This window comes from Mesoplodon mirus, assembly GCF_964341445.2.
Source record: "Mesoplodon mirus genome assembly, chromosome: 19".
Classification (NCBI taxonomy): domain Eukaryota; kingdom Metazoa; phylum Chordata; class Mammalia; order Artiodactyla; family Ziphiidae; genus Mesoplodon; species Mesoplodon mirus.
Window position 1 is genome coordinate 53300842 of NC_138995.1, and position 67048 is coordinate 53367889.

The 67048-nt window shown below is 52.6% G+C and overlaps 7 protein-coding genes and 1 pseudogene across 11 annotated transcripts in view; 4 read left to right on the forward strand and 4 right to left on the reverse strand.

Annotated features, from left to right (window-relative positions):
- Positions 1-5402, forward strand: part of SNRPA (small nuclear ribonucleoprotein polypeptide A) — a 12507-nt gene extending 7105 nt beyond the window's left edge. Inside the window, exons 4-7 of the mRNA XM_082607455.1 lie at positions 202-381; positions 2770-2943; positions 3382-3470; positions 5024-5402. Of these exons, the coding sequence (XP_082463581.1) occupies positions 202-381; positions 2770-2943; positions 3382-3470; positions 5024-5183 (603 nt within the window). The 3' untranslated portion in view covers positions 5184-5402. The remainder of the gene's footprint in view (positions 1-201; positions 382-2769; positions 2944-3381; positions 3471-5023) is intronic.
- A 2465-nt stretch (positions 5403-7867) lies between these two features.
- MIA (MIA SH3 domain containing) lies at positions 7868-9911 on the forward strand. 2 transcript variants are annotated; one of them, XM_082607460.1, is made up of 4 exons: positions 7868-8269; positions 8356-8489; positions 8945-9055; positions 9368-9911. In XM_082607460.1, the coding sequence occupies exons 1-4, from the start codon at positions 8146-8148 to the stop codon at positions 9389-9391; spliced, it is 393 nt and encodes a 130-aa protein (XP_082463586.1). In that variant the 5' UTR covers positions 7868-8145; the 3' UTR covers positions 9392-9911. The 2 variants fall into 2 exon arrangements, with proteins under 2 accessions (XP_082463586.1, XP_082463585.1); XM_082607459.1 differs by having other exon boundaries at positions 8945-9911.
- Positions 9912-10178: 267 nt separating this feature from the next.
- Positions 10179-21830, forward strand: RAB4B (RAB4B, member RAS oncogene family). Of its 3 annotated transcripts, none has more exons than XM_082607457.1 (8): positions 10179-10353; positions 11483-11563; positions 11843-11957; positions 13525-13587; positions 13670-13824; positions 15394-15489; positions 15578-15708; positions 21698-21830. In XM_082607457.1, the coding sequence occupies exons 1-7, from the start codon at positions 10338-10340 to the stop codon at positions 15691-15693; spliced, it is 642 nt and encodes a 213-aa protein (XP_082463583.1). In that variant the 5' UTR covers positions 10179-10337; the 3' UTR covers positions 15694-15708; positions 21698-21830. The 3 variants fall into 3 exon arrangements, with proteins under 3 accessions (XP_082463583.1, XP_082463584.1, XP_082463582.1); XM_082607458.1 differs by lacking the exon at positions 21698-21830 and adding an exon at positions 16819-18721; XM_082607456.1 differs by lacking the exon at positions 21698-21830 and adding an exon at positions 18730-19111 and having other exon boundaries at positions 10183-10353.
- A 102-nt stretch (positions 21831-21932) lies between these two features.
- On the forward strand, positions 21933-28376 carry EGLN2 (egl-9 family hypoxia inducible factor 2). Its single transcript, XM_082607451.1, has 5 exons — positions 21933-22761; positions 26897-27016; positions 27459-27595; positions 27779-27846; positions 28112-28376. Exons 1-5 carry the CDS (start codon positions 21934-21936, stop codon positions 28165-28167), a joined length of 1209 nt encoding a protein of 402 aa, XP_082463577.1. The 5' UTR covers position 21933; the 3' UTR covers positions 28168-28376.
- Positions 28377-28392: 16 nt separating this feature from the next.
- On the reverse strand, positions 28393-32370 carry LOC309794792 (cytochrome P450 2F2-like; annotated as a pseudogene). Its single transcript, XR_014296232.1, has 6 exons — positions 32269-32370; positions 31174-31336; positions 30610-30759; positions 30308-30468; positions 29738-30092; positions 28393-29638 (listed from the first exon to the last, which is right to left on the reverse strand). The product of XR_014296232.1 is annotated as a cytochrome P450 2F2-like (transcript).
- A 3961-nt stretch (positions 32371-36331) lies between these two features.
- Positions 36332-58416, reverse strand: LOC309794793 (cytochrome P450 2F5-like; the record flags this gene model as incomplete). The annotated part of the gene is given in 24 exon segments (XM_082606678.1): positions 36332-36510; positions 37630-37779; positions 38382-38453; positions 38456-38482; positions 38485-38574; positions 39423-39510; positions 39512-39565; positions 39966-40104; positions 40106-40143; positions 40401-40561; positions 40708-40744; positions 41765-41881; positions 41975-42163; positions 53094-53182; positions 53331-53336; positions 53619-53742; positions 54936-55109; positions 56322-56396; positions 56400-56482; positions 56731-56823; positions 56826-56879; positions 57786-57792; positions 57798-57947; positions 58237-58416. Coding segments are annotated over 24 exon segments (2376 nt in total).
- On the reverse strand, positions 51595-53127 carry CYP2A13 (cytochrome P450 family 2 subfamily A member 13). The gene is made up of 3 exons (XM_082607461.1): positions 52995-53127; positions 52305-52450; positions 51595-51783 (listed from the first exon to the last, which is right to left on the reverse strand). The coding sequence occupies exons 2-3, from the start codon at positions 52426-52428 to the stop codon at positions 51602-51604; spliced, it is 306 nt and encodes a 101-aa protein (XP_082463587.1). The 5' UTR covers positions 52429-52450; positions 52995-53127; the 3' UTR covers positions 51595-51601.
- An 8120-nt stretch (positions 58417-66536) lies between the features above and the next one.
- The window catches only part of LOC309795253 (cytochrome P450 2G1), a gene marked incomplete at both ends in the record, with an annotated part of 10098 nt that continues 9586 nt past the window's right edge, over positions 66537-67048 (reverse strand). The window contains one exon of the mRNA XM_082607450.1: positions 66537-66718. Coding sequence (XP_082463576.1) covers positions 66537-66718 — 182 coding nt within the window. The remainder of the gene's footprint in view (positions 66719-67048) is intronic.

Genomic DNA, 67048 nt, shown 5'->3' on the forward strand with positions numbered 1-67048 from the left:
TTTGGGAGCACTTTAACTCATGGTCCTCACGATTGTTCTTTGAACTGGGAAATACTGCAGTCCCTATTTGACAGATGAGGACGTTGAGGCCAAGTGATTTCTGTGACATTACTCACCAAGCTCCTGGCAAGGTCTGATTTGGCATCCGGGTGGTCTGGCCCCAGACCAGTCTCCTTAACCCTTCTGCTCTCGGTTTGGCAGCGCATCCAGTACGCCAAGACTGACTCGGATATCATTGCCAAGATGAAGGGCACCTTTGTGGAGCGGGACCGCAAGCGGGAGAAGAGGAAGCCCAAGAGTCAGGAGACCCCGGCGGCCAAGAAGGCCGTGCAGGGTGGGGCGGCCGCCCCTGTGGTGGGCGCTGTCCAGGGGCCTGTCCCGGTAAGCTGGGGCCCAGAGACGCGGCCTTCTCACCACCAGGTCTTCCTCAGCCACGTGGGCTGGCTTGGGGGTGGGGTGGGGAGGGGTCTCCCCTTGTGGATTCAGACACACCCCCCCCTCCATTTTTCTTAGATTGTGTGCCTCTCTCTAGGGAGGGGTTGAGCATGTGAGTGACGATATCTCCACTTGGAAATGCCCGCCTGTTTCTCAGGATCTTTCTTTCTCTGTGCCTCACTGTTTTGTTTTCTCTTTCTCCTTGACCTTGATTTTGCTGTCTGTGTAGAAAATCCAGAGAAAACTACTAATCACCTGTTAGGATTAAAAAGAATTTAGGGCCTCCCTGGTGGCGCAGTGGTTGAGAGTCCGCCTGCCGATGCAGGGGATACGGGTTCGTGCCCCGGTCTGGGAGGATCCCATATGCCGCGGAGCGGCTGGGCCCGTGAGCCGTGGCCGCTGGGCCTGCGCGTCCGGAGCCTGTGCTCCGCAACGGGAGAGGCCACAACAGTGAGAGGCCCGCATACCAAAAAAAAAAAAATAAATAAATAAAAATAAAAATAAAAAGAATTTAATTTAACAAGGTCACCAGATATAAGGTCAGTATGGAAAAAGTCAGTTTTATTTCTACACGTTGGCCACAAACAAGTAGACTTCAAATTGAAAAATAGCTCCAAGGAGTAAATTCAACAAAAAGTGTGCAAGGCCACCCACTGAAACTATAGAACATGGCTGAGCGAAACTGGAGATGACCTCATCAAATGGATAGGAAGACTCACTGCTATTAAGACTTCAGTTCTCTGCAAATTAATTTAAAATTCAACACAATTCCAATCAAAATCCCAGCAGGGACTTGTGGGGACAGACAGGCTGTCTGTAAATGTCTGGAAAGGTAAAGCAAGGCAGACGAGAACAAAGCTGGGGGCCTGCTATATAGTAATCAAGATGGTATGGTATTGGCATAAGGGTAGAAAGATGGCCTAGTGGGGCAGAGTAGAGTCCTGAAACATCCACACGTGTATGTAGTCACTCCACGTATGTCAAGGTACCACTTGTAGTCCAGTGGTAAAAGGACTTTTTCCCCTAGTAAATGATACTGGGCCAATTGGATATCTGTAAGGGGAAAAGTTAGCCCTGCCTTAACAATGTATAAGTTACTTTGAGGTGAATCATAGACCTGAACGTGACAGCTACAACAATAAATGTTCTAGAAGCAAACAGGAAAATGTCTACGACCTTGGTGAGGGCATGAAGACTGGAAACATCCTGTTTTCTAAACAGGATGCAGAAAGCACAGAGTATTAAAGAAAAGATGGACAAATTGGACCCACTCAGGTCTCCGAACCTCCACGTCAGCTTTTCTGATGGGTTGCGCTCTATTGTGTCTTGTGTCGGTGATGGTGTCTGGCTTACCATCGAGCTTCGCCACTCTTACCCTCTCCACTCTTCTGTGCCCAGCTTTCTCTCCACCTTTGACTCTTAGATGTGATTCCAGCTCTTGTCTCCCCTGGGTGCACACGCTCTTGGCCTCCAGGCTGTCTCCCTTCCCCTTGCCACCAGCCCTCCCACTTCTTCATGCACCTGCCTTGACCATTCCTAGCTACCTCTGCCTTCCACTGTCCTCTGGGTCTGTTTCTTTCTCCATGAAGTTTATTTTTAGAAGCAGGAGTACAGCATGCTGCTTACAGTGTTTATTTCCACCCCTTTTAGTTGATAATGTTTTTATTTTTTTCCTAGGCTATTTTTCTACTCGTATGTCTAAACAAAGTTAGGCCCTTCTGGCGTTTTTTTTTTTTTTTTTGGCCACGCCACATGGCACGTGGGATCTTAGCTCCCTGACCAGGGATTGAATCCGTGCCCCCTGCAGTGGAAGCTCAGAGTCCTAACCACTAGACCGCCAGGGAGGTCCCCCTGACCAATTTTTTTTTTTTTCCTTCGGTACGCGGACCTCTCACTGTTGTGGCCTCTCCCGTTGCAGAGCACAGGCTCCGGACGCGCAGGCTCAGCGGCCATGGTCACGGGCCCAGCCACTCCATGGCATGTGGGATTTTCCTGGACCGGGGCACAAACCCGTGTCCCCTGTATCGGCAGGCGGACTCTCAACAACTGCGCCACCAGGGAAGCCCCCCCTGACCAATTTTTATATGTTAAAAAAAAGGTTTTTTGAAACTCTTTGATTTAATGTCTGCTGTGACCTTGGGTCTGTTTTGCTCCATCCATCCCTCTTTGGGTGCCTTTTTTGCCTTTTCCAAGACTGGATCTTTCTCCCTGTGTCTCTCACACCCTGGGTTTCCTGTAACAACCTTTTCTTCTCTCTGTTTCCTGCGGACACTGAAAGCACGTCTCCTCCCACCTGCTGGCGCCCCTCTCAGTCCTGCCCTTCTCTCCCTGCAGGGCATGCCGCCGATGACTCAGGCGCCCCGCATCATGCACCACATGCCGGGCCAGCCTCCCTACATGCCGCCCCCCGGCATGATCCCGCCTCCGGGCCTCGCACCCGGCCAGATCCCACCAGGGGCCATGCCTCCACAGCAGCTTATGCCGGGACAGATGCCGCCTGCACAGCCTGTAAGTGTCTGGTCCTCCTGGGGTCTGCTATAGGCAGAAGACAGGAATGGCAAGGGGCCGGTGGGAGCACTGTTTTAGGTTGGGTGGTCTGGGCAGGCCTCCCTGAGAAGGTGATACTGGAGGATGAGGATGTAGCAATGGTGTCAGGCCCTGGGGACAGAGAAATTGGTGTGTTCATTGGAGCAGCTTTGGAAGGTCACGGTGAGGCTGGAGTGGGGGTAGGCTGCACCTAGGTTCATTCAGTGAACTTCTGAGCACCTGCTTATGGGCACAGCAGTGCTCTCTTGTGGCTTACAGTCTATTGGGGGCAAGGCAGGCAACAACACAGGGTATGTCAGGTGAAGGACTAGAAAGAATTCAGGAAGGGGCAGGGGCTGGAGAGCAGGAGGGCTGTAGACCCCCAACCAGACTCAATGGGCTCCCGTCGCTCTCCTGCAGCTTTCAGAAAATCCACCAAATCACATCTTGTTCCTCACCAACCTGCCTGAAGAGACCAACGAGCTCATGCTTTCCATGCTTTTCAACCAGTAAGTGGGGCCTGTGGCTGACCGGGGGCCAGAGGGTGATGGCCAGGAGGTGGCACCATGGGGATGGATGAGCTTCACAATTCTGCTGGTGGAGTCCCAAGCCTGCTTAGGCTGTACAGGCGGGACAACGACTAGAGGTTAAAAGGAGGAGGCTGAAGTCGGGCCTGCAGCGGCGGGGTGTGGAGGGCAGCAGTGGCCAGGGCGGGTGGGCCGTCCTCTGCCTTCATGGGGCTGCGGTGGGGATCCAGGCCCTGGGTCTCATCTTTGGAGTCTCTAAATTGGACATAGGCAAGTTAAACAACAGTGAGATGTGGCTGAACACTGGCTAGACTCGTGGGAGTCAGCCTGTTTAGACTGCAAGTATGGGAGGTGGGGATGCTTGACCTTGCGTGCCCTGCAGATGGGATGCAGGCCACTGCGGGCATTGTGTAGGGTAACTGGCCACTGTTTAGTCATGCTCACCTGGTGGCTTTGCTGCTTCCCCCCCCCCCAACATTTTTTTTTTTTTTGGAGTATAATTACTTTACAATGTTGTGTTAGTTTCTGCTGTACAATGAAGTGAATCAGCTATATGTGTATATATATCCCATCCCTCTTGGACCTCCTTACCCCCCGCCATCCCACCCATCTAGGTCATCACAGAGCACCGAGCTGAGCTCCCTGTGCTATACAGCAGGTTCCCACTAGCTATCTATTTTACACATGGTAGTGTATTCATGTCAAACCTAATCGCCAATTCATCCCACCCTCCCCTGACCCCCCTGTGTTCACATGTCTGTTCTCTACGTCTGCGTTTCTCTTCCAGCCCTGTACCTGTTTCAAATATCCTACAGAAATTCTAACATGAGGCCTCAGGGGCTGTGGGTAGGGCATTCCTCACAGTGTGGCAGGGAGCCGGAGGCAGCCTGGGAGAAGGGAGAGGTCAAGTGCAGGTGCTCGCGACTGCACCCCACGTGGCAGCTAGAGGGAACAGGAAGAGCAGTGTACCTCGTTCCTTATGCTAATGCCGAGGGGCAATTTTGAGAAGCTGAATAAAACAGGAAAAGAATGCCATGCATTCATATACCATCTCCACAGAAAAATGCATATTCTCTAAGGATACTCATGGAGAAAAGGATAACCAGTAAACCTGAGGATGGTTGCCTAATGAAGGAAGGAAGGAATGAGAAGAGGGAAATGAAAGAAACAGCAGACCATGAAAGTCGGGATGGTGGTTATTTCTGGAGTGGTTATTTCTACAATTCCTTAGATTGAGAGAGGACGTGGAGGGTGGGGAGGAGGCAGTGTTCTTTGTCTTGACGGAGGTTATGGTTGCACGGGTGTTCATGTTAACAGTTTTCTTTAAATGGTATGTTTCCTTTGTGCACACTTTTTTATATTAGGGTTTATCAACTTAGCGTCATACTCATTTGGGGCTGGATAATTCTTTGTTATTGGGGCTGTCCTTTGCATTGTGGGATGTTTAGCAACATTCCTGGCCCCTACCCCAGGATGCCAGCATGTTAGGGGGAAGTGCTGAGTCTGGATTCCTAAGGTCTCTGACCATCTCTCAGGTTCCCTGGCTTCAAGGAGGTCCGGCTGGTCCCAGGGCGGCACGACATCGCCTTCGTGGAGTTTGACAATGAGGTGCAGGCAGGGGCCGCACGCGACGCCCTGCAGGGTTTCAAGATCACCCAGAACAACGCCATGAAGATCTCCTTTGCCAAGAAGTAGCACCCTTTCCCCATGTCTCTGTCCCCTGTTCTGGGGCCACCCCCTCCCCCCCTTGGCTCAGCCCCCCTGAAGGTAAGTCCCCCTCGGGGGCCTTCTTGGAGCCGTGTGTGAGTGAATGGTCGCCACACAGCATTGTACCCAGAGTCTGTCCCCAGACATTGCACCTGGCGCTGTTAGGCTGGAATTAAAGTGTTTTTTTGAGGTTTGTTTTTTCCACAACCATTTGTTGTTTTTATTTTCTTGTCCTGTGTGTTTCCCTTCCCTGCACATCAGAATATTCTGAGCGTTTGGGCCTCAGCATGTTGGGGATTGCAACCTTGGGAAAACCCAGAATAGTGTAGCAACATTGTCCAAACTAAAGCCCCTTTTACCACTTTGGTAGATTTTTATTTTGTCTCAGTCAGCATTCAGGGCATGAAATTAAAACCCATGCTGCCAGGTACAGTTGGGCAGGTTCTGTACTGTGCAAGGATGCCACTTTTAATGGCACACCATTCACTTCGTAGACTTGTGTGTTGATTCCAATAATTTTCTAATGTGATGGAGTGTTAAGAAAGAGGTTTTTCTTCATCTTTTTCTAGACAAAAATGCCTTCTGTCATAGCAAGAGTCCCACAGAAACCATTCTAGGTACTTCAGGAAGAAAGGGAAGGGAATTGGGTATTCATGAGATCGTCGGGAGGATGTTAGTGATGGCAGTCTGGGTTGGAGACATTTGAATTCAAATTTGCAGCTCTCGATTGAGCTGCAGTCTCTAGAGTTCAGGAAGATGTCAATGCTGCTGTTGGGAGTGCCTAAACTTCACACGTGGGGAGCTCCTGATCAGATGCTGGTACCAGGAGCGTGGCCAGTTCACACACAGCTGCTTCCCCCGCTGGCCAGATGCCAGCCAGGAGCTTCGGGCAGATGGCTAAACCAATCTCCCCTCCAGTGCCCCGACTGCAGGGGAGGCTAGGAAATGTGGTTCCTGGCTGGACAGTCACGCACCCAGCTGAAGCTGTGGATAAGAAGGGGAGATTGAATGGGGGACCTTCCTTCACAGTCTGCCATACACCTGACCTGGCAATTTTTAAATCGACTAAAGTATATTCTCTCTCTCTCTCTATATATATATAGCTTAAAACCTTTTCTCACACCATGTAGATGGGAAAGTGCAATCACTTGCCAGAGTAGAAAATTAACCACAAAAATAAATACAATAAGAATAGTGCTAAATTCTTCCTGGATATTTTTGTCCTGTCAAGGCTCAGCCCCAGCCTCCTCCTGCTGCACTCCCTCCATTAAAGAGGAACATCAGTGTTTGAAGCGTTTGAACATCAGGGTTTGTGGCACCAGATGCACACTTTCACCTTGTAGGATCTGAAAGATGAAAAGGGGAAGGCGATTGCCGTCTTCACTAAATGGCACAGTGTTATTGCAGATGGCTCGTGGGAACGCGGGGTCTGTGGTCCGTGGATCCTGGTTTCTACTGTCCGCCTGCTGGGGGGCTCCCTGGCTGTTTCCTCCATGGGCAGTTGATGTCTGCACTCTGAGCTTCATTTTCTTCCTGTGCAAAGAGGACTCTTTCTGTGGTGCACCGCCTGCCCCCCTCTCCCCCCCACCCACTGCTGCCCCACCAGGCACGTAGCAAGCACTGAATAAATTCAGCAAATAACTTGCCGAGTACCTATTACACACTAAGTACCGTTCTTGGCACAGGTTGTGTGGTGGCAAATAGACAAGCTAATTTCAAATGCTGGGTTCTGATAGAAACAGGACTGACATAATGGGGTGATGTGTTGGTGGAGCTGGGGAGCAGTAACAGGTGATCAAGGGAAGCCCCTCTGAGTAGGTGATATTTGAGTAGAGCTGTTTGATGCTCTCATGGTACTTGGTGCTGGGTGTTGGGTATGTGGAGATGGCTTAGGCCCAGTCTTTGCCTCTGATGAATTCTTCCCCACCCCAAGCCTGTGTGTGTCCATCCGCTTCCCCTAAAACTAAAGTTCGGACTTGCTGACCAGGGGTGAGAATACCTGAGGAAAGAGGTGGGTCTTCAGGCATGTAGATGATCTCTGTTTGAAGCACAGTTTTAGAAATGAGTCTTGAGTTCAAATCCTCTGCCACTTTCTCATTCTGACCCTGGGCAACTGACTGAGCTCCAAGATCAGTAGTGATGGGTGTGGGCCTGGAGCCAGATCTAGCCCCTCCACTTCCCAACTCTGTAACCTTGGACAAGTTCTTTAAGGCTCTGTGCTTCCATTTCTACGTAAAATGGGGTTATGATCGCTCCTCTTAAAGGGGGTGCAGAGTATACATTTGAGTTAATAAAAATATGCATGGTGAATGCTCTATAAATAACTACTAGTTTTTATTATTTCTATTTCAGATGAGAAAGGTGAGGCTCTGGGAGGAGGAATAGCTTAGCCCAGGTCACCCAGTCAGGAAGTGGCTTATGAGGATAAATAGTGATCGTCGTAGGGCATCGCCTAGCCTAAGGTCCAACATATAATATTCACTCCATACTTGGGAGCTGGGGCTATTCCTGGCAATCAAAGGGCTGCCTTGTTCTGCTGCCCCTCAGCACAGGAAATTCCAAGGTGGTTTTTCCATACTGGCTTCTCTGGTTCTGTCCCTGTGGGGGAGAGCAGAGGGGCCCAGGTCCCCAAGCCAACTCCTAAAAGATGGAATTGAATATCAACTTGCCTGTCTTAACCCCGTCTCTGTTGAGGGGGTGGCTCTTACTTGGAGTGGCCTGGGCTGCCTTGAGCCTATCTGGGTATTTCCTTGTGCTGGCAGCCCTCACCCTGTCCTTGAAATGGTTCTGGCTGGGTAGCAGACTCTAGGTGGTGTGGGTGAAATTTGGGACTGGTTTAAGGCGGGGACAAGACCCGAACATAGGCTTCCTTGTGCTGCTGGAGAGGGAGGGCAGGAGGGAACTGGAGACCCCGTTCCTCCCTTAGGCACTCTCTTGCTCACAGTCCACGATGGCTTGGTCCTCGGTGTTTCTTGGTGTTGTCTTGCTGTCTGCCTTCCCAGGTCCTGGTGCCGGGGGCTACCCGATGCCCAAGCTGGCTGACTGGAAGCTGTGTGCTGACGAGGAATGCAGCCGTAAGAGTTGGGGGTTGGGGGCGTTGGGGGCTTGGATTGCTAGCCTGTGGGGAGGGTGCTGTTGCTCCCTTCTGTTCCTTCCCCAGACCCCATCTCCATGGCCGTGGCCCTTCAGGACTACGTGGCCCCCGACTGCCGTTTCCTGACCATACGCCAGGGCCAAGTCGTGTATGTCTTCTCCAAGCTGAAGGGCCGAGGGCGGCTCTTCTGGGGAGGCAGCGTGAGTCTTGGGAGAACAGAGGAGGAAAGGGTAGGGTGGCTGGGGTGGGCGTGCACCCTGATTTTTCACCTGAAGGGAAAATCTGAGGGAGTGAACTGAAATATAGTTTTGGAGGGGAGGCTATTGTGGTCTACTTTACTTTGTTTAGCAATTATTAGGGCACCTACTATGGTGGGTACAATAAAGAACGACCCCTTTTATTCTAATGGAGGGAGACAAGCCATCAAAGATATCAGCAAGTATGTGCTGCTTTGAGAATTAATATAAAGTGACTGGGTGACTAATTCACATGGGGTGGTCAGGGAGGACCTTCGAGCGTGTGACTTTAAGCTGGGATTGGAATGACAAGGATGGAGCAAGCCAAGTCGAGATCAGGGAGAAGAGAGTGCAAAGATCTTCAGCAGGAGTGAGCTTGCCATCTTCCCAGACCCCGGCTTTTAACTCCTCTTCCCCAGGTTCAGGGAGATTACTATGGAGACGTAGCTGCTCGCCTGGGCTATTTCCCCAGTAGCATTGTTCGCGAAGACCAGACCCTGAAGCCTGGCAAAACTGATGTGAAGACAGATGTGAGTGTCTTGGGGGCTGGCAGGGACTTGGAGGGAGGGCCCTTGGGCAAAGATGCTCCTACCCTTGGCTCCCTGGCATCCTAGCTGTATGCGCTGGAACAAATCCCCTGCCTTTTCTTATCTGAAAAATGAGTGATTTCTAAGTCCTAGTCCGATTGAGAGGTGCAAAGGGTAGAGGGCTCTAGGCTAATTTGCATAGCACTTGTGCAGCCAAACCTGGCGCCTATGGCTGCAGCATTTGGTAAAACCACTAGATCCTTTGTGGTGTGACTGCTAGTTTTCTCCCCACTGTTTCCCCTTTCTCTTTTTCAGAAATGGGATTTCTACTGCCAGTGAGCTCAGTCTACCGCTGTCTCGGCTGTTGTTTCTCCCTGACTTTATGCAAATACATCAGCCAAGTGCAAACTATGGGTCTCGGTGGTCTTTGTGGTGGGTCTCTAGAAAGGAAGTGTTTCCCCAGGCTTCTTAATCTAGCCAATCACCCCACTGACTGTGGTAACGTCAGTGGTTGCTAGGCAGAATTTCACGGACTAAAAGCTCTTTGCTCCAAGCTGGGTACCAGAGGTGGGCTCGTAAACTTAGGTATTACAAACAGATGAGAAGATGGAACAACTAAACAGCCAAACTGGGGGGTTATAGTGTCTTCTCTAGACCAATAAGAGAACTATTGAACTATTGGGAATGAGCCAATTGGACCATGAGGAAGACATAAATCACAGAGCAGACGTTTTCTAGGATTTCTTGGAAGATTATCCGCAAAGGGAGGTAGGAGGTTAATTTGTGCGTATCATGCGTACCATCCCAGCTTTCATCCTCCTTTTCTTAGAGATCAGTACGCCCCAGCTCTGGATCGGCTCCTACCCCTGCTCCCTTCTTTGCATCCGTATCCCCGCCCCCAAGTCCTCTTCTACCCAATCTGGAATCTCGACTCTGCCCACGGACACCCGGCCAAATCCGTTTCTCTGCTCGGCGAAGCGTCTCTGGCACCGCCAATCGCTCGTATTGGTCCCGCCCCTTTAGGCCCTGCCCCTCTCTCCCCACCAATCTGCGCTTTTGTCCCGCCCCCTGCCTGCAAAGTCCGCCAATCCTTGTCTTGGAAAGCGTGGCCTGGTGTCCCGCAGCATTAGCGGGTCGCGCCGGAGGGGGGTGGAGGCGGAAGTGGCGGCGCCGGCCTGGGGAGTAGGAAGGAGCCGGGGCTGCAGCCCGAGTGGAGCGGCTGCCAGCCGAGGAGCAGGCGCGGCCGCGTCGCCATATTGCGGCCCTAAGCGGCCGCGACCGAGTCATGGCTGAGACCTACGGTGAGGGTGGTGGGCGGAAGCTGGGGTCTGGGGTCTGGGCCCAGAAAGGATGCGGCCTGTGGGTATGGGGCGGGGCTTTATATGTCAGGGGGCGGGGTCAGGTATTATGGGGCAGGGCCTAGTTGATGCTGGGAGGGGCTTAGTGGGTCTGAGGCTGGGCTTAATCAGTTTGGGCGGAGCCTGAGGGTCTGGTGTCTAGGCGAAATAGATCTGGGGCGGGATTTGAGGGCAACAGTCCTGATGGATCATGGTAGGTCTTGAGGGGAAGGGTGAGCCTTAATGTGTCTGGGCGGAGCCTGAGTGGATGGGGCGGGGCTGATTGTGTGAATGGCAGGGATCAACCTTGATGGGCTGGGGGGACGCTGAAGGGATGCTCTGGGCCCTGGGATTACTCTCAGAGAGGTCTGGAATGCGGTTGGGGGTGAGTCGTCCTTTAGGCGGTGGGGCTAATGGCAAGGGGTGGGGCTTAAGCTTGAGAATAGGGGTAGGGCGTTGGGCTGAGGGAGGGATGGAGGGACTGAGAATTGGAAAATATGGATGGATGGATAGATAGGAAGTAGGAGAACAGGGTGCGGTAAAAGGAGCACTGGTTTAGGGGTCAGAGGGAGCTGCATTCATTCAACAAACAGAGAAAAGCAGAGGGAACTATGCAAAGACCCTGAGGTAGGAACCAGCTTGTCATCTTTAGGGAGTAGACTAAAGGCCAGAGGCTGGAGTGGAGTGAATGAATCAGAAAGTGGTAGGAGCTGAGTTGTGGGGGGCAAGGGCAAGATTGTAGTCCTTGATAAAATGGTGAATCCCAGCTCTACCTAGCAGTGGGATCTTGGACAAGTCAGTTAACCTTTCTGGTCTCAGTTTCCTCATCTGGAAAATGGGGATAATTATTAGTATATCTCCCTCACAGAGTTTTCCTGAGGGTTGAGTTGTTGATGTAAGTAAAGACCTTTAGAACTGTGCCTGGTATGTGGTAAGCACTATATAAGAATTATCCGTTACAGTTGTTACCCACTGTTCTGTATCTGTCTGTGTCTGTTCTCTCCCCATAATTGTGATGTTCTTTGGATTCCGTCTTTTCATGTCTATCTTTCTCTCTGCATGGGTTTCCTTGAATCTGGCTCCATCTGCTCAGACTTCCTCTTCAAATTCCTGGTGATTGGCAGTGCAGGAACGGGCAAATCATGTCTCCTTCATCAGTTCATTGAGAATAAGTGTGAGTTTCTGACAGTGGTCCTGGGAGCACTAAACTGTGGGCATGGCCATGGTGTGGGCAAGTAGGCAGCTGCCGGGGTGGGCAGGGGCAGGGCTGGCCAGAGGTACAACTCCAGTGCTGGCTGCCTGGTCCTTACCTTGGTATATGCTCTTTGCTAGGCCCTCCTTGAGCCTCAGTCACCCCAGAAATGAGAATGGGTTTGTACCAGCTGAGGAGGCCTTAGAGGACAGGGAATCCTCTGAGCCCCCGCACTGCCTCTTCTCCCCCTCCCACTCCCAGTCAAACAGGACTCCAACCACACAATCGGCGTGGAGTTTGGATCTCGGGTGGTCAACGTGGGTGGGAAGACCGTGAAGCTACAGATTTGGGACACAGCCGGCCAGGAGCGGTTTCGGTAGGTGGGCTGGGCCCCCATGGAGAGAAGGTAGGGGAGAGGGGAGGAGAGAGGAGGGATAGAGGCGTGCAGAGTTACCTGGAAACATAATGACAGGAGCAAGGAGACGCTGAGAGGGCAGGCAAGGTAGAGGGAGAGAGAGAGAAAGAGACTGATGAGCAGGTCCATGTAGTCAAAGAAAGAAGGCATCTTGGAGAGAGGACGGCAGAGACAATGAGAAAAAGAGATTGAGAAGGAAGCATAATGAAGAGTGAGAGGGCCAGGGAGGGACTGCAGACCCTAGCGAGACTCTGTGGGATAGACCCATGTGGCTGGAGGGACGGAGACTTGTCCCCAGGGAGAAAAGAGGCCTGGAGACAAGGAGATGCTTGAGGTGGGGCGAGGGGTAGAGAATGACAGAGAATGACTAAAACAGAAAAGGAAACTTGAAAGAGAGATACAAACACTCAGGAAGAGAGAGAGAAAGAGAGACAGACTAAGAGAGAAGAGAAAGAGAAGGGAGATAAGGAGACTCAAAGAGAAACAGGCGAGAGACAGGGAGAGTGGGACAGGGGTGGCCAGAGAGATGGAGAAATGGATGTTTTGTGGGGAGAGGGAAATGTGTAGGACTCAGCACACAGTATGTCTTCAGGACATCTCTGCAGAAAAGGTGACAGACACATGGAAACCCTGAGTCTGGGAAACAGACAGCAGGGAGAGAGAAGCAAGGGAATCCAGTCCATGGGGAAGCGTGGTCCCTGGGCAGCACTGAGTAGCTTCTGAGTTAATATTTGTGTGTGAGTTCTCTGCGTGAGGTGCACAGAGATAGAGACTGAGAGGGTGGAGGGGAGATAGGTGTACGACGTGCACCGGGCTGGCTGTAAGTGCTCCATAAATGCGGCATGATTGCATGAGTTCCAGAGGGACCCAGCCTGTTCCAGGGAGAAGCAGACAGTCGGCCACTCTGGGAAGGGGGCCTCCCCCAACCAGAGCAAGAGAGGGCCAAGCGGATGTAGTTGTGTAGTGCTTGGCTAGGACTGGGCAAAGGGGGGATGACAGAAAATGTTGAATGAATGAATGAATGAATGGGAAAGGGTGAGGACGACAGAGCCAGAGCAACAGAGATGGAGAGAAATAGAGAATTAAAGATACACATGCACACAAGAGACAGAAAGGCACGGACCAATGAAGAGATGCAGAAAGACGGGGACACAGAGGGAGTCAAAGGTAAGAAGAGAGAATTCCCTGGCTGTCCAGTAGTTAGGACTCAGTGCTTTCACTGCCGCGGCCCCAGGTTTAATCCCTGGTCAGGGAACTAAGATCCCACAGGCCAAATGGCATGGCCAAAAACTTTTAAAAAATGAAAAAAAAGGTAGGGAGACTGAGGCGGAGGCAGGCAGCTAAGTGCGATAGAGATTGAGGGAAACAGAGAGACCACAGGTGGGAGAAACTGTAGACCACGGCCGGGTTTGGGGGATGGGCCAGCAGTGAAGGGGGGCCTCCGAACCACCAGTCTCTCTCCGCAGAGGGGGGCAGTCCTGGGGCACACCCCAGCCTCGGGGGTGACTGGGTCCCCCTGGCCCCACAGGTCGGTGACACGGAGTTACTACCGAGGGGCGGCTGGAGCCCTGCTGGTGTATGACATCACCAGGTGGGTGCACGGAGTGGGGCGGGGTGGGGCCTGGGCTGCCCCCGACCCGCGTCCGCCTCCCTCCTGGCTCCCTTCTCCACAGCCGGGAGACCTACAACTCGCTGGCCGCCTGGCTGACGGACGCCCGCACGCTGGCCAGCCCCAATATCGTGGTCATTCTCTGTGGCAACAAGAAGGACCTGGACCTGGAGCGTGAGGTCACTTTCCTGGAGGCCTCCCGCTTTGCCCAGGAGAACGGTGAGGGCTGGGCGGGGGGGCTATACAGTGGGGCCCATGGGCCTGCAGGGGAATGTGGAGATTTAGAGGTCTGGGTTCAAATCTGGGTGTTGCCACATTGCAAGCTGTGTGAGCACTCTGGTCCTCAGTTTCCTCATCTGGAAAGCTGGGATCACAGCGTTTCTGCTTCACATAGTGCATAACGGTTAAGGGATATGGTCCATGGGGGCTTCTCAGCACTGCCTGGATGGATGGGTGCTTGACTCACGGTGGCTGCTAAGAAGGTTTCGACCACTGTGGGGAGGCAGCACAGGGTATTGGTATAAGGTGGAGACTGCAAACTCTGATGGCCCTAGGGGACAGGTACATTTTACGAGCAAGGGAGAGGGGACAAGGTAGACCCCAGGTTAGCAGGCACTGGCACTAGGGGAGTAGACAAGACTGACAGCCACATCAAAAGGTATGCAAGTATACTATCATCAAAAAGACCACAAATAACAAATGTTGGCAAGGATGTGGAGAAAAGGGAACCCTCCTACACTGTTGGTGAGAATGTAAATTGGTGCAGCCACTATGGAGAACAGTATGGAGGTTTCTCAAAAAACTAAAATTGAACTACCATGTGACCCAGCAATCCCACTCCTGGGTATAGATCTGAAAAAAACAAAAACACTAATTCGAAAAGATACATGTACCCCAATGTTCATAGCAGCATTATTTACAATTGCCAAGATATGGAAGCAACCTAAGTGTCCATCAACAGAGGAATGGATAAAGAAGATGTGGTACATATATACAATGGAATACTACTCAGCTGTAAAAAAGAATGAGATAATGCCATTTGCAGCAACATAGATGGACTTGGAGGGCATTATGCTAGGTGAAATAAGTCAGACAGAGAAAGACAAATACTGTTTGGTATCACTTATATGTGGAATCTAGAAAATAAAACAAACTAGTGAAGATAACAACACCAACAAAAGGTAAGCAGGTCTCAACTCATTTGAAAACATCATGTTGGCCACAATCTTCTGGCCTAGGGTCTGTCCATGTTCCTCTAGTTTGTAACCTGCAGGTTTAGAGGATTTGCCATTAGAAAGATGTGGATTTGAATCCTGGCTCTTACTTACTGTGAGATGGCTGTCATATGGCCGGTGGGTGGACTGTGATGGGCCTGTGCTAGATGGTGCTGGGGACACAGTGGTGAAGACAGCCCTGGACCCAGCTCTCATGGCCTCACAGTCCGGGGGGCAGGGGGAGCACCATTTCCAGACAGTGACAGCCCAAAGAGGTCAGGGCTGGGAGCGGAGAGGCACAGGGGTCTGTGGGAGCCCAGAGGAGGCACCTGACTCATCCTGGGAGGTCAGGAGGACTTCCTGGAGGAGGAGATGTGAGCTGAGCTCTAAAGGAAGAGCTCGGTGGGTACCTGGGGAAGGGGGCCTTCATGGCAGGGGAACAGCATGTACGGAGGCCCACAGTGAAGGCAGAGGTGGGACGTTTGAGGAACAGAACAAGAAGCAGCAGGTCAGAGTCGGAGTGGAGGATGGGGACTGACCGAGGGCCTGACCTTCCGAGTGTCTGCGCCCCCAGAGCTGATGTTCCTGGAAACCAGTGCTCTCACGGGTGAGAACGTGGAGGAGGCCTTCCTGAAGTGTGCCCGCACCATTCTGAACAAGATCGACTCAGGTGAGGCCCCCAACTGCCCGGAGTGGGAGTGGAAGGCAAGGTCCAGAGGTCTCCAAGGGACCAGTTCTCACCTCTCTGCTTCCCCCAGGTGAGCTTGACCCCGAGAGGATGGGCTCCGGCATTCAATATGGTGACGCCTCCCTTCGCCAGCTGCGGCAGCCTCGGAGCGCCCAGGCCGTGGCCCCTCAGCCCTGCGGCTGCTGAGACCTGCGGAGCCAGGTGGGATACTGGGGACTCAGGCTGCAGGGCTGGTCTCCTGACAAAGGGGAGTACGGAGCCGAGACAGAGACACAGAAAAGGAGAGACGATGAGAAACAGAGTGAGGAAGAAAGACACGAGAACACTTGAGTTAAAGGGGCCATCTTCCCGGCCCTGGGAAACCACCCGTCCTTCCCACCCCACCGCCAGCTCCCTGCCCTGCATCTCTGACCCTCCCATTCATAATTCATCACATGTTTGTTGAGTGCCTCCTCTGCGCCAGGCCCTGTTCCCGGCACTGGGGCTATAACAGTGGGGAAAACAGACAAAAATCCCTGCCTTCATGGAGGAGATGGTTAATAAACAAGATACACAAGCAAACTGTATAGTAGGTAGGGCGATAAGAGCTATGGAGAAGAATCAAGGAGGGAGGGGAGGTGGAGGAGTGGAGTGTTAAATAGGATGATGAGGGGAGGCCTCACTGAGAAGGTGACATTTGAGCAAAGGCCTGAAGGAGCTGAGGGAGGGGTCACGTGGGGACCTGGGGGAAGAGTGTTCTAAGCAGAGAGAACGGCCAGTACAAAGCCCTGAGGTAGGGTCCTGCCTCCTCCCCTGGGTAAGGAAGTCCAAGGAGGCCAGCGTGGCTGGAGTGGAGTGTGTGTGCGTGCGTGCGCGCGCGTGCGTGCTGGGGAGTAGGTGCGCTGGAGATGAGGTTGGGGTGGGAGGAAGCAGGTGAGTTAGGGCCTTGTGGGCCACGGGAAGGACCCTGGCTTATAAGCTGGGTGGGATGAGAGCTGTAGGAGGGCTCCGAGCAGAGAAGGGACAAGATCTGATTGATTCAGGTGTTCACAGGGCCCCTCTGGCTGCATATAGAGGAGACACTGAAGGGGGCAGGGGTGGTTGCCTGGAGACCAGTGAGTAGGCCACTCCAAGGTCAAGGTGAGAAGGTGAGAGACGATGGTGGACAGGATCAAGGTGGGGGCGGAGGAGGGGTTGCGAAGTGAATAGGTTTGTACCCTCCCTGGTCTGTGTCTCCAGGCTTGTCCCCTCCTCATGTAGTCACTGGGTCTTCCTAAAGCACAAATCTGATTCCTTCCCTCTCTTTTCTGGTAACCTCTCCCCCTCCTCCAGGAAGCCGTGCTTGTTCCCCTGTGCTTGGTCCAAAGTCCTTGACAGGCTTGAAAGTTCCTACAGGATTTGGTCCTATCCCCACCTCTCTGCGGGTGTGTATGTCTTGACAATTCTTGTCTCTGTGCTTCATGCCCACCCAACCCTCCACCCCACAGCCACTGGCAGCTCCAGGATGGTTGTGGAGCAAAGTGTTTAGTCTTTGGATATATGTACTTAGAGAGCAGAGCCAACATAACTTCCTGATGAATGGATATGGAATGTGAGAGAGGAGTCAAGGATGAGCTCTTTGGGCAGGGCTCTTTTCCTTCCAGGATTTTGCGTCTGCTGTGCCTGTGTTCCCTTCTGGCACCAACTCCCATTCATCATCAGGTCTCTGCTAAAATGCCTCTTCCTGCAGGGAACCTTCATAGGCTTCCCAAATGGGGTCACTCCCTCTAGATGGGCAGTCTCACAACTGCCCCTCCTTTTCAAAGCGTTCAACTGACAGAGTTGATCATTGTTATCTGTATGGTGTTTGTCTAACCCATCTGAGAAGGTGATAGATCACAGACTCCAGAGCTGGGCTGCCTGCGTTTATACTCCAACTCTGTCGCTTCATAGCTCTGGGCAAATTCTTTATCCTCTCTGGGCCTTGGTTTCCTCATCTGTAAATGGGGCTAATGATAGTACCCAATGTAAGTGTGGAGAAAATTAACTTAATTCATGTAAAGTGCTTAGAACAGGGCCTGACAGTCAGTAAACTACAGTGCTTAGAACAGGGCCTGACAGTCAGTAAACTGACTTGATAAATGAGGGCTGTTTATTATTTTTCTTCTTCTTATCTATTTTAAAGACTCTGGGCTATGTAGAATCAGATGGGTGTGTACTCTTCGCCTCAGAGCTTAGTTTTGAGTCTGTTTCAGGGTGTTCCCTCAGTGAGTCAAATGTAGTAAGACTGCATTTTCAAACTTTGTTGATTGCACTCTACAGGAGGAAATATACTTTATCTGTTGATCTAATACAGTCACACACGTATAAAACTAAAACACACATTCTCGTATTAATATTCTTTCTCTTAAAATTGAGGTGAAATTCACATAACAAATTTAGCCATTTTAAAGCATACAATTCAGTGGCATTTAGTACATTCGCAAGATTATGCAACCACCACCTCTGTCTAGTTTCAAAGCATTTTCATCACCCTTAAAAGGAAACCCTATACCCTTTAAGCATTCATTCTCCATTCTCCCCAGCCTCTGGCCCCCACCCATCTGCTTTCTGTGTCTATGGACCAACATATGAAGCACTCTGAAATTTCTTTTTTTTTTTTTAATATGTTAACATTTTAATTTTTATGGTATTTTCTATTTTATTCTGTCACAATTGCTCAAGGCCCACCAAACTGATTTCCCAACCCACTAATGCAGTTGTACACATTGGAATCACCTGGAGAGCTTTAAAAGATACTGATGCCCGGGCCTTACCTCAGAGATTCTGAAGTGATCTGGGGATTTCTAGAAGCTCCCAGGTAATGCTATCTGCAGATAACTACAAAAGAGGAACTGATGTGTCTCCTCGGTTTGGAAAACACGGGAATGAGACCTACAGCCTGGATGATCCAGGAACATAGAGGAACACAGAGGTGCAAAGGTGGGGACACAGAATGTAGACACTGAGTTGCCCCTCTACAGACTCAAGGAGACAGCTCTCTGAGGCAAGTAAACAGGGAGGTGCACGTGCCCTCAGCTCTAGAGCCCCAAAGTCCCTGCAGACAAGAAACAGAAAGTCAGACAATGTAGAAACTTTGGGAGAAAGAGAAAAGTATGGACAGACAGGCACAGTTAGTCGGGCAGGAAGATACCCAGAAATGAGACAGAGACACCAGCCGACAGACCCAAGATCCCTCCAGTTCACGGCACACTTTTCTTTCAGCTCTCCCGTTCTCCAGGACCAGCCCTGTCCTTCTGGCTGGGGCCCAGACCCAGGCCCTGGGAGACTGAGCCCCTTACCTGCCCTGGCCCCAGAGAAGCTGCCCCGCCACCTGTCCCCCTTCCCTGGCCTGGTGGGGCCTGGCTGAGGGGCAAGACTGAGCCACGGGGGAAGGGGGAATCCGTACCTGCTGCTGCTTCCTCTGTCTTGGCTAACCCCTCTTCCCCCTGAACCCCTAACCATACTCAAAGAGTTTCCAAAGCCCGAGACCAGGGCCATTTGGCCTCAGCTCCCCTGGCCCTGCCACTGCGAGTACGTGTTATTTATTACCTTACCTGGAGGCCTGTCCCATCCCCACCCCACCCCCATAAAGCATTGTTTACACCTGTGTCATAGCCTCCGTCATTTTGGGGTGGTGGGGAGGGAGGGGGGGCAAAAGAGGTCACCGACAGTGTTTGGGGGCTATGTTTTTGGGTTGGACATGGTACGGGGGTCCACCATGATGCCATGGCTCAGATGTCTGTTGTAGAGGGAGTTTGCCCAAATACATAACCCTAATGTCCCTCTGTCTGTGAAGGGTGTGATGGGATCTGTAGGAATGTGTGCTGTTTGTGTGTGTGACACTGTTGCTTATGACTACTCTGTGTCCTTGGTGATTGTGAGGCTGGCGTTGTTTGGGACACCAAAGCTAGGGAATGAGAATTCAGGCCTGTAGTTGAGCCCTGGGTCTGGGCCCCGTGGGTGATAGCTATGCATGTCTGATGCCTGAAAGTCTGAGGCAGTGTCTATTTGGTGTGTGACTGTGTTTGTGTGCCCCTGAGGTCTGTGTGTGTTTTGCTGTGAATTTGACTCCTTTGATACACTTGTGTGTGACCATGAACCATGTGTGTGCCCCTGAAGACCGTGTGGGCTTTTGTGCCACCGGGACTCCTGTGCATATTTGAGATCAGTGTGTTGCCTCCTGTGTCCAGGTGAACCTCTGACACCCGCACATGCCCTGCCAGGGACAGGTGCAGCCCACTGAGGACACTCCCAACTGTTCTCCCATCCCCAGTTTGGCCTTAAACCACCCTCAAGGGAGGCCTGAGTCCCTGCTCAGCCTGGGTGCTGGCAGAGGGGGTGGGACATTTAAATGACCTCATCTGTATAGTCCTCCCAGGTCAGGTAGGTCGTCCAGAGACTCGAGGCTGTCATGCAAATGTCTTCTCTGAGTAGCTTTCCTAGGTTGTTTTATTCGGGCGCCACACAGTTGTCCCGATGGGGCAGGGTGGAGCGGGTCAGAATGTTTGCACGTCCCTTCTGGTTCTTTTTCCCTTCTCTCAAGGACGTTCCGCTCTTTTTTTCCTCCGTTATGAAAAGTCCTCATGTAAATTACTTACTGTCGTGCAAATTTACATACATTTCCCAACTAATTGCCCAGACGTTTCTCAATATTCCTATTCTTGGGCTGTGAGAAGGCGGAGCTGTCTATGTAAATAATACCGATGATCTGTATGCCGCTCCCCTACCCGGCTACTCATCGTTCCGCCGCGTTCTCGGCTCCAAGGGGGCGGGCCTGTCTATGTAAATAGGCTTATTTGCATACCCCTCCCACTCGCTTGGCATAATATGTGCCGAAACTCCCCCACCGGATCCGGCCCTTCCTGACTGTGTTCCGCCTCTCGCGCAGAAGGGGCGGAGCGGAGAATGCATAAAAACCTTGCGTCGGCGACTGGTCCGCTTCCCCTTTCTCGAGGGACACGGTGTTCTGAATTTCCTCGCCCCGCCCTTCGCGGCTCGCGCCTGCGCAAGTCCTGGTCTCCTCCGCCCGGATGCGGTCACGTGCCCACCGGGCGAGGCGGGGGCGGAGCGTCGCGGGTGGTGGGGGCGGGGTATGGCGCGCTGTGCGGCGCAGGGCGGCTGGCACAAACGGCGGCGCCGGGGCCGGAGGAAAAACCTCGGTGAGGAGACCGCGGGGAGGGCATGGAGCGGGGCGGAGAAGGCGGTTGAGGCCGGGCGCCGGCGCGAGCCGGGCCGGGTGCGGGGGAGCGCGCCCAGCACTCTGTGGCGAAGCCTGGCGACCCTGGGGAGGGGAGGGTGGGGGTGGGGCGTGGGGGAGGGAACGCGCGCCGGGCATGTTAAGCGCTGGCCGTTGGGGGGGTTGGGGGGGAGCAGGGAGCGGGCGGAGGGGGAGGGGAGGGGAGGGGTGGGGACACGGGGTTCCAGCGGTCCTTAGGCCTTGTCTTCGTCTCCTGCTGTGCCCCGAGGGGCCCCAGGACCCGCACTGAAGGGACTTGGGAGGGGGGCGCTTTTTCCGTCGTCCTTTCCGCGAGTGCATGAGCCCTCCTCCACCCTTCCCTCTGTCGCTGTGGACCCCGCTCCCACGGGTCCCTTCCGTCTGTCTGTCTCAGGACCTCCCTTCCGTCTGGGTGTGTGTCAGCCCCTAACGGGCTTCCTCCTGTTGGGCTGGGTTCTGCCCGGCTGTCTCAGGCCCACCCTCCCTGCTCTTCTCCGGTGTGTGTTTCTGTCTCTGGACCCCCCAGTTTCCACGGTCTGTAGGTCCCCACATTCCCTCTGTGTCTTCCAGGCAGATTCCCCCTCCCGCCCCCCCCCCGCCCCAGCCCCGGTCTGTTTGTTTCTAACTCTCCTACTTCCCACTCCGCCATCCTTTTCTACTTCAAGTCCCCTCCTTTTCTGTCTGTGGGTCTGTGTCTGAGGATGTCTCTCGCCCACAGCTCCCACTGCAGTCCTCTGCCTGTGGGTCATCTACCCAGTCTCACCCCTCCAGCTGCCCCCTTATTGCCCCTTGTCTCTTAGTGATGCCACCCAAGTCCCAGAGTCTTTTTCCCCACGTGGCCTCAGGTTTTGGGGTCTTTGTAGCTAAGTCTGTCTAACTATCTACTGCCCCTGCCACTCCCCACCCCCGCCCAGCCCTCTTCCCTCTAGCTCTTCTCACATTCCTTTTTCTCTCTCTTTCTGTTTCTCTCTCCAGCCACCGTGACAGGTCCCTTCCCAAGCCCCTAGGGACAGCAGAGGACTTGGGGACCAGCAAGCACCCCCAGGGCACGAGAAAAGCCTCTGCCATCTGCCCTGCCTCATCCTGCCCCACGCCAGGCCCAGCCGCCCCGGCCCCCGGCTGCATCAAGTGGAGGAGGAGGAGGTGGAGGAGGGTGGCACCATGGGCCTGGGCCGTGCCCTCCATGCCCGGGGGATGAAGACACTGCTGCCATGGACAGCCCGTGCCAGCCGCAGCCCCTGAGTCAGGCTCTCCCTCAGTTGCCGGGTTCGGTGTCAGAGCCCTTGGAGCCTAGCAGGGCCAGGATGGGGGTGGAGAGTTACCTGCCCTGTCCCCTGCTGTCCTCCTACCACCGTCCAGGAGGGCCTGGTGAGGCCTCGGCGGGGAGTGGGACCCCCAGAGCTACAGCTACTTCCACCACAGCCAGCCCCCTGCGGGAGGGCTTCGGTGGGCAGGATGGCGGCGAGCTGCGGCCGCTGCAGAGTGAGGGTGCTGCGGCACTGGTCACCAAGGGGTGCCAGCGACTGGCAGCCCAGGGCGCCCGGCCCGAGGCCCCCAAACGGAAATGGGCAGAGGATGGTGGGGATGCCCCCGCCCCCAGCAAGCGGCCCTGGGCCAGGCAGGAGAACCAGGAGGCGGAGGCAGAGGGGGAGGGCTGCAGCAGTGGCAGTGGTGAGGCCAGCTCCGGGCTGAGGGAGGAGGTGCTGCCCGCTGCACCTGAGCGCCTGGCCCTGGACTATATTGTGCCCTGCATGCGGTACTATGGCATCTGCGTCAAGGACAGCTTCCTGGGGGCGGCACTGGGTGGCCGAGTGCTGGCAGAGGTGGAGGCCCTGAAGCGGGGCGGGCGCCTGCGTGATGGGCAGCTAGTGAGCCAGCGGGCTATCCCGCCACGCAGCATCCGTGGGGACCAGATTGCCTGGGTGGAAGGCCATGAGCCAGGCTGCCGAAGCATCGGTGCCCTCATGGCCCACGTGGATGCTGTAATCCGCCACTGTGCTGGGAGGCTGGGCAGCTACGTCATCAATGGGCGCACCAAGGTGAGGCTGCAGGGACCGGGTGGGGGGGTGGGGGGCTGCCCGGCACTTGTTGGATGCCTAGTGCTCTGAGCACCAGTGGGTTTGGAGATAGGCTTCTGGGGTCACAGAAGAGTTCAGGCAGCTCTGGCGCAGGGACTGTTGGAGCTCACTTTGGGCTCTCACTCCCTGTGGCCTTAGTTTGTGTACCTGTAAACCATGGGTTTGGTCCGTAGTCACCATGGTTCTTGACCTTGCCAGGGATCCTCCTGAAGAACCTGAGGAGAGGTGCTGACTGTCATAGTCCCACATCTGTGCATGGGCCATGGTGGGGTTCACAGCCGCCTGATGTCTGCTCATGGATCCTAGACCGAGAATGTTCAGTGTAGACAGGCACAGGTTTCTGCCTCTGCCGTCTGTACCTGTCTGTCTGCCCCTTTGTTCTTCCCTGTTCCCTTATTTTCTCATCTACTCGTGTATGTCTAGTCCATCCTGTCCATTGTCTGTCTTTGGTCTGTTTGTTCTGTCTCCCGGGTAGGAGAACCAGAAGGGGGAGGGGGGAGGGGGGCAGTGGTGAGGCCGATGCTGGGCTGAGGGAGGAGGCACTTGCCCACTGTGCTTGGTGCTGGGCTATATTGTGCATTGTATGCCATACTATGGCATTTGCATCACGGACGGCTTTCTGGGGGTGGCTGTGTGCTGGCCCAGATGGAGGTTATGTCCCCATCTTTCCCATCCCTCCCCATCCTAGACCCTGTCCTCCATCCTGTCTGTTCTGTCTCTCCATCACTTTATCCTTGTCTGGCTCTGGTCTGTTTCCTTGATCCTCTGCCCTTGTATCTTTTCTTGGTCCCTTTCTCTTGTTTTAGAGTAGCAGTTATTAATCTTTTTCTTTTGGAACCTGGGCCTTTTTAAGTATCTGCCAAAAACCACAGACCCTGTCTTAAGAAAAATGCTCATTTGACTGGAGTTTATGGTCAGTGATCAGGGCCTTCTGGGCCTGCAGCTGCCCATTCAAGAACCTGGGGTTAGGAGCCCTGCACAAGACAGTAGTCCGTAGGGCCTTTTGGCCTGCTGACGTGGTAATTCTCCTCACGGAGGGGTGTGAGGATCCTGGCCTTGAGTCCAAGGTTTGGTGGTGTTAGGACAAGGCCCCGTAGGGAGTGCCCACTGCACAGCACCAGTGATGCCTGGCTGATGGCACAGACTGTGTTTTGCCCTGCAGGCATGAGGCTGTGCTCCTGATGTCCTCTCCCTCCTCCCTCAGATCCCGTCTTGGGTTCTGTCTCTGCAGCTTTCGTCTCAGGCTGGAGCTGGCTCGGGGACTAGGGCTCCCTCGGGCCGAAGCCATACTGGCTTCCCCACCCCAGCTGGAACTTGTCCTGCTTCCCTCTCCCTCCTGTTACTTTGGTAGCTGGAGGGCCAGAGGCGGCCCCTCCCAGGGGCGGGAGAGATCAGTGGGAATCTCCCGTAGCCACAAGGTGTTCAGCACCTTCTCCCCAGGGTCACCCATCCTCACAGGAGGAAAGTTGGTGGGGAGACCACAGGAGTTGAGTGGCCAAGGGCAGGATGCTTCTCTGAGCCTCCGTTTGCTCATCCACAGGATAGGAAAACCAGGTTAACTCCCCAGCTAGGCTGTGGCCATTTCGGGAGGGGAGGGGAGGGGAGAAGGCGCAGATCTCTTTTCCTTTGGTGCCTTGGATGTGGTTGGGAGCAGGCCCTGGAGGGGTGGTGGGGTGGGTGTTGAGACTTTTTAACCCTGGGAGGTAAGGACAAGACTGGCTGGACTAAGAAGGGAGGGGAAAAGCCAACCCAGCCACTGGAGTTCCTCTCAGACCCTTCCCTGCCCCAGTGAGGCAGCAACTGCAGGCTTCCTCCCCAGGCTCTGGAGTAAGACAGTGTGGGGTGGTCACGGTGATGGGGGGGCTCAGATCACCAGTGTGGTTTCGGCTGGTAACAACCTGCCTCTCGGTGGTCCCTGAGTGCCGCTCCTGTGCTCTTTTGCCTTCCTCCTCTCCCTAGTTCCTCTGCTCAGTTGACCTGCAGGTGGGAGAGAATTGACTCCATTGGCATCAAGGACTACCATAGGTGACCCCGGGAGGCCCCTTTAAGAGCAGTTTGGAGGTGGGGCCGGCTGCTGTTGGCTGAGACCTGGGATTCTGCTTGGGGGGGGGCGGGGTGTGCATGCACAGTGATCCTAGCTGCCCCTTCCTGGAGATGGAAGTGTGAGGAGCAAGTTTCCGTGTTACTCTGGTTGTTGTCCCTTCCCTTGTGGGGGCAGGAAGTAGATGCTTCTCTGGGGCCGGAGGATGCCACCCCCAGCCCCACTCCCAGGTGAGTATACGTGGGGGAAGGGGGGCCTTAAAGGGCCTGTTCCTGTGCCTACCTTGACACACACAGGAGTCCCATTCCCTGGCAGACTACAGAGTGTGTCCCTGCCTGCGTGGTGCGAGACCCTGTGAGGGTGCACGGGAAGGACGGATTGGAGGCCCTGAGACCCAGGGGAGTGCTTTTAATTAGCAGCTCCCTCCTTGGCACTAGGGGGACAGGCCTGGCCCTAGGGGCCGGTACTAGGTAAACAGGTGCCTGTGCTGATTTTGCACTGCGAGGGATGGAATGGGAAATGAGCCCAGGTGCCTTCAGCTAGAGGACTCGAGGTGCTCCTGGTCCTGAGACCTGAATAACACAGGGGACCAGTGGAAGAGTGTTCAGGCAGGTCTAGAGGCCTTGAGGATGAGCTTGGCCTGGTCAGAGAAGACTGAGGAGGATTTCGAGGCTGGAGATAGTGTATGAGGCTAGTGGCCTTGGAGGCTGTGGTCAGGAATTTGTGTTCTCTTGGGCTGCAGCGAGGAACTTGAAGGGGTTTGAGCAGTGGTGAGCTGGAGTACAGGGCCTCTGGCTGCTGTGGGGATGGGTTGTGCAGGAAGAGGCTGCAGCACTGGACCCCTTCCCCACCCCACCCTCGAGCACAACCGGCAAAATCTCCAAAAAAGTAGTTGTTAGCTCCACTTCGTGGATGAGGAACTGGAGACGGGGAAGCTCAGTCATCTGCCCAGCATCACAGCTTATGTGGCAGCACTGAGACTTGAACCCAGGAGATAGGTCTGCAGGAACACCTGGGCCCTTTTCCTCACATCACATCCTTCATTTTGCTGGGTACCTGATGAGAAACAGGCCCGGAGTGGCTAGGCCCAGGACTCAGAATGGCCAGGGCTGCCTAGGGCAGTGGCGGCTATCCAGGAGAGGAGGCGAGAAGCCTGTGGCTAGACCTGTACACACACACAAGCCAAGACCTGGGACAAGGTCTGACTCAGATCTGTGGGGGTCAGGAGCCTCCAAAGTCATGTTCTTGGAGGGGTTCATGCTGCTGCTGTAAACCGAAGGTGTTTATTAGCCCCATTTTTACAGATGAGGTGTTTTGAGGCCCATTCAGGTGATGAGACTGTCCAAGGCTACTTGGCAGGTTATCCTTGGAGTTGGGATTAGATCTCAGGTTCTGGTCACATTCTAGGTTTTGGTACCTGTTCAGTTGTGTAGGAGACAGATTATTTAGCGGGTATTCTTTATAGTTAAGGTCAGTGGTTCTCAACATCGCTGCACATAGAATTACCTGGGGAACCTTTGAAAATTCCAGGCTCCACCTGAGGCCAAGTACATCAGAACCTCTGAGGTCGGCCTGGGTATCAGTGTCCCAGGTCATTCCAGCTCTACTACTCAAGGAGAGAACTCCTGGTGTGGGGCTGTGAGGCCACATCCCTGCGCACCAGGAAATGTTTAAATTGCTTTTATCCTAGTGAAATGTCTGACGTGGGGTCAGGTTATCTTTAAAAAACGAAGCCCTCAGTTGGTAATTGAGCTGCATGTCGGTGCCAGACACGGGGGGTGGGGGTGGGGGTAGGGGCCTGAGGTGTGTGTGTGTGTGTGTGTGTGTGTGTTTGTGTTTTGGGCTATTGGGGCCCAGGAACTGAGGTTTCCTGTGGATGGAGGCTTGGTTGAAAAAGGAGAAAAGGAGAAAGTCTGGGTGCTGCAACCCTTGGAGCCCAGGACACCTGAGGAAAGATGAAGGGCTGAGAGGGGTGAGAAAGAGGAGGTGATGGCTGCTTCCTCAAAAGTCCCTGCCAGCTAGCCTCAGTAAACCCTCTCCGTCTGTCTCTGCCAGGCCATGGTGGCATGTTACCCAGGTAACGGGCTGGGGTACGTGAGACACGTTGACAATCCCCATGGCGATGGGCGCTGCATCACCTGCATCTATTACCTGAATCAGAACTGGGACGTCAAGGTAGGATGTTGGGGGTGGGGTGGCGTGCATCCATTGCATTTTCCTTTCCCAGCTCAGCTTCTAGCACTGTCTCCTTCCTCTTCCCAACCCACTGGGGGGCGGTGGAATGTGCCCAGTGGCTCTTTCTGGGAAATGGGACCTCCTCTTCAGCTGACTGTGTGGCGGCAGTTCCCCCCCTTTGGGGAATGGTGCTGTCTGCCCAGCCCCCAGCCTAACGAGCACTTCCCCCGCCCCATTTCCTGTCTTCTTAAGTAGCTTCCTGCCCATCTCCATGGTGATGCAGACTCTGGGTTGTCATTCATTTTGAGAGCCTGAGTGGCGGGAGGGAGTGATGTGTGCAGTTATTATGCCCCCTGGTGGGCTCCTGGGGGCCGGCAGTGCAAGGCGGGGGCTCTAGGCAGGACTCCCAGCCTCCTGCCTCATCCTCTGGCGCATCCTTCAGGTGCATGGCGGCCTGCTGCAGATATTCCCTGAGGGCCGTCCCGTGGTAGCCAACATTGAGCCACTCTTTGACCGGCTGCTCATTTTCTGGTCTGATCGGCGGAACCCCCATGAGGTGAAACCAGCCTATGCCACCAGGTATGGTCCATACTTCCGGGAATGTGCCCAGGTGCTCCCCCTGTGCCAGCAAAGTCTTGTCAGACCCCTGAAGTGACTAGGAAGTGATGGAGTGCCAAGAGGGGGCGGCTCAGGGTGGATATAGTGGCCGGAATTGAAGAAAAGTGATCTCTAACCACCCTCTGGGGCTGCTCTGGTCTCCAGGTACGCCATCACTGTCTGGTATTTTGATGCCAAGGAGCGAGCAGCAGCCAAAGACAAGTATCAGCTAGGTACCGGCTTCCCAAACAGTGTCCCCTCCCTCAAGTCCTTCCTAGTCCATGTACCTCCCTAGGCCTCGAGCCACCTCATCAGTCTCTCACTGAATCCTGTCACTCATTTTTCCCCATCTTTGCCTACCTTCTCTAGACAGTTCACTCTCCTGGTATCCCCAGCATGAGCCCCATCCCTTCTGGTCATCTCCCCATCTTCCCAGGTTTCCTTGGTCTCTTAGTTCCGTCCCTGATGACTCAGTCTCCTGTCCCCCTTCACCCCCAGCATCGGGACAGAAAGGTGTCCAAGTACCTGTATCACAGCCGACTACACCCACCTAGGGGCTAGCCCCAGAGCTGCACGGACAGACAGCTTGCCCTGACTTCGGGAGAGCCCTGGGCCCCGGTGCTGCCCGTCACGGTGCCTGCTCCTTCCCCGCCACTGCCGCTGCTTCTGACTTTGCCTCTGTTCTGCCTGGTGTGGAGGGCTCCATCCATCGCTGAGGACCAAGGAGGAGGAGAGACCTCTGCTGCCCTGGGGTGGGGGCTGGGGTTGTGACCTGGGCAGAGGCCGGTGTTGGGGCTGCCATTACTGAAGCTGGGGGCCTGTGTCCTGCCCTGTCTGGTCATGCATGTCCCTCTCAGGTTTGGAGAGCTGGAAGGAGGCATTGCCACCTCCCACCAGAATGCAGGATTTGGGGTTGGGGTGAGTCATGGCCTCTTGCTGGCAAAGGTTTGTGGGGGAGTATCCCCAAGCCCCCCACTCCTCCAGCCTGGAATGTGAAGTGATTCCCCAACCCCTTTGGCCATGGCACCTTTTGGACTAGGCTGCCGCCGCTTGGGCAGCATAAAAGGTGCCGGGAGGAGCATGGGTCTGCAGGTCCTGTCAGCCAAGAAATAAAAGTTTACCTCAGAGCTGCACACATCTGACTGACTGACTCACTCCCTGTTGGTAAGAAGACTCCTCCATCTGCAATTCAGGGCCTTTATTGACCAAAGAGGGTAGGGAGGTCTGAGAGCCAGTGAGCGGAGGGTGGCTGAACCTGACTTCAGCGGGCCACCAGACAGAGTTGGAAGGCTGGGGGCACGTTGCCCAGGCCAGTGCACTGTGGGGTGAGGTCGATGTTGGCGGGGCTCCCCACAGTTCTCAGGCAGAACTGCTGTAGAATGGAGGTGAGGGAGATCTCGGATCGGGCCAGGCCTGCACCCAGGCCCACTGCTTTCCTGGGGACCTGGGGGTGTGGAATGAGAAACCCATGCACCCCACGGCACGTCCAGGCTGGTCCCCTACCTGCCCAGCCCAGACCTGGGGCAAAGGGCATGAGGGAGTTGTTGCTCTGGAACTCATCCTTGTCATTCAGGAAGTTGGTGGGACTGAAACAGCCTGGGTCCTTAAATCAGGTGAGATTCTGGTGTACAGACACAAGGAGAGGAATCGTGAAGGTGCCCTGGGGAGATGTGCAAGGGTTACTTGAAAAATTGGCAAGCGACTCTTCCAAACATCCATCCAAGACCCCATTTCGAAGCCAGCAGCAAGGAAGGCCGCCTACTTTCTTGCTCCCAGAGTCAGCGGCTGATCTGTTAATAGGCCCTCCCCAGCCCCTGCACAGGATCCCGTCTTGGTGGTGGACACCTTGGGCAGGGAGTGGCTGCGCAGGTGGGCACCACAGGTGAGGGCGCGCGGCAGCTCCATCAGTAGCACGCTGCAGGCGCCCTGGATCTCCTGCGGCGTGTGGAGGAGGAGGGCAGGCGTTCCGGGTCTCCAGATCTGGGGCACACATGCGACCTACCACGGGATCCCGCTCCGCCTGCGCTTTGGTTGGGGCCGGCAGAGATGTGAGCTATGCGTACCCCAGCCTCCAGCCAGCCCAAAGCCCTAGCCGCCTGATCCCTAGCTGTCCAGCTCACAAGCCTGCCACCTCTGGGTATTTGAGCAGAATGAGGAGTCCACAGCGCAGAGTGGTGCTTGTGGTTTCAGTACCGCCAAGGAAGCGGTTATGCGTCGTCATCACCAATGTCTCCTGGAAATGGCTCTCCGGGTCCTTCTATTCCTGTGGGTAGAGGAGCCAGGCGTCTGCTGGTGGGCAGCAGGGCCCTGTACCTTATCCGTTTGATCCAGGAAGCAATCGATGAAATTGCAGGGTTCCCCGGGCTGCCGGTTGCTGCTGGGTTTGCTGAGAGGTGAAAACTCTAAGCTTTGCTAAGTTTCGGAAGATTCCGTGGTGTGGGCCTGGGAGCCATTTTAGGAGGGAGGGGAAAATGTACATCTGGGGGGACAGGAACTCAATAGGACCTTGAACAAGACCATTAGTTTCCCTATGGGGAGACTGGACCAGGACTTTGATGTTGTCGGTTCTAAAACTCTTCCATTCCAAGATTCTAAGACTGCCCCATTCTAATGATCCAATGTAGGTAGGTCCATGTACTCGAAATTTGGCATAGATTGGGCACACGAGGGAGGGATGGGAGCCGACCCTCTCACCTCACCCCATCTGGAACTCATGATGCAGAAGTTGTCATTGAAGAGGTCCAGGAGCCTCAGGAACTCCGGGTCCTCGTAGCCATAGCGGTTCTCAAAGACCACGGAACACATAAAGTTAGATACAGCATTATCTAGTAGCCGCTGGGGGTCGAACGGAGCTCCTGGGAGTGGGAACATGACAAGGTCATACGCTGTGGCTCGGCCCCCACTCAGCTCTTGGGTTTACTGGCTTCATTCCACCCAAACGCCTTCCCTAGGCCACACCCACAACAGGTCCCTATCCTTTTCCGACCAGGCCGTACCAACGCTGTCTTGAAATTCGCAAAGCAGACATGGCGCCTCTTCCAGGACACGGTTCTCGATGGTCCGCGTACCCAAGCCGAACTCCCTAAGTGCTCCAAGAGCAAAATTGCGCAGCGTCCGCCAGCGCTGCCCGTTAGAAACCACGATGCCTGGGGGAGTGGAACAAAGAAGGGGACGGGCTGGGGAGTTAGCCACGCCCCATCCCGGAAGCATCCCGTAGTGGAGTCGACTTCCTCGCCACTCTTCGCTCTGCTTCATTTACAGGTCTTTTGGTTGCTACCCCGGCCTTCTCGGCCCTATCCACACATTGGCCGCACCTCTGCTGGTCCCGATTCCTGATCCCCGTGCTTGCTCTCTTTGGCCTTGACTCTTAGGCTCTTCTCTTCTACTGGCTGCACAAGGATCCAGCCTCCCCCACCCCCATTCGACCCCTACACTGTGGCTCCTCCCCAACCTCTCCTCAGAAGCCTTGACTCTATTAGGCCCTGCTCCATTTCCCCCGGTCTCGCTCTGTATCGCAAACTGGACGTTCCCGGCCCGCACTTCCGCCGTCCAGGCCTCACCGTTTCCGCGTGTGAAGCGTTCGAAGACTGCCCCGGCCCCGCGGCCGGCGACGGCATCCGCTTGCGGCACTAATGCGTCCCGCTGCGCCGCGTAGCTGCATAGCACCACTGCAGGGCGCGGGCCCAGCCACACCGTGAACACCGGACCCCAGCGGCCAGGGAGCTACACGGAGCCGGTGCTCAGCGGGCCCGGGTCTGGGCTCCTGACCCCTCCGCCATCGAGACCCCAGAGCCCGGCCCCCACCTCCCTTCTCCTTCAGACCCAGGGGTCCAGCCCCACCGCCTTCCCTCAAACTCTAGAAGTCCAGGTCCCCAGCCCCCTGCACCCTCAGAACTAGGTATCTGGGCCCTCAGTACCTCCCCAGCCTTGAGCCAGAACAGACCTCTCTGCTCCCCGTCCCCTGGGACCAGACTGCCCGCCCCAGGCTCCTCCTCCCTTGGGACCCAGGAGTGGGTGGGGCGGGGGTGGCAGCGCGACTCCGCCCTGAACCAGGAGCTCAGGGCCACTGCCCCTTTTCCCTCCAGATCTAACTTCCCACCCACAGTCTCCTTTCCCGGAAGGCAGGACTCCAGGCCCCTCACCCTCTGTCAGGACTCACGGGGTCCGAGCCCTCAGCTCTGTCTTCATTCAGAGAAACAGGAGTTCTAGCCCCCAGCTCCACCTCCAGGAATCCAGAATCCTGTTACCCAGCCCACTGTCGGGGCTGCCTCCGTGAGTGCACGGTCCAGGTGTCCAGACTCGAGCTGCAGCAAGTTCCACAGAAGCGGGAGCGGTACGGGCCCAGGGATAGGGCCGCCTGCGTCTGAGCGCCGGGTGCACCCCAACCCCGTCTGGCTGCCTGCACCTCTTCGTCTCTCTTTGATTCCCTTGGGGTCTTGGGTGGAGCAGGGATGGAGACTGAAAGTGGGAGGGGTGGCCGCCTTTGGGATGCTCATTCTGTAATTCCCCAACCCAAAATCTGCCCCCTGCCCCCAGCCCTATCACTTCTGACCTTGGCTCCTCCTGGCCTTTTTTTTTTTTTTTTTTTTTTTTTTGTGCCTGCCTCAGCCTGTCCTATTTGGTAGCCTTAATGCACTAGCATTTTCATAGCATACCTGGTCAACAGGTGCACCCTCCTGAACCCCCAGCACCTGTGGGTCCATCTCACTTGGCCTGTAGCTGTGCATTCCTAATGCCCTGGACACCTCTGGGCCCATGACCACTGAATGCTGTACCTTGTACTTCTGATAACTCAAAACATCCTGACTGCTAAATACACTTCTTAGAACACTCCTGGTGATGTGTCCATTCGCCTGGCACTCCTGTGCCCTGTGCCTGTGATTCCTGGGGACTCACACCTGAGCCCTTGTCACGTCCACACCCATTGCTCTTGGGGCTCTGTATGCCATACATGTCTCCCAGATGCTCACTCAAGTCCCCTAGCGTCCTGGTGCCCATCAGCTTGGCACTTCCATGCCTATCCTATGACTCCTGGCTGCCTTCCCACGGTTGACACCCTTGTATTTCCACACTTAAGCCCTGCCCTGAACTCCTACCATCTCTATTCCCAACGCTCTGGCTCCCAGATGCCCCAAATGTCCTATGCCTATGCTGCTACACCCCTGGTCTCCAGTCCCTCAGACTCCTCAGTGGGTACCCCCCCCCCACGATGCCAGGCCACGATGGGCCGGGGCGGGGGTTGTGGCTGAGTCTGTACTTGGAACAGACTGTTCAGGAATGCGGCCCACCCTGCCACCCACCCTGCCGGGCTGGATCTAGCCTTCCACCAGGTGCCTGGCACAGGGCCCAGACCGGGGGAGACGGTGAGGGGGCTGTGCAGAGTCTGGGACAGGGCTTGTCTCTAGGAGTGTCTCTCTCACTCCCAGTCTCTGTGTTTCTCTGTTCATCTCTCTCTCTTTCTCTCTCTTCCCATTTCTCTCTCTCTGTTTCACTCTCAGTGTCTACCTCTGTTCACGTTTGTCTTCTCTCTCGTGCGCTCTGTTTTCAATGTCTGTCTTTTTCTCTCCCTGCCTCTTCCAGTTTGTCTTTACCTTAATCTCCCTCTGTCTCTGCTTTCCCGTCTTCCTGCCTGTTTGTGTAGCACGTCTCCCTACCTGTCAGCCTTTGTCTGTCTGGGAGCCTGGTGACTGGCAGGGGCTGAGGGGCAGGGCAGTGCTCAGAGGCACTGACTCTGCAGACCGCAGGGCTGCAGCAAGCATGCCCTCGCCACCCCCTCCCCCAACTCCCACCCCAGCCTCTCCGATGGATCCTCTTTCTCAGGCTCTTTTCAAGAGCAGGCATTTTGTCTTGTTCACTTCTGTATCCCCAGCACGTAAAATAGTGCTCAGCATACAGTTGGCACTCAGTAAATTTTGCTGAATGAATGTATGGCTTTCTTCATCCCTATTTCTGTCTCTGTTTCTCTCTCTCGCTCTCTTTTTTAATTGGAGTATAGTTGCTTTACAATGTGTGTTAGTTTCTGCTCTACAGTGAGGTGAATCAGCTATGTGTGTACATATATCCCCTCTTTTTTGGATTTCCTTCCCATTTGGGTCACCACAGTGCATTGAGTAGAGTTCCCTGTGCTATACAGCAGGCTCTCATTAGTTATCTATTTTATACATATTCGTGTATATATGTCAATCCCAATCTCCCAATTCATCCCACCCGCCTTTCCCTCCTTGGTGTCCATACGTGTGTTCTCTACATCTGTGTCTCTACTTCTGCCTTGCAAACAGGTTCATCAGTACCATTTTTCTGGATTCTACGTATATGTGTTAATATAAGATGTTTTTCCCTCTCTGACTGACTTCATTCTGTATGACAGTCTCTAGGTCCATCCATGTCTCTACAAATGACCCAATTTTGTGGCTGAGTAATGTTCCATTGTATATATGTACCACATCTTCTTTATTCGTTCTTCTGTTGATGGACATTTAGGTTGCTTCCATGACCTGGCTATTGTAAACAGTGCTGCAGTGAACATCGGGGTGCTTATGGTTAAAATATTATACTTCCCTCTTTTTTTTTTTTTTTTTTTTTTTGCGGTACGCGGGCCTCTCACTGTTGTGGCCTCTCCCGTTGCGGAGCACAGGCTCCGGACGCGCAGGCTCAGCGGCCATGGCTCATGGGCCCAGCCGCTCCGCGGCATGTGGGATCTTCCTGGAGCAGGGCACGAACCCGCGTCTCCTGCATCGGCAGGCGGACTCTCAACCACTGCGCCACCAGGGAAGCCCTATACTTCCCTTTTAATTCATTTGGTTCCACATTACAAATCTAATCTAAAGTTTGTCATTTACTCTTAGACAATATAAATTCTTGTCTCTGTTTCTCTCTGTTGCTCTATAATTCAGACTCTGTTTCTCTCGATCTCTATCTTTGGCTGAATCCTTGTGACTGTCTCCCTTCCTGCCTGTCTCTGTTTCTTCTCTTGAGGCTTCTCTCTGGTTCTCTTTTTGTCCTTTCAGATCTCTGTCTCTCTTCAGCTCTGTGCCTCTCTTAATTTCCATCTTGACTTTAGCATCTCCTTGTCTTCCTTCTCTTTGGGCATCTCTATCTCTCCCCTTTTCTCAGTTCCTCTCTTTCTCCTCCTCTGTCTCTCTGTCTCTCTCACTCCCAGTCTTTGGTTTTCAGGATCTCTCTCTATGTATCTCTCTATCTCTGTCTCTTTCTCTTCGTCATGTGTTTCTCTTTTGCATCTCTCCATCTTTCTTTCTCAGGACCTCTGAATCTCTCCTTTCTCCCCTCCACCTCTGCGTCCCTGCCTGGGCCCTGGGGCAGACTCTGTGCTTGGCCTGTGGTGGGAACAGTGTGGGGATTAGGGAGCCACCACCCCATGTGGGGGCCACCTATAAGCCGCCCTCCAGCCAGGCCCATACTCAACAGAGCATGTCCCAGCTTCTGGGTGACCTTGGGGAGACTCCATTCAGGCTAGGGCCTTCCAGGTCACCTCTGCCCATGGCTGGCGGGGCCAGCCTCATTCGGTCTGACTCCAGCTCAGTGAAACTTGAGATGCCTGCTCCTTGAGAAAAGCTACTGTCAGCAGATGTCAGCTTGTCAAGTCCAGTCCCAAGCTGGGAGGCCCCATGCCTGGGGACCGCTATCCCCACCCCAAAGGGAGGAATTGCAAGACAAAGAAACAGTCCAATGAGAGGGATGAGAAATGGGGGAAAGTTTCAGTCTTCCAGTGCCTCACTTCCCCATTCACTGCCCTTCAGCTCTTTCTCTGGTCATTTTTGTTTCTTTCTTTGTCTCTGTCCTCTATTCTCTTTGCCTCCCTAGATCTCAGTCTCCGTATCTCTCTGCTTTCCTCTGTATATCTCTGACTCATAAGATTTGAAGAGCAGTGTTAGAGCCAGATGATCTGCGTTCCAAACCCAGCTCTGCCCGTTTCTGGCTGTGTAATCTTGGGCAAGTCACTTCACCTCTCTGAGCAACCTCAGTTTGCTCATCTGTAAAAATGTATAATAAAATTGCTTTGTCTCATAGGGATATTTAAATGAGGCATTTGGACCAGTGTGTGAATAGGAAGCACTAGATAAGTGTTAGTAATTGTGATTTCTCAATCTCTGGGTCTGTTTATTTCTCCGGGTCTCTAACTTTCTCCCTGCTTACATCTCCATCTTTGTACAGTGCCCTGCATCTCTTGCAGACCTTTTCCATATCTCTCTAGGCTGCTGTCTTTTTCTCGGCCTTGGCTTCTCTGCCTCTGTCTTCATTCGAGCCCTCACAGCCTTTACCTTCCAGCCTGTCTCCAGGAAACAATTTCTCCCAGTTTTTAACCGCCCTAAGGGTGAGGGTTGAACTCATCACAGCCAGGTGTCTCCCCTCTCTGCAGCCAGACCTTCCTTCTCCCCATCCTAGAGGACTATCCTCCTCCCTTTAATTCAGCCAAGGCAGGTTCGAATCTATTATAAAGATAATTTATTATAAATTGATACAAAATCCCCCAAAGTGTGCGCAATAGAACGAGTTCTGCGGATAAAACAAGGCATGTGCTTCCCCTTCCCCTTGGCTTTCTCTGCCTCTGGGGGCGCAGAAGGTAAAGACACGAGCGATGGGGGATGGGCATGTGGCAGGCACAAGGTGAGGGGAAGCGAGTGTGACAGCGAGAGGGATGGGGCGCAGGGGAACGGGCGGTCCTCAACGCTCACTGGCGAACCTGCAAGGGATGCGGCGTCAGCGCGAGCGCGGGCACAGCTGGAAAGGCCGCGGCAAATTGCAGAGGCCGGAGCTGAGCGGGGTCAGGTCGATGTCCTCGGGCGCCCCCAGCGGCCCCAGCGAGAAGCTCTGCAGGATGGCGGTGAGGAAGAGGAAGAGCTCCCCGCGCCGCAGCGACTCGCCCAGGCACAGCCGGCCTCCCACAGGGAGAAAGGGTGGGCAGGAGCAATGAGACAAGATGGGGTGAGGGGCCTCCTCAACTTTCAAAGGAAAACATGAGAATAATGGCTGGGTACTCACGGACCCATCCACCTAAAGGTCTGGAAAAACAGTTTAAGTAAATCGTGGATCTGCTGCAAGAGCAACATGGCAGGGGTTCGAATCCCAACTCTGACAGTACTAGTTTCGTGATCTTGGGCAGGCTTCTGGGTAGGTACCTGAAATGGGGAGGGTAATAGTACCTCATTTTGTTATTGTGAACATATATAATGCTCTAAGCACTATACTGCTATTAATTTAATCCTCTTAATAACTCCAGGAGGTGGACCTTTTTATGATCTTCATTTTATAGATGTAAAAACCGAGGCACAGGGACGTCCCTCGTGGTCCAGTGGCTAAGACTCCGCACTCCCAATGCAGGGGGCCCCGGTTTGATCTCTGGTCAGGGAACTAGATCCCACATGCCACAGCTAAAGAGTTCGCATGATGCAACTAAAGATCCCATCAACTAAAGATCCTGCATGCTGCGGCTAAGACCTGGTGCAGCCAAATATATAAATAAATAAATATTAAACAAACAAACAAAACCGAGGCACAGAGAGGTGAAGGAACATATCCAAGGCCACACAGCTAGAAGATGACAAAGCTGGGGTCTGGCAGCAAAGCCCAGCTCTTAGCCACCACTCTCAGAGTTAGCACCTGGTGCACAGTAGGTAATATGGTAAGTTACCTATTATTATTCACCCCACGCCCTTTTCTAATACTGAGTTAAACAGGAAAGATTTTTTTCAGCCGGGTAAAGACCAAAGCCAGGAAAAACCAGGACCACTTCAACTGCACCACCCAGTGGAGAGACTGACAGTGACCAAGTCCAAGTTAAATTACAATATTATCCTGACTCCCTGCCTCCCTCCGCGGGGATTTCCGTTGCTATCGGCCTATAGGAGCAGAGTTGGGAAGGAGAAGGAATGTCTTTGCATATCCAAAGCTGAGGATGGGATGGGATGAAGAAGTGAGAGGGTTTGGGGAGTGGAATTAGGCCTGGGGAATGCAGGTGAAATACTGGGCCAGAAAGACTGGATCTTGCCCCTGACCACTCTCACCGGCTGAGAAAGGCATGAAGGCAGGGCTCTTCTTGAAGGACTGATTGGCATCCAGGAAATGCTCAGGGTTGAATTCGCAGGGCGTCAGAAATTGGCTGGGGTCGTAGTAGACTGTATTAAGGAGGGTGATGATATCCGTGCCCCGTGTGGGTGGAGAGGCGGAATCAGTGGTGTAAGAAGGGTTGGGAGGTTCCCAAACTAGGATTTCCACTGTACGGAGCTGGGAGTCCTGGGGACATGATAAGGGGTGGTGGAGCACAGAACTCCACAGGGGTCCAGGAAGTCTAGGGTGTGGGAGTCTAGGGTTCCCAGTGATGGGTGCTGGAAATGGTTTTGTTGGGGTGTGAGGCAGGGATGCGGGATACCCCCCTTGTAGGAACAGATTTGGGGTTCCTGGGGCGGGAGTGCGGTCTCTGAGAACAGTATTTAGGTACAGGGGCTCCGCAGGATGAAGTCCCAGACCTTGGGGATTTCAGAGAGGGGTCTTAGGAAAGGAACCTGTCATAGGGAAGAGGTCTGGGGTTCAGGACGTGGTCTAGTCCACTAGGTGTGGCATAGGGCTGAGTTTCTGGATTTAAGGGCCTCAGATGTCTGTTGCTAGGTCTTGGGTTGCCAGTTGCTAAGGTCCGGGGTGCTGATTGCTAAGGCCTGGGATATTCCTTGCTAGAGCCGCAGATGCCTGTTGCAAGAGCCTGGGATGCCTCTTCTTAAGGTTTCAGGTGTCGTTTGCCAGGTGTCCAGCGCACCTTGCAGGAAGGGTAGCAGGAAGCCTTGAAAAGTTGTGTCCCGAGTGACGCGGTGTGGAAAGATCATGGGATGACGTCTGCGAAGCGCTGCACCTCGTGGTCACCGCATCTGTGTAAGGCATGGCCGCTCGGTCCTCCAGCGCAGGCAGCCACGCGCGCCCCAACACGCGGTCGATCTCCTCCTGTATGCGGGCTGGAGTGGAGGGGGGAGCTCTGTTGAGGGTATCAGCAGGCTTGACTGTGCTGAGAAGAGGTGTGTGCCTGCGTGTGGAAGGGGTCCAGTCAATGCTTTCCAGTCGGGGGGCGGGGGGCGCTGCAGGGGTGCATGTGAAGGTTAGCCGGAGCTTCGGAGGGAGGCATTGAGTTCAGAGATGTAGGTGAGGGCGTAAGTTTCTTTCGTGCCAGGGCTCCTAGGGGCGGGGTTGTGCGGAGGGGGTTCGGGGCTGCTTGGGGTCCAGGCCCCTGATGGGATGCCGGCGGGACTTCGAGGACCAGGGCTGCAGGAGGATGGATGGAGTGAGTGGGGTGTGCGGGAGAGCTGAGAAATCGGGGGTGAAGCAGGCGGCAAAGACCCAGTCGGTCTCCGCACAGCGTCCTGGAGGCCAAGGTTCCGCGAAAGACCCAGAGGTGGGGTTTGGGGAGGCGGGGTCGCAGACTGTGCGGTGCGGGCCGTTCAGACTGTGTGTGAGGAGATGGGTTCCTGGGGAGACCCGGTGGCTGAGGCTCTGGGGCCGGGCTCTGGGCGGGCCGCGCGGGTTGTGTGGGCAGGGTCAGAGGTGGGCGGCAAAGCAAGATCATGCGGGCGGGGTCTGCGTCCCGGCAGACCCGGCAGGCTGTGTGGACCGCGGGGACCACGTGGGCGGGGTCAGCCTCCGGTGGGCTTGCGGTTTTGGCTGTGCGACCCAGGCGCGAGCTGGAGGCTCTCACTCCAGACACACTGGGCTGGAGCTCATTGTGGGCGGGGCTTCGAGGCGGGAGGGGCGGGTGTGCACTACCGCGCCGTGTGGGCGGGTCTCCCCACCAGGCTCCCGGCGCTCGCACCTTGCACTTTTGGATACTTCATGAGCGCGAAGAAAGCGTGGCGCAGCGTGGTACCCAGGGTCTCGGAGCCTCCAAAGAGCAGATTGTTGTGTGGTCATCAGCAGAGTATCCATGTGGAAGTGGCTCAGCGGGTCCTGCTTCTCCTGCGGGGGAGAAGAGGTGGGGATGTGAGCCAAGGCCGGGGGGAGATCCTGCGGGCTCGGATCCTGTGCGACCCGTTCCCCACAGACCTACACAACTGCTACTGGGTGCCACTTCAGTCCCTCCTCTCTTTAACTTTCTTTCCTTGGGGGAGCTGGGGAGCGCGGAAGGGCAGGGTAGGGAGAATCTCAGCCGCGGGGCCCACAATAACAAATCCTTAAGGATTTCTTAAAGAGCTGTTAATTGGCGGAGGCCCCGAGTGGCCCCAGCAGAGCCAGGTGTACCAGCTTCACTTCCCGGATGTGGGGAGATTAAACCCAAACGCGCTCAACTCGGGATCCTTGTTGGTTTGAGACAGGATAGCAGGTCAGACCAGAGATGAGACTTCCAGGCAGGGCTTACCTGTGCCATCTTGGTAAGGAAGCAATCAATGAAGTCCCGGGGAGAGTTTGGGTCGAGGGAGGCCTGGTGGTCACAGACGCTGTGGGCGATGAGGTCCTTCATGCGTGCGAAGTTCTGGAAAAGGTGTTGGTGCAGCCCCGGGCACCCAGTCCAGGAGGCTCGGAAAGATATTGTACCGCTGAGGATGGAGCAGAGCTGCGCGTGTGCGTGTGTGTGTGTGTGTGTGTGTGTGTGTGTGTAGCGTGGGGCGGGGGCTCTGTGTAGGTGGAGCCCCTGTGGAGTGGGCAGGGCCGCATACCTCGGGGGCGGGGTCAGACAGAAAGGGGCGGGGCCTGGCAGAGCCAATCGCAATTCCTTTCCTGCCCACTGCTTCCGCTATATCCCTGGAAGGGCTGGACCCCCAACCCTCTCGCCCGAGGAACTAGGCCTCCTGACCTCTCCCCAGGGGCTGCTCATGATTTGGAAGTTGTCATTGATGGGGTGGATAAGGGTGAGCAGACGCTTATCGTCGTAGTCGAAACGGGTGCCGAAGATCACGGAGCAGATAATGTTGGACACCGAGGGGCTCGGCACAAACTTGGGGTCGAAGGGCTCGCCTGAGGGTGAGGGCCTAACGGGTCGGGGGCGCGGCTCGGGAGACGCAGTGTGCAACACACCAGACCCCAGGCGGTAACACCACCAGCAGCACAGAACACGCGCTCCTGGCCACCTAACATGCAGCATAAAAACACCCCAAAAGTACCTGGCGACACAACAGACAGCACAGGATCCACACCACCCTGCAGCACATCGACAGCAACACCAGACTGCCCTACAGGACATTTCTGGCAACGCAGCTCACAGCATACACAATACAACATACACACAATGTTACACACAGTGTCTGACAATACTACACCCTCACTTGGCAATGACACACAGCAACACAACCTAACACCCAGTGATCTGACGACCAAACAGATCACAGAAAACAACACATTCCTGCATTAGCCATTACATGATAGCACGGCCCAGCAAACTGAATCTGGAGTTAAATAGACATAGTTTGGATCTTGGCTTGGACTCTTAGTCTGGGCATGACCTAGGCGAACCGACTTCCATTCTCTGAGCCTCAGTTTTCTCATCTGTAAAATGGGCTTGATGATAGTCTTCTCCTCGTGGGACTGTTATAAGGAGTCAGTGAGTGTGTGGCTGGGAAGTGCTTAGCTAAGGGCCTGACCCCTCATGAGCCAAACCAGGGTGGTGTGGTAGGCTGAGTAATGGCCCCCTTTCCAAAGATGTCCGTGTCCCAATTTCCAAGAACCTGTGCCTATGTGATACAGTTAAGGATCTTGGGATGGGAGATTATTCTGGATTATCTGGGTGGGCCTAATGTTATCACAAGCGTCCTTATAAGAGGGAGGCACAAGGGTCTGAGTAGAAAAGGTGATGTGGACTTCCGTGGTGGCACAGTGGTTAAGAATCCTCCTGCCAATGCAGGGGACATGGGTTCGAGCCCTGGTCCGGGAAGATCCCACATGCCGTGGAGCAATTAAACCCGTGCGCCACAACAACCGAACCTGCGCTCTAGAGCCCGTGAGCCACAACTACGGAAGCCCGCGTGTGCCTAGAGCCCATGCTCCGCAACAGGAGAGGCCACCGCAATGAGAGGCCCGCACACCGCAACGTAGAGTAGCCCCTGCTCACTGCAACTAGAGAAAGCCTGCGTGCAGCAACGAAGACCCAACGCAGCCAAAAATAAATAAAATAAATTTATATTTAGAAAAAAGAAAAGAAAAAGACAGGGTAGTCGCCGCAACCATAAACACCGCCTGCTGGTCTACAAGAGCCTCCTTCACAGCTTGGTACCCGCTGAGGACCACCACCCACCTGAGCCCCAGGTACACTGTGAACACTGAGCCGAAATCCTTGTTCAGCTGAGGGTAAGAAGACAGAGGTCACGGGGTTCTGGGCCATGAGACCCCCTCCCTGCCTTGTCCCTCTCCTTCACCCAAGCCTAGGCCTTTGACCTTGGTGAGGGAGGTCAGCATGTTTTGGGAGCGAAGCTGCAACAAGTTTCCCAGGAGTGGGAGGGGTCTGGGGCCTGGGGGCAGCTGGTCTTTGCCCCTTGAGCCGATGGTCAGGAACAGACAGAGAACCAGGAGCAGAAGCAAGATGGCTGTGCTTATGCTGTCCATGGTGAAGGCCCCTGCAGTCACCTGGGCAGGGGGTGGGGGTTTGGGGGAGGGGTGTGGGCAGGTAAAATGGGGCAAAGGCAGCTCTGGGGAGGGAGTGGGATTCCTTCACTCCTCAGCTCCTTCTGGAACTTGCCTTCCCCAGACCCTGGAAATGGGTGCAGATGGAGAGAAGAAAGGAAGTAGACAGAGGCAGAGACAGGGAAAGGCCAGGGGAGAGAAGGAGGGAGAGGGGAAGAGAGAGAGAGAGAGAAAAAGGGCATGAGGTAGTCAAAATACAGAGAGACAGACAGAAATCGAGGCAAATGGAGAGGGACAGAAGAGAGATAGAGACAGACACTAAGAGAGCCAGAGAGGTACAATTGGAGATGATGAGACAGAAATGAGAGTGAGATATCCAAATATCTATGAATGTCTACCTATCATCTATCTATCTTTTTTTTTTTTTTTTTTTTTTGTGGTACGCGGGCCTCTCACTGCTGTGGCCTCTCCCGTTGCGGAGCGCAGGCTCCGGACGTGCAGGCCCAGCGGCCATGGCTCACGGGCCCAGCCGCTCCGCAGCATGTGGGATCCTCCCGGACCGGGGCACGAACCCGTGTCCCCCTGCATCGGCAGGCGGACTCTCAACCACTGCGCCACCAGGGAAGCCCTATCTATCATTTAAAAAAAAAAAAATTATTTATTTATTTATGGCTGTGTTGGGTCTTCGTTGCTGCACGCGGGCTTTTCTCTAGTTGCGGCGAGCGGGGGCTACTCTTCGTTGCGGTGCGCGGGCTTCTCATTGCGTTGGCCTTTCTTGTTGCGGAGCACAGGCTCTAGGCACACGGGCTTCAGCAGTTGTGGCACGTGGTCTCAGTAGTTGTGGCTCGTGGGCTCTAGAGCACAGGCTCAGTAGTTGTGGTGGGCTTAGCTGCTCCGCGACATGTGGGATCTTCCTGGACCAGGGCTCGAACCCATGTCCCCTGCATTAGCAGGCAGATTCCCAACCACTGCACCACCAGGGAAGTCCTCTATCTATAATTTATCATCTAATATCTTTCATGAGACTGACTCTCACACAGATGTAGTGATAAAGAGAGATAGAGACACACAGGACAGAGACAGACAAATCAAGACACAGAAATAGCCAGACAGAGAAAATCACAGAGAGGCAGACAGAGAGAGACTAGAGAAAGGAGATAGAACTAGAGAGACACAGAGCTAGAGAAAGAGAAGAGAGAGATGGAGAGACAGAGATATATACTTACTGAGAGACATAGAGATGGACACTGAATGATAGACGGGAAGAGGGTGAGAGACAGACGGAGAGAGGAAGTGACAGAGACAGAAAAGAGAGATACACAGAGACAGAGACATGGAGGGAGAGAGAGAGAGACAGAGACAGAAAAGAGAGATACACAGAGACAGACATGGAGGGAGAGAGAGACAGAGACAGAGAAGAGAGATACACAGAAAAGAGAGATACACAGAGACAGAGAGACATGGAGGGAGAGAGAGACAGAGACAGAAAAGAGAGATACACAGAGACAGAGAGACATGGAGGGAGAGAGAGAGAGACAGAGACAGAAAAGAGAGATACACAGAGACAGAGAGACATGGAGGGAGAGAGAGAGAGACAGAGACAGAGAAGAGAGATACACAGAGACAGAGAGACATGGAGGGAGACAGAGAGAGACAGGGACAGAGAAGAGAGATACACAGAGACAGAGAGACATGGAGAGAGAGAGAGACAGAGAAGAGAGATACACAGAGACAGAGAGACATGGAGGGAGAGAGAGAGTGACAGAGACAGAAAAGAGAGATACACAGAGAGAGAGACATGGAGGGAGAGAGAGACAGACAGAAAAGAGAGATACACAGAGACAGAGAGACATGGAGGGAGAGAGAGACAGAGAGAGACAGACAGGGAATGTTAGACAGAGACACTCAGAGACAGAGACCAAGACAGACTTGAGACAGAGGGAAGGCAGAAGCAGAAACAGACAGAAAGGTGTCCTGAACCCAGGGGTCACATTCCAGAGGGAGATGCCACTGGCTGGGTAAAGCATTAGTACAGAGTGTCCAGTGCCCAGTCCTGGCTCGGAGCTCCGATACACTTTGATAAGTGAAAGAACAGAGTCCCAGAGAGAGCCCCCGAGAGACAGACCCAGAGACCCTGAGCGCCCACAGAGGAGATGACGAGGGAGACCCCAGACAATCTCAGAGACGGGGAGATGGAGCCATTGACCCCCTCTTTTAAGAGCTACCCCCTCCTCTGTGATGTGTCCTTTACCTGTTGAGCTGTTGGGACAGCTGAGGTGTGTTCTGGAGGGTCTGGTCCGACTGGCAGTGGCTGCTCCAGATGTGTGCTCAGGAGATCTGAATGTGTCTGGGGGTAGGGGCTGCTCTTAAATCATCTCTGTCCACACCACCTTGCCCCCATTTTTCCTAGTTCTCCCAGTGACTTTTAATCCCTCCCATCTTCCTGCATTATTTGCATGGGTCCGGGGCTCACAGCCAGCTGCAATGATGCCCTGAGTGGGTTCCTTGGGAACCCCACCTCCCCCTCCTATAGGCTCACCTCAGCTCTTCTCACTGTGGCCAGTGGTGTCCATTTGCCCTGGATTGGGGTGAAGTCTTCTCCATTTTTTGCCACTGGAGACCCTGGATCTGGTTCTGGGTCAGGTTTGGGGTTACAGAGCTCTGGCAAAATGAAGGGGCAAGGATGGGGGCAGGATCTCCGTCCTGGGCAGAAGTTTTCTCATTCTCTGGGGGCCCAATTTCAGAACTCTTCTGACTCTTTTCTGTCTCTTGCAGTTTGTCTCTGAAATTCTGTATGCGTTTCTCTTTGCTTCTGCTTCTGAAACTTTTTGTCTCTTTTTATGTCTCTGTCTCTCTCATTCTCTCTCCCTTTGTGTCTCTGGGTCTCTATCTTTCACCCTCTATTCCATCTCTAATTCTCTTTGTGCCCTTTCTCTTTCTCTCTGCTTCTTTCTCCCTGTAATCTTTCTCAGCCACCATCTTCTCCTGATTGTCTGGGTGTCTCCCTGTCTCTTTTTCTTTCTGTCTCTCACACCTCCAAGAGCTGGACTGCAGTGGACAGGACTGACACCAGGCTCGGGTTGAAGGAGGATTTGGGAGAAGGGTGGGGCAGGCAGAAGCCTCAGGAGAAAGGACCTCAGACGTGAATGGTACCCCCGCTACTGCCCACGTACACCTCTGATCTCTGGTGGCCTTGGCCTTGCAGCAGCTTGAAGCAGGGTTTCAGTTCCCGGCCAGTGATTGTGGTCGGGTCGCGGTGGTGAGATCACCAAATCCTAGCCATAGACCACTGGTCAGTGACAAGGCCCCTGGCCCTCCGGCTTTGCAGAAAAACATTCCCACAAAGACGGAAAGTAGTGAAACAAGTAAAGTATTTATTAGGAGAGAAAAGTACAGTACGTGTGGATAGACACATGGGCAGACTCAGAGAGAGAGTCACGCCCTTGTGGCAGTTTAAATGACTTATTTCTTCCAGGTTTCCTTTGGCCAATCATTTTGATTTGCCTGGCTCAGAGTCCGTATTGTTTATCTCAGGACACTGCCATGTGTGCGTGCGCATCTCTTAGCCAAGCTGGATTCTACCGAAGAGGTCTGTGGGTAGTTAGCATCACTTACTGTGGGATGGCACCCCCTCCTTTTTTGACCTCGAAGGAGCTTTTCTGTGCATGTGTAGTCAGGGAGGTCTCCTGACTTAGAGAATGAGAAATAAGTGGGCTCTTATCTTCTATCTGGGTAGGGCCCAGCCTCCTCCCTCGATTGTCCTGCTATGCTTGTCTTGGAGTATTGGTCCACAGGGAACAAATCTCCAATTGCTTTACCCTGGGGTGGGGGGGGCATTTACCTCCTGCCTCACCTCCACCTCCGAGGCTCTCTTAAGCTCCCCACCAGCTCTGTCTGCTCTTGGCTCCCGCCCCAGAAACTGGCCACAGTTACTCAACTCCTTGCTAGGTCAGAAGAGCAGATTGCAAAATCCTGGAGTTGGGCTAGGACTCCAGTTCCTGGAGCTTAGGGTGGGGGAGACAGCCCCAGAGGTCAAGGGTCTGGGAGGCCAGGTGGAGATGTTGGTGACCCCCCAGGTCCATTGGTGGACACGATGGTAGTTTTCCCATGGGGGCGGGGGAGGAAGTGCTTGGAGGTTCTGGGGGATTTGACACCCCAGTCCCAGGCATATGTTGGGATGGAGGTGGGGCCCATGCTATTATTTAAGCCCCAGAAAGGCAGGTTAGGGCAGGTCCTGGAAGAGGGGTGAAGGCTTGATTACGGGATTATGTATTTCTGGTTTCCCTTGACATCTACCCCTACTTCTGGGGGAAGGGAGCAGTACTGGATCTACCTGAACCCCATAAGTGACATTTCCCTGACCCTAGAACTGGGTTGGGAGGGGCCTGATGGGACTGCCTTACTGGGGAACTTGGGATTCATGAGAAGGGGAGTTTTAAGGAGCTTTGAGTTCTTCTGGTGGTGTGACTTACTCTCCTGCTACCGAGGGAACCTGGGGTAGGGAGGGATGTATTGTGAGTTTCCTTAACCTTGGCACTATTGACATTTGGGCTAAATCATTCTTTTTGGGTGGGGGGACTGTCTTATGAGTGGTAGGATGTTTAGCAGTATCTCTGGTGTCTACCCACTAGATGTCAGTAGCAGACCTCCGCCCAGCTGTAAAAAATCAAAAATGACTCCAGTCATTATTTAATGTCCACTTGGGGGCAAAGTCCAACCCAGTTGGGAAACGCTGGTGGAGAAACTGAAACACACCAAGGGCAGCTGAACCTTCCTCATCTCTAATTAGCCTCTCCTTGAGCCCCAACTGTTACACTTTTCCCTGCTCCCTCAAACCTTCATGACCCTTTCCTTCCACATCACTCTGCTGGTGGTCCCATTTCTTATCCCATAGAGAAAATGGCAATCGGAAGAGAATTAGCTTTCTCCACCACTGTGCTCACTCACCTACCAGAATCTGAGCCACATATGCGCCTTCCGGCTTGCGGGATCTTAGTTCCCCGACCAAGGATCAAATCCATGGCCCCTGCAATGGAAGCACAGAGTCCTAACCACTGGACCGCCAGGGAATTCCCATAAATATTTTTATATTTTCCCTGTTCCAGCCCTGGAATAAACCACTTCTCTAAAGAGTCCTGATTCCTTTTATTGGAAGATGGTATTTAGAAACCGAGATCTGGGTATTAGCTGGGCTTATTGCTAGTGGGATATCCTTGCTTATTGGCCCTCTCAGTGGACAAAACTTGGAGAGCTCTCTCTCTTTCTCTCTCAAAAACAATTCATATTGATATCTCTGCTTTCGATCTAACCCACAGGGTCCATTCTAGCTTTCCTTATTTGAAAATTCTTTTTTAAAAATAATAAATAAATTAATTAATTATTTTTTGGCTGTGTTGGGTCTTCATTGCTGTGTGAGGGATTTCTCTAGTTGCGGCAAGCTGGGGCTACTCTTCGTTGCGGTGCGCGGGCTTCTCATTGCGGTGGCTTCTCTTGTTGCGGAGCACAGGCTCTGGGCATGCAGGCTTCAGTAGTTGTGGCACGCGGGCTCAGTAGTTGTGGCGCACGGGCTTAGTTGCTCTGCGGCATGTGGGATCTTCCCGGACCAGGGCTCGAACCCGTGTCCCCTGCATTGGCAGGCGGATTCTTAACCACTGCGCCACCAGGGAAGCCCTAGGCAGATTCTTTAACCTTCCTCTGAGTCCGTGTGCTCATTTGTAACAAGGATCATCATAGACTCACCTCGCAGACACTTTATTTGGTTGAATGAGTGCATGCATAAGTGGCGTTATGGATTGAACTGTCGAGAAGGTACTCTAAAGTCGGAACTCCCAGTACCTCAGAACGTGATCTTATTTGGAAAAAGAATCACTGAAGATATAATTAGTTAAGATGAAGTCATCCTGGAGTATGACTGGTATGCTTATAAAAAGATGGCCAGTAAAAAAGAACAAAATAGTGTCATTTGAAGCAACATGGATGGACCTAGAGATGATCATACTAAGTGAACTAAGACAGAGAAAGACAAATATCATATGATATCGCTTATATGTGGAATCTAAAAAAAATGGTACAAATGAACTTATTTACAAAACAGAAATAGAGTCACAGATGTAGAAAAGAAACTTATGGTTACCAGGGGGAAAAGGGGAGAGCGATAAATTGGGAGATTGGGATTGACATATACACACTACTATATGTAAAATAGATAAATAATTAGGACCTACTGTATAGCACAGGGAACTCTACTCAATACTCTGTATTGGCCTATATGGGGAAAGAATCTAAAAAAGAGTGGATATATGTATATGCATAACTGATTCACTTTTTCCTACACCTGAAACTAACACAACATTGTAAATCAACTATACTCCAATAAAAAAAAAAAAAAAAAGATGGCCATGTGAAGAGAGACAAGCACAGGGACGACATCATGTGATGACAAAGGCAGAGTTTGGAATTACACAGCTGCAAGCCAAGCAACTCCAAAGACCAAGAGCTGCAAACCACCAGAAGCTAAGAAGAGGCAAGGAAGGATTCCCCTACAGGTTTCAGAGGGAGCATGGCCCCGCTGACACCTTGATTTGGGATCTAGCTTGCAGAACTCTGAGACAATACATTTCTGTTGGTGTAAGCCACCCAGCTTGTGATACTTTGGTCTGGCAGTTCTAGGAAACTCATACAAGGGGCTCAGCACAGTGCCTGGCACATAGCAGGCACTCCACACATGCTACTTGTGCCTGTCATTATGGCAAGAGCAGGATTCTTGTTTTGGTAGAAGAGAGCAGTGAAAAACAAGCTACCCAGAAACATCGCCACTGTCATCCTCCCGTTCCTGCAGCCACTGAGTTTTAAAGCTCAACACCAGGCTATGTTTCAATCTTCAAATAATTCCTGTGAGGAAGGAGACAGATGAGAGACTCAGGAAGGCCCAAAGAGTTAGCAGCAAAGCCTGGACCAGAATCCAGGGCTCCTGTTAACATCTCCGCCCCAGCACTGTCTCTTTGCTGGGCTGGGTCACTGGCTCTTCCAGAGCAACAAAGCTGAGACTGCCCTATCTGGACAGGTGAGATCGAGGCATCGGTGGCTAGAATGTGACTTCTCTTGGCACCTTTGGTAATGCCTTGATGGACTCCTGCTTTTCCCTTTTCAGGTGTAAGTTTGAGGACTCTGGAGATTAATACTTGTTCCCTCTTCCCTCTCGTCTCCCTTCTTGCTGGGCAAAGACTTACTAGCCACTCTATCTTCCTCTGGAGATATGCCTCAATGGCAGAACCCAGCTAGTTCCAGCCCCTCCTTTCCTCTCTTGACTCTTTCTCAGAAGGAACTTTCAGCTTGGAGATCTGACGTTTGCCACCAGAGGGGCTGGGAATGCAGTTCCCAAGGATGTGGGCAAAGGAAACTCTGATGCTAAAATTCTTTTTTTTTTTTTTTTTTTTTTTTTTTTGCTGTACGCGGGCCTCTCACTGCTGTGGCCTCTCCCGTTGCGGAGCACAGGCTCCGGACACACAGGCTCCGCGGCCATGGCTCGCGGGCCCAGCCGCTCCGCGGCATGTGGGATCTTCCGGGATCGGGGCACGAACCCGTGTCCCCTGCATCGGCAGGCGGACTCTCAACCACTGCGCCACCAGGGAAGCCCTGATGCTAAAATTCTAAGCATCAAGAGTTCCAAGCATCAGTAATTCAAATGTTCTGAGTCTAAGGTTCTGGGAATCCGAGATTCCAAGATTATGAATTGTGGACTCTGCAGTTCCAAGATTCAACCGTTTAGTTATGCCACAATTCTAAGATTCCCCCAGGTGAGGTTTCTAGAAACCTCTTAAAGTGACATGCACAGGGATGGATAAAGTTTGATTCTGACTCTGGATTGTTAAATAGTGTGTTTGTAATAATAAAGAGTGTGACCCTTTGGATCCTTATTTCCCTCCAATGAGTAGGAAGCAGCCAATTTGTGGAAACCAAGTTGCCAAACACAGATGATGGAAATTGAGAAACTTGAGAATCATAGCCTGTTATGAAACTTGCAGGGTTCAAAGGACCAGATTTCCTCTCACTTGACCTCAATCACTGGTCCTTCAAGTGTGGCAAGTTTTGTGGATGAGGGGATCTGTGTAGCATTTAGATCTAAGCTTAGATCTAACTCTAGATCTAACACAAAGATCTAAAGCTGAAGTGTATGAATGTTCAGATTATGCAATGCTGAAGGATGCCACTTCTAAGGGAACATACGCTAACTTATCTGAGAGTAAGCAGGTGATTCAGACGCTCACAGATCCCAGATCCACCAGAGAGTGCCCCACCTTCAGAAACTCATAGGAAATATGACTTCCTGTATACACTCAGGAGAACATGCAATCATATACTCGAATGCCTGCATGCACACATGCGCACACACACACACATGCGCACACACACGCACACACACAGATATGACTGTGCTGCTACCAAACTTCTCCTGGCATTTTCTCTGAAAGTGTTTCTCTCTCCCACCCATTTCATTAAGAAGTCTGACTCCTGTCCCCAGGTGTGACTCTGATTGGACACAGTAGCCTTATCTGGTGGTGGGCACGAAATATGCTCTGGCATCCAAAGTGTGCACGAGTGGGCAAGGGTGTGGGCAAGTGTGTAGTGAAGCCAGGTCAGCTGCCTGTCAGGGCTCTGGAAAAAATCTCCTGGACAGAGCTGTTCAGGTTGTGTAATAGTATGATATGTTGTTGTTTTTTCACTTGAGGAAGGGGTGCTTTTTTTTTTTTTTTTTTTTTTTGCGGTATGTGGCCCTCTCATTGTTGTGGCCTCTCCCGTTGCGAAGCACAGGCTCTGGACGCGCAGGCTCAGCAGCCATGGCTCACGGGCCCAGCCGCTCCGCGGCATGTGGGATCTTCCCAGACCAGGGCACGAACCCATGTCCCCTGCATCGGCAGGCGGACTCTCAACCACTGCGCCACCAGGGAAGCCCAGGAAGGGGTGCTTTTTAAGAATCTCCCTAAACGACTGTGGGCTAAGTATGGCCATCCCTCTACAGATCTGTGTTCATGTACTTGCTGAGTACTTACTTGTGTTCTGTGGGACCTCAGATAGAGACTTAAACTCTCGGGACCTCATCTTTGTTACCTGTAAAATGGGCATGAATACTGTTCCCCGTGACATAGGTTTGTGAGCATTACGTGAGGTGAGTATATGACGCTTTTAGCATAGAGCTGACACAGTGTACTTGCTCAATAAATAATATCTGTTATTGTTACTATTATTCAAAGTATAGTATAAGGTTTCTTTTCCTCTCAACCCACCTCTAGCAAGGTGAACAGAGTCCGTTTGTTTCTTCCTCTCCTATCCACCTTGCCCCTTCCTTCCTCTGACCCCCATCCATCATCCCCCCATCGTTAGCCCTGCCCCTCCCTCCCCCATTTGCTCCTCTCACCAGCCCCACCCTGGCACAGCCCTGGCTCACCGGGGCAGGAAGCTCATGGTGTAGTTTTGTGGGATGGTGACAAAGCCCACGTGTTTGGGGGACACGTCGATGTCCTGGGGCGACTGTGGGGACTTGAAGTGGAAGTTCTGCATGATGGTGGTGAGGAAGAGAAAGAGCTCCATTCTAGCCAGGCCTTCTCCGAAACAGTACCGCTTTCCTGAAGGAATGGGGGGAGGCATGGAGGTGAGGCTTGTTTTCATTGCTACCTTGACCCCACTACCGACCCCCAGCTGTATTCTCCCAGGGAGGATGGGCTGGAATATCAAGGCCTGAGAGACTTATAGAGAAGTTGCTACTCCTCTCTGAGCCTGTTTCCCTAGAACATGGGGTGGGGTGAAGCAAAACAGACTGTAGCAGTTGGAACTTTAGGTGCCCCTTCTCCTCAAATACACACTCAAATATGGCTGCTATGCCATCGCCTTTCTAGGAATCTGAAGAATTTAAGTGACCTTGGACAAATCTCTGACTCACTCTGGGCCATGATATTCCCCATCTCTGAAATGGGTATGATCATCCCTTTTCTTTTGCCTGGGCCCAGGTTCTTGGTAGTATGGGGGTTGCAGCTGGTTGGCTCCAGGGTATATGGTAAGAGGGACTTCCAAGTTGGAGAAAGATACTAGGTTACACCTTAGAAATGAAGGAGGCCCCTGTTGGTGTTGGCTTGGCAGTGTGTCTTACCGATGGAGAAGGGCACAAAAGCATCACTCTTCTTAAACGGCCCCTTCTCATCCAGGAAGTGCTGGGGGTTGAAATCTCGTGGGTTGGAGAAGAACTTGGGGTCTCTCAGCATGGAGCCCAGCATAGGGAACACTTTGGTGCCCTGGCTGGGAGGAGGGAGGGGACTTTGATAAGGTGGAGTGGGGGATGGGTGTGCTGAAAGCACCTGGGGGTGGAGGGGGAATTTGTGTGACCTAGGTGAAGGGAAGTGGGAGGCATGGGAGTTGGGGTCCTCTGAGGGAGGAGCTCTGGGGGACATGAGATTCATGGTCCCGAGACAGGAAGTTTGGCAGCCATGGGGTTCATGTGCCCTGAGAAGGGAAGTTTGAGGAACATGGGCTCTGTGTCTCCTGGGGCAGAAGGTTTCACGGACATGCAGTTCATGTCTCCCAAGGCAGGAGGTTGGGGGAACAAGGAGGTTACGTCTCTTGAGACAAGAATTTTGGGGGGACATAGGGTTCATATTCCCTGAGGCAAGAGGTCTGGGGAGATATGGGATTCAGGAGTCTCTGAGCGGGAAGGTGGAAGGGACACGGTAGTTGGGAAAGTCTTTGAGGGAGTGGGACAGGGGCTGGGAAGCCTCTAAGGGGAACGGGGTGCGGAGTCACCGGGAGTGGGTTGGAGATCCCTTTAGGCTGGGTGGGGCAGCACCTTGGAGAGGAGGAAGTCTGGAAACTCGGTATCCTTGGTGATTCTGCGGGCCGGGCCCATGGGGATCATGTCTCAGAATCTCTGGATCTCGTGGATCACCGCCTCTGTGTAGGGCATCTTGGCTCCGTCCTTGAACTTGGGCTGATGGTTCTTGCCAATCACGTGGTCAGTCTCCTCATGGGTTTTGGCTTGGGGAGGAGGGGGACGTGTTTAGCTATTGTGAGGACTCAGGGCAGGGATGGTTGTCCAAGCAGGTACAACATGCATGACATCCACGTGTGACAGGGACATAGAACACTCAAGCCATAGGCACTGCTGGCGCAGGGCCTTGCTCACCTGGTCCTGCCAAAATCACAGGGGAGGTGCAAGGGGAGAGTCTTGGGGGATGGTCTGGAGGAGCAGGCAGTGGGCACTTGGTTGGTTCAGTGTGGGAACTATACACCGATCAGTTCAGATATTTTCAATATTTTAACGGCTGGTGCCTATCAGCGAATATCACCTTGTCGCTGGATAGCAGGGCATGTCTGAGGGTCCAGGGACCTGGGAGAGGTGGGACCGTTGCAGCGGGCTTAGAGGAATTTTGAGGGTCTGTGGCCCCCACTTCCTTGCCCCCTCCAGGCTTACCCTCCCCAGCTGGGTGCTTCATGAGCAGCAGGGTCGTGCTGACCATCTCAGTGCCTGCAAGGAGGAGGTTCAGTGTGGTCAGCACCAGGTTCTTCAAGTAGAACTCCGTGTTAGGGTCCTTCTCCTGCGTGGAGAGAGGGCTTAAGGCCGAGCCCACTCCCCCACGCTCTCAGGGCCCTTCTGGGGGTTTTCCTTTTGGACCTGCCTCTTTTAGATCCAGACCAAAGGTGGGAAGAGAGACTCTATTTCTTAGTCTTTTTTTTTTTTTTTTGTGGCCCCACCTTGGGGCACGCAGAACTTCCCCGATCAGGGATCGAACCTGTGTCCCCTGCAGCGGCAGTGCGGAGTCTTAACCACTGCGCCACCAGGGAAGTCCGAGGGACTCTATTTCTGCCAGGATCTCTCCGGGCCTCCAGGCCTTTGCCCAGGCTGCAGGCTTTACCCCAAAATGCCCTCCTCACACTCTTTGCCAGCTGACTATTTATTTGTCCTTTAATTATCAGCTTAGTTGTCATTTTTTAAATGGTAGTAATATTTAGAAACAGAGGGATAGAGAGAGGTAGTGAGTGAGAAAGAGGGACAGAGAGATGGCATGACAGAATGAGAGCGTTAAAGAGAGACACATTTTCTGAGACACAGATGCAGAATTTTAAGCAACAGCATCATATTCCTTCAGTAAAAGTATTGACACTTACTATGGAGAAATCCCTCCCTGGACCCTTTCACCTTGAACTTCAGACTCCATAAAGTCCCATCTCCTTTCATCATAGAAGGGAGACTGACATCCAGGTGGGGGTGGGGACCCTCCACTGTTGCATAGTTAAAGCCAGGTCACCTGTCCACACAGGTGTATCTGACAGCAGGGAACGAAAGGTGAGTGCATGGTGGTGAAAAGCACCAGCCTTAGAGTCAGAGAAGGGTCTGAGCTAGGGTCCACTGCTTCCTCGCGGTGTGACCTCAGACTGGGCACTTATACTCTCTGGGCCTCAGTTTCCTCATCTGTAAAATCGGGGTCGTAATAGAGAGCCTACTCCAAGAGCTGTCATGCATGCTAAATAGGTGGATACCGTAAAGCACTTAAATTAGTGTCTGGCACATGCCAGTGTTGTAGAAATGCTTGCTATTACGATTTGCATGCACAAGTCCTGCCTGTGGACAAGGGCTCAGGAGATGGAACAGTGATGGTTAGTTATAATTGGGATTGTGAGAATTATTAGGATGGGGGATGATTTCAATGGGCCTCTGTTCTCCACCTCCCCCAGCCTGCTTTCCCTCTGCTTGGCTTTGGACCTCTCCTTACTGGCTGCTGGCGTGTACCTCCTGCATGCGGATGAAGGAGTCAATGAGGTTCCATGGGGAGTTGGGATCCAGAGTGCATTGGTTCTGCTCCACCTTCTTGGCTATGAAGTCCTCCAGCCCCTGCAGCTCCTTAAATGCCTGTTGCTGGGGCCCTGGCAGGTGTTTTGTCACTGAGTAGAACATCTCACAGAGCTGAGAGTGGGGAGAGAAGAAGGGAAGGGAAGGACAGCTGTCAGTGCTCAGGACCCAATGGGAGTCGGACCTGCCGCAGGGCAAGGAAGGCACTGGGTTAAAGGCACCTACCCAGATGTTTAGGTATTTCGATGGGGCTGGATGGGAATAGATATCTAAGTCTTCACATGAGTTAAGTGTGAGGGACCCTGTCCAAGAATTAAAGTGAGATGGACTGGGACACATATCCAGGTTTCAGATGTTCAGGTGATGCTGGATTGGAGCATACATCTGGTGTCCATATATTCAGGTGAGGTTGGGTTGGGAGACACCTGTCCAGGTGCTTAGCTATTTAGGTGGGACTTGGAAGGGGGGGTCACCTAAGTGTTTAGGCATTCAGGTGGTCTCGGTTGGAAACAACTGTGTGGATATTTAGGGAATCTGGATTGGGGGCTTCTGTACAGGTGTTAAGGTATTAAAGTGGGGCTGCTGTGCAGGTGTTAAAGCGGGGAGATACCTGTTCAGGTGCTCATATATTCAAATGGACCAATAGGGGGCACTTCTGTAGGTATTTGAGTGAGCTGGGCTGGAAGACACTTACTTGGGTGTTTGGGGAACAATCTGTCCAGGTATTTACATGTTTAGGGGTCTTGGTTTGGGGTACCTGTCTAAATGTTGACTTATTTAAGCAAACTGGGTAGGGGGCACTGTCTAGATATTCTAGTGGGCTGGTTTGGGACACCTGTGTAGATAATAAAGGATTTTGGTGGGCTGAATTTTCTGGCACCAGGTGTTCAGGTAGTCAGGAAGTGGGCTGAGGTGATCTCTTGTCCAGGTGTTAAGAAATTCAGATGGAAAGATAGAATATCTTAAAAGGGAGCATCTGTTAGATATTAAGGTAAGTTGGGGTGAGGACACCTGTGCTGGTGAGAAGAGAAAGCTGGGTTGAGCACATGTATCTTGCCTGCAGTGTCTATTTTTTTTCATTCTTTTTTTTTTTTTTTTTTTTGGTGGGGGGAGCATCTTTTGAGATATCCAGGTGTGCTTGGAGACTGAGCATTGGGCACCTGTCCCGTGTTCTGGTGCAACTGTTCAGTTGTCCGAGAGTGGGGGGCTGGTTTTGAGGGGATCCTGTCTGTGGGAGTATGGGAGTTTGGGGCACCTGTCTTGGTGTGGAGTGGCAGTTGGCAGGTTGAGGTAGAGGCATGGCAGAGCCAGGCTGGGACAGGTTACCTGGCCGGTAGACGTAGCCGTGAACTGGAAGCTTCCCAGCATCATACGCAGCAGTGACAGGCACTCTTTGTCCTCTTAGTCAAAGCGGCCCCCGAAGACGATGGAGCTGATGACACTGGAGACGGTTCGGCTCAGGAAGAAGGTGGGATGGAGGAAGGCGCCTGGGGGATGGGGTGGGGTTAGGGAGGGACAGGGATCTGGGGGAGAGTCAGCTTGGCGGTCTGATGCCAGTCTGCGAATTTGAGGAGGGCACGGAAGTGCTGAGCCAGGCTTCCAGCCTCAGACCCCAGAGCTGGGAGGCCGGACGCCTTCGCCCAACCTGGACCCCTTCCGGGGCCAGGATGCGTGTGTCGGTGCCGGCTGTCTTCCTCCTCCTCCCCCTCGCACGCTCCGGGGTCCCCCCACGCACCGCGCGTGCCCCGGCAGGCCTCGATGAGGAAGTCCGCCTCCCCCTGGATGCGCTCCTCGAGTCCGCGCTTGCCCACGCCCAAGTCCCGCCGTGGGTGATGGAGAAGCGCCGGAGCTGCTCGGCGCGCTCCCAGCTGCCCAACGCCAAGCCTGCAGAGGGAGCTTAGGAGTCGGGGCGGGGCAGGCCCAGACCGGCCGCCTGGCCCGGAGAGCGAGAGAAAGGTGGGCAGAGAGAGAGCGAGTGGGAGATTGAGCGGGGAGGGGAGGGGTGGGAAGGGAGGGAAAGAGGGTGGGAGGAAGCAAGGGAGGGAGAGAGGGGGGTGGGCGGGGGAGAAAAAGAGGGACGGAGACAGAGAGAGACATGCAACTCAGAGAAACGCAGAAAGAGATAGAGACCGAGTTGCAAGAACAGAATCAGGAGAGAGGCAGGAAAGATACACCGAGAAAAGATACAGAGACACTCACAGGAAGAGAAAGAGACAGAGGAGGGAAGGAGGGGAAGTGAGATACTTGGAGATCTGGGAGGCGGATATAACAGTTGTGAAGGATTCTAAAACTGAGCTGGAGAAGAGAGAAAAATAAGCAGAGAGAAACAGAGAGGGTCTGGGAGGAGGAGAGACTGTTACCAGGAGATGGAGGCCTGGGGATTTTGAAACAGAAATAATGTGAGATTCTAAGACTAAGAAAGAAGAGAGAGAGGGAAGGAGAGAGAAGCCTGGGGAAGCACAGAAGTTGAAAAGGAGAAAAAGTCAAAAAGGCACATGGAGATAGAGGACCAGGGTTCCAAAGCAGAAGTCCCAAGAGCTCCTGAGAGATACAGAGAAAGAAGAGACATCTAGTGAAAGAGAACAGGGAGATAGGGGAGAGAGAGGCAGGGAGAAATAGAGATGCAGAAATGCTAAGACAAATTAGAGACAGAGGGGGCGGCACCAAGGAACAGGAATGGGGACAGAGAATGCCAGAGGAAGTCAGGAGAAGAAGGCTGGGGACACCGAAGCCATCAAGTCTGCCTGACCACACCCCCCTGCTCCACCCCCGCTCTGAGGTCCCCCTCACCATAGCCTTGAAGAGCCAGTTGAAGTGAGCCTGCTTGCCTCGTCCACTGAATTCCTCAGCCTGGTCCACCAGAGCCTCTGTCACAGTGTCATATCCACACAGCACCACGACCCGCCAGGGCCCCAGGTGGACTGTGAACACAGGGCCATAGTGCTCGCTGATCTGACGGAGGTGAGTGGGAGTGGTTAGAGCAGCCTCTACTCTGAACTGGCCCGGTACCCATATCTCACATACCGAGATGCATTTCCCTACAGGTTCCGACGGTCAAGGAGCTGGACATCCCAAGATGTGGTCTTTCCTGGCCAGGATCCTGACACTAAATCTTTAAAACTCCCCTTTCCTTTCCTATGGCTCTGGTCCAACATTGTCAATTCCCAGCCACAAAGCCCCAACCAAACTGGGCAGGCCACCACCCCTATCCCATCCCACCCATTTCTCTGCCTTGGGACACCTTCATGAAGGAGTTGTACATCTGCTTGGTGTTCAGCTGCAGGTAGTTCCCGATGAAGGGCAAAGGGGTGGGTCCAGGAGGCAGTTTCCCCTCGAGCTTCCTCTGCCGCCAGACAGACATCAAGACCAGTATAGTCAGACAGGCCAGCAAAGCCACAGGAAGCAGCCCTGAGGCCAGCATGGTGGCACTGGGGGTGACAGTCAGTTGGTGATGTCTGGGATGGTTTGCTTTTATACTACCTGGGAGAGAAGGGCCGACTTTGGTCCTGATTACATAATTGTCTCATTTCACCTCCCAACTATACCCCCCACTATGCTCCCCACCTACCTTGGGACAGAGGGGGACCTCAGATCAGATGAACAGAGAGTGGTCCCCAATATGGAATTTGTGGTTCCCTCGGGGGGGACTACCCTAGGCTGTGGAGGGCAGTTGATAAGTTCCAGAATTGAAGATTTTGGAATATTTGCTTGGGGGAGCCCCTAAGCTTTGGATTTGGGATCTCAGAGTGAGAAGGGACCCCAAAGTGGTGGATTTTGAGGTCTTGGGAAAGAAGAATTCAAAGATCTGGATAAAAGGGTATTAAAATGAAACAGGATGTGTGGCTGTGGATTTGGAGGTCTTTTGGTGAGGAGAGATGTAGGTTGAAGGGTCTCATAGTGGGGGGAGATTCCAGGGAATGGGTTTGAGGGTCTTGAGGTGAGAAAGGACCCCAGGCTGTGGATGTGATGTTCCTGGGAGGAGAGTCCAGCTGGATGATGGAGTCAGCATCTGACCCCAGATGTTGACCTGCTTTTACTTTGGACACAATGCTGCCTCTCGATTCCCAGAATTCTCATTGGGACCTCAAAGTGAGGTCAGGATAGGGGTCATAGAACTGACTGTCTGTGGTTGGACAAGAGGTAGAAGACCATAGCTGCACTTCTGTGGAACTTTCCACAGAACTGGAGAAGAGTAACTCACGGTCTCAGCTGGCAGGGGGACTGGCCAGGGTTTGGAAATAGTAATAAACACCAATATGATACTGAAAAATCCCAGCTGTCTCAAGGACTAGAATTCACAGAGAGCCCCAATGGTTCCCTACCCGGATCCCTAGGGAAGCGTACTACATTGATTGTATCATTTCCATTATTATTATTATTGATGTTTCCCATTTTACATATGGGTATACTGAGGACAGAAAACAGAGAGTGGGCAAGGGGCACACATGTGAACCCTTTCTCTCCTGCTCTGCACCCACTTCCCCTTCCTGTGATTGGGTTTCCCCACCAGTGGAAAGGGACTATTTGGGAAGAGAAGGTTGTATCTGAGGGTGTCTTAAGTCCCCGTTAGGCGTGATTCCTGGTGTGTCAGGGCTGTTAATAGCAGACAGAGAAAACTATGTCAGGAGAGATTCAGGTAAACTCCAGTGTCAGGAGCGAGAGGGGCCCTGGGATGCTGAAAGTGGGAGTAGAGAAAAGAGGAGTCTTTTTTTTTTTTTTTTTTGCGGTACGCGGGCCTCTCACTGTTGTGGCCTCTCCCGTTGCGGAGCACAGGCTCCGGATGCGCAGGCTCAGTGGCCATGGCCCGTGGGCCCAGCCGCTCCACGGCACATGGGATCTTCCCGGACCGGGGCACGAACCCATGTCCCCTGCATCGGCAGGCGGACTCCCAACCACTGCGCCACCAGGAAAGCTGTTTTTCCCTCACTGACATTTTTCCTTAATAATGTTGGTTACCCCTGGTAAACACCAACTGTGAAGATTAAGTCCAGGTATGTGTGGTGTGATCCAAGAACAAAGAACAAGATAAACTCAAAGGGCCAATATTGCCGGAACAAAGAGTTACAGGACTCCTATCACTTATGCATCTTTGTGCAGTGTGTGTTTGTGCATAAGTGAGTATCCATACCTCTTTACGGCTATATGTGCACATCTGTGTGAGTGTCTGACAGGATGTGAATGTGTCCGTTGCCAGTGTGTCTGAATGCATGCCAATCTCTGCATCTGCCTGTGGGTAACATGAGTACATGCTTTGGGATATATGGCTGTTGGGGATATATTTACATGTGTGTCTCTGGGTCCAACACGTAGACTGTGTATTCACATCTATGTGTGTGCATGTACAACTTGTGACTATACATAAGTGTATGGATGTTTTTGTGTGTGTATTCTGGTGTGGTATGTAGGCATGCAGGCCATGTTGTGAACATGGGAACTTCTGAGATCTGCTTGTTCCTGTCTGTGTTTGGATTCCAAGAGACCTGGCCCAGCTCCATTTCCCTAAGTCTTTATTGAATTTGTTACAATATTGCTTCTGTTTTATGTTTTGGCTTTTTAGCCAGTGAGGCATGTGGAATCTTACCTCCTCCACCAGGGATCGAACCCGCACCCCCTGCATTGGAAGGTGAATACTTAACCACCGGACAGCCAGGGAAGTCCCTCCATTTCCCTTCTTAAAAAAAAACAAATAGTTCCCTTATTTTTCAGGATATTACCTCCTTCAGTCTTCAAGGGTCATACTAAGTAGAAAAACTTCCATAGGACAGATGTGTCCTGAGAACATTCTGAGGTAGGTCACTCCCATTGGATCAACTTCTTCTCAGAAAATTCTCTTTCCCACAGTATTATCCCCAGGCTCTTAAGCCTTTTAATAGAGGCATTCAACCAGTGTTTACTGAACCCACTACTTCATGCCAGCTTGTGCTGGGTGATGTTGAGGGCGCAGGGGTGACCAAGACAGCCCTGGGACCTGCCCTCAAGGAGCTCTCACTCCAGAGGGCCAGACAGATCAGTCACCAGACAATGACAGCTCAGAATGAATAGTGCTGGGATGAGAAGGCACAGGCAGAGGGGTCAAGGTCAAGATGGCGGGGCTCACGGCTGGGACACCTGATTCAACCTTGTAGCTTCTGGGTAAACCACTAGAGGGCTCAGTAGGAATTTTTCCATGGAAGGATAGGGAGAGTTGGGAGGGAGAGTTCCAGGCAGAGCAATCAGCTTGTATAAAGGCCAGAGGCCCGTGGAGCATGGTTGAGAGCTTATTAGAGCACAGAGATCTGGGGCCATGTTCACTGGTGAGTCTGGAGCCATGAGCAGGTGTCCGATCTGGTGCACCATATGCAACTGGGTTGGGGGAGTTTAGACTCTGTCCTGAAGCTACGGAGAGTCACAGAAGGCTTTTAAGCAGGGGAACAAAATGGTCAGATTTGTGTTTCAGAAAGATTCTTCAGATTTTTGGAGATGAGACCATAAGCCGAGAGATGAGGAAGTGACTTCTACAGGTGAGAGAGGACAGGACCATGGGGATGGGGAGAGAGGGTGGGTTGGAGAAAGATATGGAAGGAAGAACTAATTCTTACTTGGTTATATGTTGACTTTGCTGTGGTGAGGGAGGAGGCTAGTGTTGGGGAGAGATGGTAGTGTTGTTTATTGGTTTAGGGACACAGGTCAAGAGCAGGTCTGAGGCAAGAGAAAACGAGCTCAACTTTGGACATGTTGAACCATGGCATAGTCCCTGCTCTTGAGGATTTCTTAGGCTAGTGGGAGAGCAGAACTGGATAAATTAAAGTCCTCAATGATGCCATTAGTTTTAATTAGTAATTATTAGTAATAAATTACTACTTAGGGTTGAGGATTGGGAAGGCCTGGTAGGGGAGATGTCATTTGAACTGGGTCTTGTGGGATGAGTTCACAGGTAAGGGAAGAGAGCAGGACGGTCCAAGCCAGGTCTTGGATATGTGAGATAGATGGAACAGAACAGGTATATTTCACAGTAACACCTCCCTGCTCCCTGTCCCAACCGTATCAACTAACTCTCTATCCTCTACCCCCTAGCCTGACCCAAAACTCTTAGGAAAAATCTGGCTCATGCCCACAAGTGTGCCTGAAATGTATGACGCTGTCCAAATGAGAATCTTTTATTAAAAATTGAAGTGTAATTTATACATCATAAAATGTTCAGCAGCATTTGGTACATTCACCGTGTTGAGAAACCACCACCTCTAACTAGTTCCAACAAATTTCCAAATGAGAATCTTTTTTTTTTGGCCACACCGTGCGGCTTGTGGGATCTTAGTTCTCTGACCAGGAACTGAACCCGCACCCTTGGCAGTGAAAGCATGGAGTCCTAACCATCGGACTGCCAGGGAATTCCCCAAATGAGAATCTTAAGTTAGTTTTCTTGTTTTAAGTTTAAATACTGGACTGCAATAGTGATATCATTCACTGAACTTAGCATCTTACTGTGTGAAATTTTTAATGAATGTGATCTTATTAAAGTCCTCATAGCAAGCCTATGGTGTTGGTTTTGTCATCCCCATTTTGCAAATGAGTTAAGTATGGGCCAAAGAGTTGGAAGTGAGTTGCTTTGGGTTTCACAGGCAATAAAGGTAGAGGCTGAACATGGCCTCATGTGACTGACTCTAAATTTCATGCTCTTCACCACCACTCTAGACTGCCAAGCTCCACCTTTTCTTCTTTATGAACCATCAGAAAACTGTCCTTGATAGCCTGTGGGTTTTGAAAAACTTCCTTGTAAGCCTGAAACAAAACATTCCAAAATGTTGAAAATGTATATTTAAAAGGTCTCTTAATAGGGAGGAGACTTGACCTTTTATTGTTTTTGTATTCTTTGAAACATTAACCAAAGACCTGCTCAACCAGTGTTACCATCCAGGCTATTGGCAGTGAAATGGTGAGTGAGCCTGGAGAACAAGGGGTTTGGTCAGGGAGTGAGATGTTTGTGTTTCAGATTTCAGTGATGACAAGGATTAGGGTAGGGCTGGTGGGAGTGTTGGAATGCAGTGAAGTAGAAGTCCAAAGAAGAGAACAAAGTCAAGTTTCCTTTTGTCTGGTTGTTTGGACAGCTCATGCCCATGGCCACTGAAGTAGCTCCTTCTCAGAAGAATGTCAGGTCTTGGAGTAGAGAGAGGGGGGAAAGTTTGCTAGATGACAGGGATGAAGGAGGCAGACTCAAAAAGGGAAGAATTTTTTTTGTTGTTGTTGTTTTGGCGGTACACGGGCCTCTCACTGTTGTGGCCTCTCCCGTTGTGGAGCACAGGCTCCGGATGTGCAGGCCCAGCGGCCATGGCTCACGGGCCTAGCCGCTCCGTGGCATGTGGGATCTTCTTGGACCGGGGCACGAACCCGTGTCCCCTGCATCGGCAGGCGGACTCTCAACCACTGCACCACCAGGGAAGCCCATCTGTTTTTTTTTTTTTAAGCCACTCAGTTTGTTATGCTTTGATATGGTACCTAAGAAACTACCTGTCTTAGCAAGCTAATACATCCATTAACAGAAAAATGGATAAGCAAAATATAGTATATCCATACAATTGAATTGTATTCAGCCATAAAAAGGAATAAAGTACTGATACATACTGTCACTAGCAGGAACCTTGAAAACATTATGCTAGGCAAAAGAAGCCAGTCACAAAAGACCACATATTGCATGATTCCATTTATATGAAAGTCAAGAACAGAGAACCTATAGAGACAGAAGGTAGATTAGTTGTTGCTTAGGGTGGGGTGTGGGGTGACAGAGTAGGCAAGTGACACCTAGAAGGTATGAGGTTTATTTTTGAGGTGATGAAAATGTTCCAAAATCGAATACAGTGATGACTGCACCTAACTATGAATGTATCAAAAAACATTTAATTATACACTTTAAGTGGGTGAATTTTATGACATGTGAATTATATCCAAATAAAACCTTTTTAAAAGCCAAAAAAAAGTAAAGAAAATGTCCTCTCTGATTCATATATCCTGATGTGTTCTTCCTACCAGTGAAAGTATAAAGACAATTGATTCACCTAATTTCTGAGAAGAATTTACTCCAAGGAAATAAAGGGGATATTGACTCTCTCAAAACTTTCTCATCTGGTGTCACCCCAAACCCTTGGGCTTCTCTTCTTGCATCATAGCCTTCGACACTATCCTGTCCTTCCATCAGAGACCTGGCTACTCTTGCTGTCACTGTCCAGAGATGTTAGTCTTCTTCACTTCAGTGTGAGCCCCATATGGTCACTGAATGAATCTATCCTGGTCACCATTATGGCATAAGTTCCTTCCACAGGACCCCACTTAGAATAGGGATGTGTGTTGAATGACTACAGTGCCTTATAGCTCTTGGAATTACTAGGAAGTTTCTAATTGACTCTCCTCATCAATAAAAGTGAAGGTGAGTACAAGGCATGACCATTTCTTGTCCAACGTGAGACACCCCTAACAGCAGTCTTCACTACAGAGGTACCCATTAGGTGACTCTCCATGGTGGTCCTCGTCTCTCACTGCCCAACTCTTCTCCCTCCCTTCTTTCCTTTCATGGGTGTCAGATCTGTATCCTGGTCTGAAGACTTTTCCTGACCCACTCTGCTTTCTTCCTCTTTTGTCTTTCCCACACATTACCCCCCAATAAAATGAGGCACTCCCAGCTCTGTCTAAACCTCTGTTTCCTGAAGGACTCAATTTACATACTGTCCATCATGGCATTTGTTCTTTATCACATACCCAGTCTCAAAACTCTTCCAATTTTAGAAAATCCCATATTGTGTGACTCTTCATCAGGGGAAAGTCTTTGTCTCCCACCACAGCAGCTGAAGGGGTAACATTAATTCTTCCTCACCACATTCTGACTGTGGCTTGGCTAACTGGATCATCCTGCTGGGAACTTTGACTCTTGCTGGAGGAAGTGACACAAAAACACAGACACAATTAGGAAGTTGTGCACAGTGGCTTCAATGGGTCAAGAGTCCCAAAGCAGTAGTGTTCAGTGCCTGGGGATTGGGTGGGGTGGCAGTGGCAACAGCAGCCCCCAGCTGGATGGTTCTGGTCATTACCTTGGCTGATGTTCTCCTGGCACAGCTCTTTTTTTTCCTACTCATCTTCTTAGCCTAGCCTTCCAGAATTCCTATTGATTTTGTGAGCTAACCAATCACCTTCCAGTAGCTAGCAGACTTTTCTATGTAAAGTAGCCAAAGACAGTTTATGTGGATTAAAAATAGGAACCTTGACTGTTAGGGGACTTGGGAGTCTCTGGGAGGTATCCTGTTGAGAACGAAGTTATAAAGGATGAGCTGTTATCCCTAGAGTGATACCTGAAACCCCTCTTTCACTCACGCCCTGTGTTCAATACATTAGCAAACCCTGCAATCTCATGCATCATAATAAATCCCAAATCCATCATCTCTCCCCACCTCTACTGGTTCTGCTGTGTCTGAGCCAAGATCACTGCTTGTAGTAGCTTCTTAATTGGTCCCTGATTTTGCCCTCCCTCCCTCCCTCCCTCCCTCCCTCAGTTTATTCATTGTGTAATAGCTAGAGCGAGCCATTTAGAACATGTCGATACATGTCACCCTATGTTCACCAACCTTCCCAAAGACCTCCATCTCGCTCAGGTCCTCGCCAAGGGCCACGAGGCCCCACACAATCCAGCCCTTTAACCCTTTTTTTTTTTTTTTTTTTTTTTTTGCGATACATGGGCCTCTCACTGTTGTGGCGTCTCCCGCTGCGGAGCACAGGCTCCGGACGCGCAGGCTCAGTGGCCATGGCTCACAGGCCCAGCCGCTCCGCGGCATGTGGGATCTTCCCGGACCGGGGCACGAACCCGTGTCCCCTGCATCGGCAGGCGGACTCTCAACCACTGCGCCACCAGGGAAGCCCTTAGCCCTTTAACCCTTTGCCTCATCTCATTCACTCCTACTCTCTCATTTCCTCCATTACTCCAGCCACGTGTCTCCTTGTGGATTCACGCACACACACACAGTCTTCTGCCTTATGACTCTGCTCTTCTTAATTGTTCTGCCACGAGCACCCCCTTCCCAGATATCTGCACAGCTTGCTCCTCACTGCCTTGGGAACCCACCCATGCCACCAACTGAAAACTCCAATTCTGGAATTCTCTAGCCCATTTCCCTACTTTGCTTTTCTAATGCACTATACCAGTTAAAAAGTTTATTATGCTTATTCTTCATTGGCTGCCTTTGGTCTTTATCAGGGAAAAGTCGAAGGAACAACATAAAGCTGTGGAGTCTACAACAAGAATTTGGTACAGTCCGAAACCTAGCTGGAGGTGAACAAATGAACTTAAAATCTGCAAGCCTTTGCCAAAGTCTTGGACAGGGCATTGCTTTTCTGCTGGATGTAGAAGATACACAGCTCCCTATTTCTGGGTGAACCTCGCTGACCTGTGTCCCTTGACAGTGTAATAGTGCCTTCTCTTAGGACTGTTGTGAGAATTTAGGAAGATGAAGAGGTTGGGTGCGCGTGGACACGTGGGCAGGGCTCTGTTCTCGGACGGTTCCTGCCACATCCAACAGGGGGCGCTCAGCGGGCCGTGAGGCAGAGCTCATAGGTCGGAGGGATGTTGCCAAAGCCCGAGACCTTGGGCGTGACATCGATGTCAGCGGGTGGCACCAGCGAGCGTAGGGAGAAGTTCTGAAGGATGGAGGTGAAGTAGAGAAAGATTTCCATGCGGGCCATGGCCTCACCCAGGCAGACGCGCTTTCCTGTGGGCATAGAGGAGGGCGGGAGGGAGGGTCAGAGCTGCACGGGATAATGGGAGCAGGGAGAGTGTTCCGGTCCCACCACCCCTCCGCCTCAGCTGCCTCCTCAGCATCTCTGGGGTCATGATAACACCCACTTTTTAGGGTTATTATAAAGATGCAGTGGGTTTCTATAGTTAGTGCTCTCCTAGGATCTTCTACTTATAGGGGCTCAACACGTGGAAGCTACTCCTTTGAAGGCTCAAATTCCAACAGATTCTAGCATGGAATGAATGGTTCTAAAGGATCCACGAACTTGAAGATTCTTTTCATTTCCAGTTCTTAAAGGTTTAT

Coding starts and splice junctions, on each gene's coding strand:
- MIA (XM_082607459.1), top strand. CDS start 8,146: ATGGCTTGGTCCTCGGTGTTTCTTGGTGTTGTCTTGCTGTCTGCCTTC. Junction 8,270..8,355: donor TGCTGACGAGGAATGCAGCC/GTAAGAGTTGGG, acceptor TTCCTTCCCCAG/ACCCCATCTCCATGGCCGTG. Junction 8,490..8,944: donor GGCTCTTCTGGGGAGGCAGC/GTGAGTCTTGGG, acceptor CCTCTTCCCCAG/GTTCAGGGAGATTACTATGG.
- RAB4B (XM_082607457.1), top strand. Junction 11,564..11,842: donor TCAGTTCATTGAGAATAAGT/GTGAGTTTCTGA, acceptor TCCCACTCCCAG/TCAAACAGGACTCCAACCAC. Junction 13,825..15,393: donor CCGCTTTGCCCAGGAGAACG/GTGAGGGCTGGG, acceptor CTGCGCCCCCAG/AGCTGATGTTCCTGGAAACC.
- EGLN2 (XM_082607451.1), top strand. CDS start 21,934: ATGGACAGCCCGTGCCAGCCGCAGCCCCTGAGTCAGGCTCTCCCTCAG. Junction 27,017..27,458: donor ATCAGAACTGGGACGTCAAG/GTAGGATGTTGG, acceptor CGCATCCTTCAG/GTGCATGGCGGCCTGCTGCA. Junction 27,847..28,111: donor CAAAGACAAGTATCAGCTAG/GTACCGGCTTCC, acceptor CTTCACCCCCAG/CATCGGGACAGAAAGGTGTC.
- CYP2A13 (XM_082607461.1), bottom strand. CDS start 52,428: ATGCTGGGCTCCATGCTGAGAGACCCCAAGTTCTTCTCCAACCCACGA. Junction 51,784..52,304: donor TTTTGTGCCCTTCTCCATCG/GTAAGACACACT, acceptor CCATTCCTTCAG/GAAAGCGGTACTGTTTCGGA.